This window comes from Lolium rigidum, chromosome 2 (genome assembly GCF_022539505.1).
Source record: "Lolium rigidum isolate FL_2022 chromosome 2, APGP_CSIRO_Lrig_0.1, whole genome shotgun sequence".
In the NCBI taxonomy this organism is placed as follows: Eukaryota; Viridiplantae; Streptophyta; class Magnoliopsida; order Poales; family Poaceae; genus Lolium; species Lolium rigidum.
In genome coordinates, this window is record NC_061509.1 from 52,760,574 (window position 1) to 52,831,691 (window position 71,118).

The 71,118-nt window shown below is 46.1% G+C and overlaps 4 protein-coding genes, 1 long non-coding RNA gene and 1 pseudogene across 5 annotated transcripts; 2 read left to right on the top strand and 4 right to left on the bottom strand.

Annotated features, from left to right (window-relative positions):
* Positions 1-24,045: 24,045 nt before the first annotated feature.
* On the top strand, positions 24,046-26,170 carry LOC124686461 (annotated as a pseudogene).
* A 4,772-nt stretch (positions 26,171-30,942) lies between these two features.
* On the bottom strand, positions 30,943-35,864 carry LOC124691750. Its single transcript, XM_047225023.1, has 14 exons — positions 35,764-35,864; positions 35,254-35,401; positions 34,882-35,139; positions 34,503-34,677; positions 34,282-34,343; positions 34,028-34,191; positions 33,810-33,907; positions 33,362-33,420; positions 33,149-33,283; positions 32,814-33,070; positions 32,581-32,740; positions 32,394-32,475; positions 32,274-32,318; positions 30,943-31,360 (listed from the first exon to the last, which is right to left on the bottom strand). Exons 1-14 carry the CDS (start codon positions 35,847-35,849, stop codon positions 31,140-31,142), a joined length of 1,950 nt encoding a protein of 649 aa, XP_047080979.1. The 5' UTR covers positions 35,850-35,864; the 3' UTR covers positions 30,943-31,139.
* A 1,765-nt stretch (positions 35,865-37,629) lies between these two features.
* On the bottom strand, positions 37,630-41,133 carry LOC124691751. Its single transcript, XR_006999130.1, has 2 exons — positions 38,349-41,133; positions 37,630-38,263 (listed from the first exon to the last, which is right to left on the bottom strand). It is a non-coding gene; the product is annotated as an uncharacterized LOC124691751 (long non-coding RNA).
* An 8,873-nt stretch (positions 41,134-50,006) lies between these two features.
* On the bottom strand, positions 50,007-51,811 carry LOC124686462 (pathogenesis-related thaumatin-like protein 3.5). The gene is made up of 3 exons (XM_047220405.1): positions 51,698-51,811; positions 50,817-51,498; positions 50,007-50,318 (listed from the first exon to the last, which is right to left on the bottom strand). Exons 1-3 carry the CDS (start codon positions 51,750-51,752, stop codon positions 50,186-50,188), a joined length of 870 nt encoding a protein of 289 aa, XP_047076361.1. The 5' UTR covers positions 51,753-51,811; the 3' UTR covers positions 50,007-50,185.
* A 392-nt stretch (positions 51,812-52,203) lies between these two features.
* LOC124686463 lies at positions 52,204-55,404 on the bottom strand. Its single transcript, XM_047220406.1, has 3 exons — positions 55,375-55,404; positions 53,346-53,814; positions 52,204-52,621 (listed from the first exon to the last, which is right to left on the bottom strand). The coding sequence occupies exons 2-3, from the start codon at positions 53,799-53,801 to the stop codon at positions 52,469-52,471; spliced, it is 609 nt and encodes a 202-aa protein (XP_047076362.1). The 5' UTR covers positions 53,802-53,814; positions 55,375-55,404; the 3' UTR covers positions 52,204-52,468.
* Positions 55,405-60,020: 4,616 nt separating this feature from the next.
* On the top strand, positions 60,021-61,130 carry LOC124686464 (PTI1-like tyrosine-protein kinase At3g15890). Its single transcript, XM_047220407.1, has one exon. It carries the CDS (start codon positions 60,021-60,023, stop codon positions 61,128-61,130), a length of 1,110 nt encoding a protein of 369 aa, XP_047076363.1.
* The last annotated feature ends 9,988 nt before the right edge of the window (positions 61,131-71,118 follow it).

Consider the following 71,118-nt stretch of genomic DNA (forward strand, 5'->3'; position numbering starts at 1 on the left):
TTTGTAGATCTCTCCGATATTTCTTCCCAAAACACTCCGGCGGGACTCGGGAGGCACTGCGACCCGATGTTTGCGAGGACGTCGGCTTCATCGTTGCTCAATCTACTGATGTGGTTTACTTCGCATCCATCGAATAGTTTCTCGAGTTCATTGTACACCTCCTTGTATGCTACCATGCTATCATTGACTGCATCACATTGGTTCATAACTTGCTGGGCCACCAATTGTGAGTCGCCAAAGATTTTTAGTCGAGTTGCACCGCATGCTTTTGCCATCTTCATCCCATGTATGAGGGCTTCATATTCTGCTTCATTGTTAGATGCGTTAGGGAACGTCATCCGAAGGATATACTTCAATTTGTCGCCTTCAGGTGATATAAGTATGACTCCTGCGCCAGCTCCTTCTACTCTCTTGGACCCATCAAAATTCATGGTCCAGGTTCTCGACAGGTCTGGGGGTCCTGTGTTTTGCAGCTCCATCCATTCTGCGATGAAGTCCGGCAAAACTTGCGACTTGATTGCTTTTCTTTTTTCGTACGTGATGTCCCGAGGGGAAAGTTCTATTCCCCAAAGGGAGACACGACCCGTAGCTTCTGGATTGTTCAGTATATTTGACAAAGGAGCCTCATTGACCACTATGATCGGGTGTGCCGAAAAATAGTGGCGCAATTTTCGTGCTGTTGTGAACACTCCGTATGCTAGCTTCTGGTACTGAGGGTACCTTTGTTTTGACGGTGATAAAACTTCGCTAACGAAGTAAACTGGCCTCTGTACTCCGTGGAGTTTTCCTTCTTCTTCTCTTTCGACAACCAGCGCTGTGCTCACCACTTGGGGCGTGGCTGCGATATATAACAGGAGAGGTTCCTTTTCCTTCGGTGCCACCAAAATTGGTGGTGTCGAGATTTTGCGCTTCAAATCTTCGAAAGCTCCGTCGGCTTCTTCGTTCCACTGGAATTTGTCTCCTTGTTTTATCAAAGCGTAAAATGGTAACGCTTTTTCTCCTAGCCTGGCGACGAATCTGCTCAAAGCTGCGACTCGCCCGCTTAATCGTTGTATCTCTTTTAACTTTGTTGGCTTTCTCATTGTTACAATAGCTTGTATTTTATCGGGATTTGCTTCAATCCCTCTTGCCGAGACTAGAAACCCCAAGAGTTCTCCCGCTGGGACACCAAAGGAACACTTCGTCGGGTTCAACTTCGGTACAGAATTTGTTGAGGTTGTCGAACGTTTCCTTGAGGTCCTCTATCGGTGTTGATCCTTCCTTTGATGTTATGACGACGTCGTCGATGTACACTTGCACGTTTTTCCCAATCTGTGTCGCCAAACACTTCTGCATCATCCTCTGATACGTTGCTCCCGCGTTTTTTAGACCAAAGGGCATTGTTCTGTAACAAAACACGCCATAAGGTGTAATGAACGCAGTCTTTACTTCATCTTCTTCTTTTAGCCTGATCTGGTTATAACCAGAATACGCGTCCAGGAAGGAAAGACGTTCGCATCCAGCCGTGGAGTCGATAATTTGATCGATCCTCGGGAGGGGAAGGTGATCCTTTGGACAATGTTTGTTGAGACACGTAAAGTCGACGCACATGCGAAGGACCTTAGTGTTTTTCTTTGGCACCATCACGGGATTTGCTACCCATGTGGCTTCGTGAATATCTCTTTGATGAAACCAGCTTCTTGTAGTCGATTGATTTCTGACAAGCATAGCTTTGCGGTTTGGTTCCGAAAACGCCGCAAAGGTTGTTTGATTGGTCTCGCCGATGGATCCAAATTTAGGTGGTGCTCGGCAAGTTCCCCGGGTACTCCCGGCATGTCAGCTGACACCATGCGAAGATTTTCCAGTTCTCACGGAGGAACTCGACGAGCGCGCTTTCCTATGCGATATCCATGTTGTTTGCAATGGATGTCGTCTTTTTTGGGTCCGTCGGGTGAATCCGCACCTCCTTAGAATTTTTCTCTCGTGTTGAAAGTTGATTCTTTATTTGGCCTTCCAACGTCTGGCAGTACGTCGTAATCAGTCATGCTTTTTGACGCCAAATACTCAGCTTGCATCCCGAAAGTTTCTGATAACCGATGGAAATCCTTGTCGCACTTATCAGCTAAGGCGAAACTCCCTTTGACCGTGATTGGTCCCTTGGGTCCAGGCAATCTCCACAACAGGTATGTATAGTGTGGTACTGCCATAAATCTAGCATATGTTGGTCGTCCCAACAAAGCGTGGTACTGCGATGGAAAATCCACGACTTCAAACTCCAGTTTCTCGATTCTATAATTTTCTCGGGTTCCGAACTGAACGTCGAGGTTGATCTTTCCCAATGGGTAACTTGGTTTCTCCGGTGTGATGCCGTGGAACCTTGTGTCCGTTGGCTTCAAGTTTGCTAGGGATATGTTCATCTTCCTCAATGTATCTGCATACATAAGGTTTAAGCTGCTGCCACCATCTATGAATACTCGAGAAACATCAAAACCCGCAATAACTCGCCGGCGGAATAAGTGCCGACCGCCCCGGTCGAGGAACTTGCTCGCGGGTGATCCGCTATGGTGAAGCCGATGTCTTGCCCCGACCAATTGAGGTACTCAACCGTTGGTGGAGGCATTTTCTCCGCCATGAACACCTGTCTCGAGATTACTTTTTGAGTTCTGTTGGACGGCCTTCCCTTCTGAATCATCGACACCGCTCCGTTTGAGTTGGGATCAACGTAAGGTGGTGGTGGAGGTGCTGCCGCTATTCTGAGCTGATGCCGACTGTCGTCTGTAATCGCGGGAGGTGGCGGTAGGTGAACTTCGCTCCTGGGCTCCCGAGGGTTTCTCTCGTGCTGCTCGAGCGTGAGCATTTTCTCGCGTATCCGAACATTGCCCGAAAATTTCGACGGTCTTTCCGCGGAGTGCCCCGACCGTCTTTTCCCGTTGCTCGTCGAGGAAGAAGTGCATCCGGCACGGTCCGTTCAGCATTTCTTCGGGGACACGAAAGGTCTTGGAAACCTCGGCCCACTATTTTGTCTATTGCGGGAGTCGTCCCTATTATCGCTTCGCTGCTCATTGCTTCTTTGATAATCATCTCTCGTTGTTTCCTCCCGTGTTTGCCCGAAATCCCGCCGAAATTTGCCCCGGGGCGTCATAGTTTGGATACCGCCGAGGAAATCGTCGCCTCGATTGATAATTTCGACCACGGTCCTCCTCTGGCGACCTGTGTCGTTTATTGTGGACATCGTCTTCTCCGTCTGCCCATCTATTTGCTATCTCCATCAACGCGGATACTGTTTTTGGATTGGTCCTTCCCAAGTCCTCGACAAAATCTCCACGCCTAATTCCTGCGACAAACGCATCTATTGATCTCTCGTCCGATATATTTTCTGCCGAGTTTTTTATGATGTTCCACCTTTGGATGTATTTTCTCATTGACTCATCTGGCTTTTGTCGACACGCCCTCAGCTCTTCTAACGACGCAGGTTTTTTGCACGTGGACCTCGAAGTTCTTGACGAATACGTCCTCGAAACTTTCCCAGCTGCCGATGGATCCTGGCGGAAGTTTTTTGATCCAAGATCGTGCGGCTCCACTTAAGTGCACCTGAATACTTTGCATGGCTGTTGCTCTAGTTCCTCCAGTTAGCTTCACCGTCTCGAGGTAATCAATTAGCCAGTCCTCTGGATCTTGCAGACCGTCGAACTTTTTGAAGTGATCGGGCAACTTAAATCCCGACGGGACTCGAGTTTTTCGTACTCTCCTTGTGAAGCACGGCAAGCCGCACATATCCTCGTCGTTAAGCTCCGGGGATTGCCGATGATCCCTTCTCGCTTTGTCTCGCTCTATCGACCCTTGCTTGTGCTCCTCGTGTCTCTTGCTCCGCTTGGTCCTTCGGGAACCGCCGCCGTTGCCGCCGCAGGTCGTGGACTATTTTGCCTTGCCGCTCCTTTCGGGAGGCGTTGCTACGAACGCCGTCCCCATAGCTCCAACCCTCGCTAACGCCATGTTGTATAGTGTTTCCCTTGGATCTCCTGGGGGTGGCCTGGATGCGAGGATGTAAGCTTGTGTCGCCATATACCCAGCTTCTGGTGTCTTAGGGATAATATTTCCTCTTGTATCTATCGACATAAAGGACATGTCGAGGTTTTGAACCAAGTGTTCTCTTTCTGCTTCGGGTATGTGTTGTAACCTTGATCTTCCTCTGTTCCGAGCCTCCCCGTGGCTATCACCCGAAACTCTAGATTGTCCACTTAGATCTGCCCTTCTCCTGCTGGATGCAGAAGCTGCCTCCTTTCTCCTGTTCAACTCAGCTGTCTGTTTTTCTATTTCTCTGGCAGTTCGTGCGAGCCTATATTGATAAGCTTGCAGTTCTTGAGCCGTAGCTGTTGTCGTCATTGGCTCCGAACCATCTAGGGCTTTTGCCGCTCTATCCCAGGCTGCTTGTGGAAGTTGAACTCTGACACGTGGTGTGGGCCCGACATATTTAGTGCCCATACCTCTCCTTAGATCTGAGGGATCGACAAAAGGATTACCCAAATCGTCGAAAGCCTCCGATGTTTCCTCTTGATTGTCGATAGCATAAATCTGATGATATTTTGTACTCCGATCTCTGTTGGGTTTGGTGACATCATTGTTGAGATTGATGAAGACCTTGCCCACTGTGATAGATTTGTCGATGAAGTCGTAACTGTCGACATCGCTTGAGCCATCGCTTATATATGAGTCCGCGGATGACTCAAACGATGTGTTGCTGAAGATCTTGGCGAGTTTCTCTCTTGCTCGATGCCGACGTAACGTGTTGCCGAAGTTTCTTCTTCGACTCAGCTTGACGATGCATAGCTTGAAAAATCAGAATCGACCGTCGACGATCCCGACGAAATCGGAATTTCGACACGATACGATCCTTCCTTCTCGACGCGAAAGTGAAACCTTCCGAACGTCATCTCCAAGGGCTCCGCCAGATACGCATATGCATCCAAACGGGAGGGTGGGTGAGGAACAAAATCAACAAGACCAATCAGCGATCCGTTTACCTCGATCCATAGTGTTGCTTCCAGTTGACGATGTCGAAGATCTTGAACGTGCCATCGAGATCAGATCCTTACGCCTCTAGTCCCCACAGACGGCGCCAATTGACATAGGATTAACTTGTCAATGCCTATGGATTGTAGGCTAGGGTTTAGTTAGAAGTAGAGGGCAAGTAGATCTCGAAGGTTTCAGCCGAAAAGTGCTCGACGATTATGAAAACTAGGGTTTGCAGACAATGATTCGATGATCTTCTCGTCCCTCGACTCCCCTTTATATAAGAGGTGGAGCCGAGGGTTTCGTTTTGTACAAGTTACAGAGTCCGGGACGGTTTCTAACTCATCCCGCCAGATTTACAAACAACACCTCCTATTACAATTCTACTTTCCTTAATATATCTTGGGCTCTCGAACCTTCTTATTCTTCGGGTAGTGGGCCTTCGTTAAACCCCGGGTACTATCTTTGGCAGGCCCATTTGGGATGCCTATGTCACTCGAACCTGTTACTATGTTGGCTGCTGTGTATGCAGCTTATTATCTAGGGAGGGATCCCTATTATCTATCCCTATTCTACTATATTTTGTTGGCCCTACTTTGTTTTCTCGATTTACTATGACTCGTGAATTTGTCGTACATTACCCCGGAGATTTGCTTCTAGATTTAACTACATACATATGGACCAGAGGGAGTACTAGATTTGCTGCCATATTGGGCAAACAACGAGGGCCAAAAGGCACAAATAATTGAAGAAAGACAGAAATGCAAACTTCTCTAGATTTGATACTAATTTGGTTTAAAAAGACAAAGAGACAGAGGGGGAAAAGGTGCTCTTAAAAATGCCAATTCGCGCCGAGAGAGACAGAACCCAGCTCCTGCTCACGTACAACCAAACGCGGTCTCGTCCTGTCCCACGCGGTCCCTTTCTACTAGCCCCACACGTCAGCACGGAACGGTCAACTAAACGGGAATCCTCCCGTCTGAGCTCCTTCTGCGGGTTACAAATTATAAGGGCTTGGGGAAAACTGAGAAAAACATAAGGCAATCTTATTGACTAATATAGCTGCTAAATTAATCAAAGGATTAGCTACAACGTGCTCAGTTTGCCCATTTATTAAGGTATAAGACTGGAAGTAGAGAAAGTAATCGCTAGTTTCCTCATTTTGCCCCTGCATGCTCGCACGATTAAAGCACCTTCCGCACGCGCTGGACTCCTCGTTTCCTTAAACCTCCTCGTTTCTCGGGATAGACCAACAGTTTTTCAGGATCGTGGGTTAATGTGGCCCTCATGCTCCTGGTCCTGTTTAAAGTTCAGAGCGAGGGAGTAAATTAAACTTGGCATCTCGTGCATGAAGCTTGACAAGTCGATCAGGTTGGCTAGAATAGCAATACAATGCTGCTCATTAGGCAAATGCATGCCATGTACGATAGTATACATCCAGTAAAGAAGTCTATACTAACATAAAAAAGACTACATTGGGGATGAGAGTCAATTGGGGCATCTACAATACATAAAATCTTGCTCGTAGCTGATTTTGGCTAAGAGGGTTTTACTCACATTACACGTGCCACTTTCCTTGTCTGCAAAACAAGTTCCAATAAAGGAAGAGGAAAGAAAGGACATTGTGGGCGAGATTGAACACCTTTTTTTATGTGTTAAGCTGAGGCCTCGTTTAGCTGAGGATTTCGACTTAGGCCTAACAGCTCAACACACCCACAAATAAATCTCATTGCGCGCACCACCGTCAGCAAAAATAACGAAATTAGCACGCAAGATTAAGAACAAAGTGAATTTAAGTAACTTGGTTAGCTTTTCAAGCAATATATTCAGAGAAAGAGCACACATGTTCAGTGATACGTCCAAAACGTATCTACTTTCCCGAACACTTTTGCTATTGTTTGGCCTCTAATTTGTGTATTTTGGATGCAACTAACACGGACTAACGCTGTTTTCAGCAGAACTGCTCTCGTGTCTCGTTTTTGTGCGTAAATCCAACTTTCGGGAAAAACCTCGGAATTTATGCGAAGGCCCTATTTTCCCAGGAAACTAACGGAGCCGTAAGGGCAATTGAAGTGGAGGCCCGAGGGCCCCACACCACCGGCGGCGCGGCCCAGGGGGGCCCGCGCGGCCATGTGGTGTGGCCCCTCGGCCGGCCTCCGACGCCCCCCTTCGGACTACTTATTCGCCTCGACCTAAAAACGCACGGAGAGAAGTCGAAGTCGCGAGAAACCCTCCAGAACGCCGCCACATCGCGAAACTCCGTCGCAGGAGCCAGAAGTCTCCGTTCTGGCACTCCGCCGGACGGGGAATTGGAGGAGATCATCACCGCCATCACCGCCAACGCCTCTCCATCAACCAGCAATGTTTCCCCCATCCATGTGTGAGTAATTCCCCCGCTGTAGGCCGAAGGGGATGGTAGGGATTGGATGAGATTTGTCATGTAATAGCATAAGATTGTTAGGGCATAGTGCCTAGTGTCCGTAGATGGTACTTTTATGATATTGTTGCAACTTGTTATGCTTAATGCTTGTCACTAGGGCCCGAGTGCCATGATCTCAGATCTGAACATGTTATTATTTCATCATGATATTCGTTGTTTATGATCTTACCTCGCAAGTTGTATACACGCGTCGCTGTCCGGAACCAATGGCCCCGAAGTGACAAATCGGGACAACCGGAGGGGATGGTAGTGACGTGAGGATCACATGTGTTCACGGAGTGTTAATGCTTTGCTCCGGTACTCTATTAAAAGGAGTACCTTAATATCCAAGTAGTTTCCTTGAGGCCCGGCTGCCACCGGCTGGTAGGACAAAAGATGTTGTGCAAGTTTCTCATTGCGAGCACGTACGACTATAATTGGAACACATGCCTATTGATTGATTAGTACTTGGACACCGTTTTATTATTATCCGCAAATGCCCTGCTATGATTGTTACATGAGTTTCTCTCATCCATGCAACGCCCGTCATCCGTCCCCGTGCCTACGTATTTTAATCCCGCTCGTTTACTAAAATCACTACCGCTGTCTTTGTTACTCGTCGCCGTTATTTCACTACCGCTATTGCTATAAAACCGTTACTACTGATAAACTCTTGCGAGCAAGTCTGTTTCCAGGTGCAACTGAATTGACAACTCCGTTGTTAAGGCTTCCAAGTGTTCTTTGTCTCCCCTTGTGTCGAATCAATAAATTGGGTAATACTTCCCGCGAAGACTGTTGCGATCCCCTATACTTGTGGGTCATCAAGACTATTTTCTGGCGCCGTTGCCGGGGAGCATAGCTTTATTTGGAAGTTCACTTGGATTAATATTGTTCGCTGCAAATTCTCCATCATGGGTAAACCTCGCGATACTAAGATCGCCATATTACCATCCACTACAAGAAAAGGTACAATTCCGAGTACCTCCGCTACACTTGATTCACCATCCGTGATTGATAAACTTGTTTCACCGCCACATGCTTCGCATGCGGGTACATCTCGCTGAATCTGAACAAGTCTCATAATATTGATAATGTTTCTGCTGTGCTTGATGATAGTGGTTCATTGGGATCTTTTCTAGATGCTACAATTGCTAAATCTAGACAAATTGAAAATACTGAAACTCCTAATGCTACTACACCTGTTAGTTCACCTGAACTTGAATTCTCTAGTGATGATCTTGAGGAAGATTATGTGGAGCTTGATGATGATTTTATTGAAAAATGTAATGCTACTACTGATGCAAGAAAAATTAAAAAGTTGCTTGCGTAACACACCGTTAGATATAAACCGTCTCCCGATCCTAAATTTGCCACATCTCCTATAAACATTAGGGATAAAGATTATGATTTTTCTATTGATCTATCTCATATAGCTATTGTTGAGAAAACACCTTTTTGTGGTACTGAAAAAGAAAGTGCTCGTTGAACACATGACCGAGTTATCTACTTTGAGTAGTTTGTTTTCTGATGATGTTAAGAAGCGTACTTACTTTGTTGCTAAAATATTTCCATTCTCATTGAAGGATGACGCTAAAACTTGGTATAATAATTTGCCACCTAATTCTATTAAAAGTCCGAAAGAATTGCTTGATGTTTTCTTCCGCAAATACTTTCCTCGCTAGTGCTCAACATGCTGCTTTGCGGAGAGTTTATAATTTTGATCAGGGAGATGAGGAGAAATTGCCTGAGGCTTGGGCGAGATTTTGCTCTCTTATTAGAGCTTTGCCTGACCATGATTTAGAAAAGCATGATTTACTTGATATATTTTATAGTGGACTAACCATTGAGTCTAGGGCATACCTGGATAGTTGTGCTGGTTGTGTTTTCAGAAAAGAACTCCGTACGACGCTCGAAGAATTATTGGCTAAAATAGGCCGGAATTATGATGATTGGAATACGCCTGAACCAACTCCAACACCAATAGTGAAGAAGAGGGGTTTAATTAAATTGAATGATGAAGATATGAGGGAAGCCAAGAAGTCTCTCAAGGAGAAAGGTATTAAATCTGAAGATGTGAAGAATCTACCTCCAATAGAAGATATATGTGAGATAATTCCCCCTTCATCCATGATTGAGGTAAATTCCCTTCAACGCTTTACTAGGGAAGATATTCCGTATTCGAAACCTCCTGCACAATGCTTAGATGAGTTTGATAATTATATTGTTAAGCAAGAAAATTTTAATATGAGAGTAGAGAATCATTTAATGGAAAATTCTCAAGCTATTAGTCAATTGCATGATATTGTGGAGAGAACCTCCAATGATGTTAAGATGCTTGTTAAACATTTTCATATGATTCAAACTCAAATTGATCAACTCACTAAAGTGCAAAATGACTTGTTAGGGAATAATTCTAAAGAGAAACATGCTTATGAAGTAACAACTAGAGGTGGTGTCTCTACCCAGGATCCTCTATATCCCGAAGGGCATCCCAAAAGAATTGAACAAGATTCTCAACGCATTGAACCTAGAGCTCATTCTAAGAAAAAGAAGAAGAAACATAAAAATGTTGTAGAATCCTCTGAACCTCGTTAATGATCCTAATAGTATTTCTATTTCGATGCTGAAACTGAAAGTGGTAATGAACATGATAATAGTGAAGATAATGATAAGAATGATACTCCTGATAAAGAAGAGGTTGAAAAAGAACCAGAAAAGCATGCTAAAAATAAAAAGTATACTAAAGAAGATTTTATTGCTGAGAAACATGGTAATGAAAGAGAACCTTGGGTGCAAAAGCCAATGCCTTTTCCTGCTAAGAAATTAAAATCAAAGGAAGAGGAACACTATAATAAATTTTGTGATTGGATGAAACCTTTATTTTTGCAAATCCCTTTGACTGATGCTATTAAATTGCCTCCTTATTCAAAGTATATGAAAGATATTGTTACTAACAAAAGGAAAATCCACAATGAGGAAATTTCTACTATGCTTGCTAATTACTCTTTCAATGGCAAAATTCCAAAGAAGTTGGGCGACCCAGGTATACCTACTATTCCTTGTTCTATTAAGAATAATTATGTCAAAACTGCTCTATGTGACTTGGGAGCCGGTGTTAGTGTTATGCCCTTTTCTCTTTATAAGAGACTTTACTTAGATAAGTTGATACCTACTGATATATCTTTGCAAATGGCTGATAAATCTACTGCTATTCCTGTTGGTATATGTGAGAATGTCCCTGTTCAAGTTACTACTAACCGCTTGATATTAACTGATTTTGTTGTGTTGGAAATGCCTGAAGATGATAATATGTCTATTATTCTTGGGAGACCTTTTCTTAACACCGCAGGGGCTGTTATTGATTGCAATAAAGGAAAGGTTACTTTCAATGTTGATGATAAGGAACACACTGTCTATTTCCCCAAGAGGATTGAAAAAGCGTGCGGAGTTAATACTATCTCTCATGTGAGAACTATCAAAGTGGGAACCATCGATTGTCCTATATATGAGCCTAAAGAAGAATATCAAACTCTTGTGATTGGATCCATATCAATACAATTCAAGGTAACATGATTGATTTGAGGTTTATTTCTTCATATGTTATGTAAAATTTATTTGGTGACAAGACTAGATCAACCTTGTTAACAAATACCTTTTATATGCATAGAGGAGGTAAACAACATTTCTCTCTTTCTCCACTTGTTTTAGTTGCTGTAGCACTTTTAATTTGCAAAGTTTCTTAGTTGATTTGAGATTTCAAAAATTTTCCTGGCCAGTAATAATAAACTTAATACCCAGAAAATGTGCATTTTTCAAAGTTTTCAAAAATTCGCGAAAATTACACCGTTGGTCCTATTTTTCGACGAGGCACCTGGGAGCACCAGAGGATGACCTGTGGGGCACCAGAGGGCGCCACACCACTGGCCGGCGCGGCCAAGGAGGTGGCCGCGCCACCCTGTGGTGTGGGCTCCCCCTCGCCCCACTTTGCCATCTCTTTCTCCCAGCACCTTCTCTCTCCCGAAAAACTCGTACCAAGTTCATCTCTCTCGCGTTTTTGCTCCAGAGCTCCAGCATTTCTCGATCTCTTTGCTCAGCCCAGATTTCGTCCGAAATTTGGCACATTTGCTCTTCGGTATGTGACTCCTCCACCCATCCAAGTAGAATTTCGTTTGGTTGAGTATATCTTGAATATTTTGTTGCTGTAGGTAACATGTTTGGTGAGCTTGCATGCTTGTTCTAATTGGTAGAAATTAGTTTTGATGCATGATTAGTACTTTAGCAAGTTCCTATGGTAGTTTCCCTCAATTATATGTCACCAAATCAAGTTTTATATTGTTTGTTGAAATTTCAGAAAATGGAATGGAATAGATATCACTTGAACCAGCAAGAATTGGAAGTCCAACAAGTTATGGTAGTCAATCGTGAAGAGGGAGTATACCCCTCTTACTACCCGTGCGCGGATTTCATGAGAAGCGCGGGATATTTGCGGATGTTCAAACTCTAATTTCTCGTGCGGTGGCTGAGTGACTTTGTTGAAGGAGAGCCAAGACAATATGTAAAATTAACTATGGCTTTTGTGCAGGACTTCAAGTTTAATTGGTCGCGATCTAACCCCACGGTCCGAGTATAAAATTTACAATAAAACTGTCAACTTGCCATTTAGTGCTTTTTGTGCAGCAATTAGAATACCGCAATGGGGGTCGTGCGAGAAGATAAGGGGATCGCCGCAAGAACTCTCGGATCTTTACAAGATGATTTGCGATGGAAGGAGTTTCTCAGGTGAAAGTGGTAAAATCACTAGTATTCAGCTCCCGGCTATCCGCTACTTTGCTTATTTTATTACCAAATGCGTTCTCGCCAAAAGAATTGGTAGTAAACTTTCTATCCCGGATTTGGCTTTTCTAGCTGCAGCACTGCAAAATAGTAGGTCTTATAATTTGGGAGCATTAATAGCTTATAGACTTGCTACTAACCGTGAGAAAGGTGGAATGTGTGGAGGCCTCATCGCCTCCCGTTTACTAGCTTTTCATAATGTAGAACCTCATCATTTTGATATTCCGTTCCCCATAGAAAAACTTGACATAGCCTCTATGATTAAACATGAATTTGTTTCAGATTCCTCCAACTTGGGTAACCTGTATTATAAGATGATATTTTATAAGAAAGTTTGGAGAATAACTAAGAAAACTGAGAAACTAGTAAGATTGCCTACGCCTGTTTTGTCTAACCTTGATTCCAGGGGAGATTGGTCGGTCACAGAAGGTGCACTAGATGCACATATAGAGAGAGGAGGCCAGCATGCAAGAGACGACATAGAGGTCGAGGAGCACCTCGACTCATCATCCGATGCAGCAAGTTCCTCGCATCAACATGGTGGATATGCGGAGCCTCCACGCTTTTCTTCTGCGCAGGAGCTTTATTATGACTACTCCATGTATGATCCACCGGCGTGGAACCCAGACCCTCGTTGGGGTTGAACTCCACTTAGGCCAAAAGCCTAAGCTTGGGGGGAGGTATACCGGCATCACTCATTCTTTGCATATTATGATTGCTGGATACTTGTATATACTTGTTTAGTTTGTTTGAGTGTTTTTCTAATGAGAGGAAGATGATATTTGGGGAAGTGCTGCCTGAAAACAGATTCTGGGCTGTTGCCGTAAAAATTCGTGTGCCCAGCCAGAACAGTATTTTGAGTTGAAAATTTTTGTGCATGTTCCCCAGGTTGTTATCTAACTTTCATTAGTTGAACACTTTTCGAACTGAGCAACGTAAGATTTTTGTAAAAATCGATTTCTGTACTGCTGTCAGGTTTTGGCAGATTTCTGCCATCTTACTTTTCTGTGTTTCTTTTAGTTTGCTATTTCTTGTTTCCACTTTGTTTCTTTCCCAAAACACAAAAAGACCAAAAATATTTCTGTTGTTTCTCTTCATCATTTGTTTATCTTGGTTTCTTGCATTTGTTTCGCTTTATTTGCTATTGCTAGCTTGCTATAAGAAAACCCAAAAAGATTTTGCTTTGTTTGCTTGTTTCCTCTTGTTCCTATTTGCAATTTGAAAACACCAAAAATATTTGCTGTTCTTCTTTGGTTTGTAAAGTTCATCATGAGTTCAATGGTCTTCGGTGGCTGGAGCGTGGTTTTCATTTCATATTATCCAAGCTACACAAGTGAAAAGGCAATAATGACGATCTACGACAATCTGATTGTGGTGAGAGGCTGGTATGAACTCTATTTGTTTTCATTTTTGTACATATACTCATCCATGTGAGCATGCTTAGTTGGTTCATATGAGGTATATGTTATTTAAGAAAGTCTAGTGGTTCATGATCTCTCATGTTTAGCTCCAATCTATTAATATGAGTAGCATGTCATGGATGTTTGTTTGCATTGTTTTATTCATAAGTAAGTATGGCATTGTGGTATCCTCCTCTGAATAATTCATTTATATCGACTTGGCACATGCTCACGCATGCATATGACTGAACAAGAGTCAATTAAGCCTCAATGATTTACATTGCTTCGTAGTTCTTGTATCACTTTTATGCCTCGCTTAATTTATTTTGCCGCAAGCATGATTATGACGAGCATTGCTCTCTTGATTTGTCGCTCCCTAGTCTTTTTGCTAGCCTTCACTTGTACTCGAGCGGGAACGCTGCTCGTGCATCCAAACACATGAAAACCAAGTTATTCCAGAGTGTCCACCATAAATACCTATGCATGGCATTTCAAACCATTCCAAGTAAATTCTCATGCGCTACCTTTAAAACCTTCAAAATGCTTCTTAATTTGTGTTAATGTTTCATAGCTCATGAAGAAGTATGTGGTGTTTAGCTTTCAACCTTGTCATTTACTTTTGACGGACTCTCATATGGAATAGTGGCACATCCGCTTATCCAATAATTTTGCAAAAAGAGCCGGCAATGGGATTCCCAGATCCCGAATTAATTAAACTTAAATAGACACTCCTCCATGGTTTGTGATTGTTGGACGGCACCCGAAGGATTCGGTTAGCCATGGCTTGTGTAAGCAAAGGTTGGGGGGAGTGTCATCATCATAATAAAACTAAAATAAAAAGGCACTCCTTCATGGTATGAGATTGTTGGCAGGCACCCGAGGATTCGGTTAGCCATGGTTTGTGTAAGAAAGGTTGGAAGGAGTGCCAAATAAATATGCAAGTAATTCATGGGAGCCGCTCTTGAAAGTCCGGTTGGCGAGGTAGTTGGTGAACCCATTACCATTCGTTGACAACAACAAACACCTCTCAAATAATTTTACTCCTGATTTATAAAAATGAAAAGCTCTAGCGCATGTTAATCCCTGCTTCCCTCTGCGAAGGGTCAATCTTTTACTTTTATGTTGTGTCTCCATTATTTCTTTGAGCACTTTCTTGAGAGCACAACTATCATTCTTAGTATAATATGCTTGTCTCAAAATATGATTGATTGTGGTATAACTTTGATGCTTTTATCTTTGACAATCACTACTTCTAGTCTTTCTATGAACTTCAAAGGTGCCCGGGCATTTATGTTTTGCCAATCAAATACGGGCAAGCGAGATACCACTTTATCATACTCTCTTATGAACATTGCAATCCTGCTTATATACATGATTCATGATGCTTATTATTAATTGTTGGTACCTCTTCATGATTGATATAGTCTGTTAGATGATCTTATTTGCATGTACCTTATTATGAACTGCTCAAGTGTTAGCCATATCATGAGAATATATACATCATATGAGCAAATGTGTTCGTGAAAGTTGTTTTATCGCTCGGTTGTTAACTGAATTGCTTGGGGACAAGCAATAAGCTAAGCTTGGGGGGAGTTGATACGTCCAAAACGTATCTACTTTCCCGAACACTTTTGCTATTGTTTGGCCTCTAATTTGTGTATTTTGGATGCAACTAACACGGACTAACGCTGTTTTCAGCAGAACTGCTCGGTGTCTCGTTTTTGTGCGTAAATCCAACTTTCGGGAAAAACCTCGGAATTTATGCGATAAGGCCCTATTTTCCCAGGAAACTAACGGAGCCGAAGGGCAATTGAAGTGGAGGCCCGAGGGCCCCACACCACCGGCGGCGCGGCCCGGGGGGGCCCGCGCGGCCATGTGGTGTGGCCCCTCGGCCGGCCTCCGACGCCCCCTTCGGACTACTTATTCGCCTCGACCTAAAAACGCACGAGAGAAGTCGAAGTCGCGAGAAACCCTCCGAACGCCGCCACATCGCGAAACTCCGTCGCAGGAGCCAGAAGTCTCCGTTCTGGCACTCCGCCGGGACGGGGAATTGGAGGAGATCATCACCGCCATCACCGCCAACGCCTCTCCATCAACCAGCAATGTTTCCCCATCCATGTGTGAGTAATTCCCCCGCTGTAGGCTGAAGGGGATGGTAGGGATTGGATGAGATTTGTCATGTAATAGCATAAGATTGTTAGGGCATAGTGCCTAGTGTCCGTAGATGGTACTTTTATGATATTGTTGCAACTTGTTATGCTTAATGCTTGTCACTAGGGCCCGAGTGCCATGATCTCAGATCTGAACATGTTATTATTTCATCATGATATTCGTTGTTTATGATCTTACCCGCAAGTTGTATACACGCGTCGCTGTCCGGAACCAATGGCCCCGAAGTGACGAAATCGGGACAACCGGAGGGGATGGTAGTGACGTGAGGATCACATGTGTTCACGGAGTGTTAATGCTTTGCTCCGGTACTCTATTAAAAGGAGTACCTTAATATCCAAGTAGTTTCCCTTGAGGCCCGGCTGCCACCGGCTGGTAGGACAAAAGATGTTGTGCAAGTTTCTCATTGCGAGCACGTACGACTATAATTGGAACACATGCCTATTGATTGATTAGTACTTGGACACCGTTTTATTATTATCCGCAAATGCCCCGCTATGATTGTTACATGAGTTTCTCTCATCCATGCAACGCCCGTCATCCGTCCCCGTGCCTACAAGTATTTTAATCCTGCTGTTTACTAAAATCACTACCGCTGTCTTTGTTACTCTGCTGCTGTTATTTCACTACTCGCTATTGCTATAAAACCGTTACTATCGATAAACTCTTGCGAGCAAGTCTCGTTTCCAGTGCAATCTGAATTGACAACTCCGTTGTTAAGGCTTCCAAGTGTTCTTTGTCTCCCCTTGTGTCGAATCAATAAATTGGGTAATACTTCCCGCGAAGACTGTTGCGATCCCCTATACTTGTGGGTCATCATTCAGCTCGAAATAATTGTAAGAGAAGAACAATAAATCTAAGGCACCCCACTTCATCGGTAGAAGGGCGCGACAACGCATGGATTCATACCTTGAGTCGACGCTGGCTCGTAGAAGGGTGGCCGCGCCTCGAGGATGCCGGCGACGTCTCCACCTCGGTCTCACATGTGACTTCTTCTCGTCAGGCGGTGCGCCGCGCTATGTAGAAGATCTATCAAGAGAAGAGAGCCCGATGACGCTACCGACGCCTCAACCTTGATATCACCGACCTGTTGCTCCGCACCGAGATGCGCCACGTGCAAGATTTAGCGGATGCGCCAATTTTAGAGATATGGCATGATCGTTGTAACAAATTTCAACGTGATGATGATTTGATCCTGCACTCAGCCTTGAACATAAGTACTAGTACAGTCTCACAATTCTTTTATCATTATACTTTGCGAGATTTAACGGATGCGCCAAATTCAGAGATAGATCATGATCATGGTAACACAACATTCAATGTAATGATGATTTGATGTTGCACTCGACCTTGAACATAAGTACTAGTACGGTCTCACAATTTTGTATCATTATACTTTGCAAGTTTTAGCGGATGCGCCCATTTCAGAGGATCATGGTAACACATTTTCAATGTGATGATGATTTGATGTTGCACTCAACCTTGAACAGAAGTACTACTACTGTCTTACAATTTCTTTATCACTATACTTTGAAAGATTTAGCGGATGCGCCAAATTCAGAGATAGATCATGATCATGGTAACAAATTTTCAATGTGATGGTGATTTGATGTTGCACTCGGGCTTGAACAGAAGTACCGTCTCACAAATTCTTTATCATTATACTTTTGCAAGATATAGCGGATGCGCCAATTTCGAGATAGATCATGATCATGGTAACAAATTTTCAACGTGATGATGATTTGCTGTTGCACTCGGCCTAGAAGAGAAGTACTAGTACGGTCTCACAATTATTTTTATCATTATACTTTGCAAGATCTAGCGGATACGCTAATTTCAGAGATAGATCATGATCATGGTAGTGACCGATATTTAATGTGATGATGATTTGATTTTGCACTCGGCCTTGAACAGAGGTACTAGTATGGTCTCACAATTTTTTATCATTATACTTGGACGGTAGCCAAATTCAAAATCTCATAGCGGCAAAACTTCCCGCCCACAAAATACAAAAATTTCACACGCTTCCAAATTCCCATTCTACCCCTGTGGAGATGGCAGCAAAGTCGGTTGGTGGGGGGGCCTGCCCGTCATTTTTTGGATCACCACCTCCCTAGCCCGGAAACCCTCCCAAAAAAAATTCATTTCCCTCAGACCACCCACCGGAACTTCCCAAGTCCTCTCTCCCACCTCCACGACCACCGCACCGGAACATCCCCGCCGGACTTCCCTGGCCTACCCGAGGCCTCGCGATCCTCGTCATCCGGCTGCCTGCCGAAGCCGCTTCATCGACGCCGTCATCAACCGGACCGGATCATCCCCGCCGTACCTCGAAACCATATGCTCATCCGGCCAGTCTACCGCAGCCGCTTCAGCTGCGGTATCGTCCACCCCACCGGAGCCGCTCGCCGGATCCGTCGTCCACCGCATCGGATCTTGCTCACCGACACCGCTGTGCATGAACCGGATCTCGCTTCACCGGCGCCGTGCATGATCTAAACTCTTTTACTATCGCTTTTCTATTGCTTGCCTGCAAGTTCTTGTTTAATCTTGGGGGAACCTGTTTGTGCTAACGACGCGCCGTTACGTTTTTGCAGATGAGATGAGTAACCATGAAGTGTAATGGCCGTCTCTCCAACCCCAAGTAGCACATGTAGCGTACTTCATCACCAGATCTATCAACCCCAGATCTACTGTGACTCCCACAGAGTGCTTCTCCTAATGTAAGTCCCTTGTTTTAGCGCCATGTTCTGGGTTCAGATGCTTGTTTTTCTGAAGCTCTTTTAGTTCATCCCTAGCTATGACCGTAACACCTTTCTATTTTCTAGTTCATTGCTAACTTTAAGCGATTGAACATTTTGGTATGCATTCCCTGCTTCGTAGATGTAGCCATCATAACTTCTATCTTGCTCGACCGTTGTTAAAAAATTATAGGCTGCTACTATTTTGTTCATGCCAATATTGTTCTCCCTGAACATGTTGGTTTGCATTCCCTGTACTACAGGTGATGCCATTGTTATTTCTATCTAATTCGTCGTAAGCTAACAAAGTAACTGCTGCTATTAGTTCATGCATGCTATCGCTCTGCCATCCTGCAGTACAAATTTATTTGAACTCGTCACAACCAGCCTACTTCCGTCATAATTTTGTCTGCCATCTGATTCTTCGAAAGCTGCAATATTAACTTGTTTCTCTTAATTGGCATGGCGCTCACATATAGAATGGTGAACATATTGGTGCAATCCCTCTTCTACAAGTTCACAGGTGATCCCACTATATTCCGTTTCTGGTCCATCCTAAGCCGTAGCATTAACTATCCTCTATGTGTTGCTCATTACAACTTTATATCCCGAAATAAATTGATTTGTTTCCCTTATCTACAAGTTTATGAGTGATGCCATTATAACTCCTATCTCGTTTTATTCCTAGCTATTATAGTAGCATCCTGCTATTATTTAGTTCATGGCCAATTTCAAGTAATTGCACATGTTGGTTCGCATTCCCTGCTCTATAGCTTTTGGCATCGTAACTTCTATATTTGGTTTACATTCCCCGCTCCGTAGATCTAGCCATCATAACTTTATCTTGCGCGATCGTTGTTACAAAAATTATGGCCTGCTACTATGTTGTTTGTGCCAATTTTTTACTCCATGAACATGTTGGCTTGCATTCCCCGTACTACGAGTGATGCCATTGTTTTGTATCTAGTTCATTGTAAGCTAACAAAGTAAGGACTTAGTTTGGCATGCTATCACTCGCTATCTAGCCTGTAGTACAAATAAACTTGTCATACTACTAGATAATAATTTTGTGTGCCATCTTGTTCTTCAAAAGCTGCATTATTGACTTGTTTCTCTGACTTGGCATGACGCTCACATATGGAATGCTGAACATATTGGTTTGCATTCCCTCTTATACAAGTTCACGAGTGATCCCACTATATTCCGTATCCGGTCCATCCTAAGCTCCAGACATTAACTATCCTCTATGTGTTGCTCATTACAAGTTTATATCCCGAAACATCGTGATTTGCATCCCCTTCACTATAAGTTCAGGAGTATTATTCAGTTCACGGCCAATATGAAGTAATTGCACTTGGCACATGTTGGTTCACATTCCCTCCTCTTTAGCTTTTGCCATCGTAACTTCTATTTTTGGTTTACATTCCCTGCTTTGTAGATGTAGCCATCATAACTTCATCTTGCTCAGTCGTTGTTACAAACTTTATAGCCTGCGACTATGTTGTTCATGCCAATTTTGTACTCCCTGAACATGTTGGTTTGCATGGGACTCGACAGTAGTAAGTCTGCTGTTTCATTCTAACATGCTCTGTTATATTGGTTGTTGGTATGCGGCATGCACTCTTTGTTTGCTTATTGTGCGCATTACAATGATCTTGTTATAACGACGAAATGATGAGTTTCAAATTCTTTGGCAAACAATATTATAGTGTCTTTGCCTTTCCATTGTTGCTGTCTTAACTTGTAATGTCTTTATTTCAGATATAGGTGCTGCATGGACAACTTAAAAGATTGCCGGATCGCTTCATTGTATTGCTAGGTTTAATTACCATTCAATTTCTCTGGGTTTTGTAATATTTTTTCAAAGCCTTGCAGTGATGTAATATTTAGTTAGTTTTTATAGTTCTTTCGCGCATTTTTTCTATGGTGCTCGTGGTAAGTGAGGCTATCCGACAGAAATCATGTGCTGCGTAAATATTCTCAGTATCTAAATCACAAATTCCCATCCCTTAAACGGCCCAATTAAGCGAAATCATATATGTGCCGGCCCGCAAAATCCTAAAGCGCATATTATGCCGGCATATAAACAACAACTAAACGGGCTGGCCCACTTACTTATTGGGCCAGCCCACTTGATTTACGGTGGACCCCACACTCTAATTGGGCCAGCCCACTTGCTTTAAGGTGGACCCCACACACTACTGGGCCGACCCTGTAACAGAAAAGTGGGCCCCACAAGCTTATTGGGCCGGCCCGCTAACTCGTCGGGCTAGCCCACCTGATTTACCGTGGACCCCACCTGCTAATTGGGCCGCCCACTAACTTGTTGGGCCAGCCCAATTGCTTTTGTGGTGGACCCCACATACTAAATGGGTCGGCCCTTTAACGAGAAAGTGGGACCCACCTATGTTTTTTGGCCCGGCCCACTATCTTGTTGGGCCGGCCCACTTGCTATATGGTGGACCCCACATACTAAATGGGCCGGCCCTTTAACAGGAAAGTGGGACCCCACCTGTGTTTTTGGCCCGGCCCACTTACTTGTTGGGCCAGCCCACTTGCTATATGGTGGACCCCGCATACTAAAATGGGCCGACCCTTTAACAGGAAAGTGGGACCCACCTATGTTTTTAGCCCGGCCCACTATCTTGTTGGGCCGGCCCACTTGCTATATGGTGGACCCCACATACTAAATGGGCCGACCCTTTAACAGGAAAGTGGGACCCACTCGTGTTTTTGGCCCGACCCACCGGCTTGTTGGGCCAGCCCATTTGATCTATGGGTGAAGCACTGCACCGCATGGGTAGCTACACACCCATGCATTATACCAATTTTTGAATACTGGGTTGACTTTGACAAAAAAAAGTTCAAATCAAAATTCGGAAACCACTTTTGTACACCAGAATTCTGCGTTCTACTAGGAAACTGAGCTAAAACAAGTTAATATGACTTGCAAATTGGTATAATGCATGGGTGTGTAGCTACCCATGCGGGTAGCAGGCTTCATCCCTTAAATACATCTAGGTACTAAAATAGATCTAAATATATCTAAATTTTAATAAATTTGAAACCCTTTTTCTAGACCGAGGAAATATGTTTATTTGATCTTTACAAACAATATCACAGAGCATGTACCTTCGATTCTTAGCTGCAGTAAAAACACCAGATAATATTTTTTTTCAAGGTGTGGTACTAGAGCATCTCTAGCGCGGCCAGTCGCATTTCAGATTTTGATTGGAGTAGTAAGCTCAAATTTAACCCTTCTAAGTAGAGATCGCCAAACAAAGAAACAATTTGACATAAACACCTACCATAATAAAGCTTGTGTACCCTGGCTATGATATAGGCGAGTAACAAATGTATGTATTTTAAAATCTATAACGGTTGAACATTTCTGACTTTTATAATTTACCAAGAAAGAATATCTTGAATAAAAAACAACAATGTGACGCTGCTAGATTTATTATGAATGAGATCTTGACTATCATCTATGGTTCACTTGATCGTCGACATACCCAAACAAGCCATCGCGTACAAGTTTTGTGGCACACCTTTTGTTAGCCTACAACAATAGCGATGATGGTGCTAGAGAAGGCGAGTGTACTAATTTGTGGGCAAATGTTGATAGGTACAACAGAGAAGATGTTTTATAGGAACACTGGGTCGGGTTCTAGCCGCCCGACCCTTAGGGACAATTTAAAATTTCTTGCGGTTGGAGGACAAAATTGGAAATACTTTAAATCAAATTAGAAATACTTTCATTAATTACAGACAATCGATGAGAACTTATTAGATTCTACAATTTCAGTGGGTTGTCATCCTTATATCGCCATGTCTAGAGATATTGTTGCGAGTGTTCACATGTTGTAGGGCTCAACGGCTATTTCTCCCTAATATGGTGGTAATTCCAAATGCATAACGGTTGTTTTGATCTCCTTGCATTTTTGTTTTGTTAAACTTTACTGGTGTGTTCAGTGTTAAATCTATGTACACAGACTTGCTTAATGGACACACATGTTATCTTAAGAAATATACTTGGAAGATCAAGGTTCCACTTAAAATCGAAATTTTTATGTGGTTCCTACATAAGGAAGTTATATTGACCAAAGACAATCTGAGCAAATGGAATTGGCATGGATGCACTAAATGTAGTTTTTGTGATCAAGATGAAACAATACAACATTTGTTCTTTTCATGTCCCTTTGCCAAAATTATTTGGAGGATTATTTATATGACGTTTAATTTACCTCCTCCTTCTAGTGTCTCAAATTTGTTTGGAAATTGATTAAATGGGGTACCAAAAAAAGATAAAGACCACATTAGAGTTGGTGTGTGCGCTTTATTGTGGGCTATATGGACAGTCCGTAATGATTTTATATTTAACAAAAGGAATTTCCCATCTTTTATGTAGATTATCCCTTTAGTCACTCATTGGATCCATATGTAGTCCTTCCTCCAGCCGGTGGAGGAACATCGGGACATGGATATTGGGTGCAACCGTTTGACGACGATCGCACGGGATTTCTATAGCTAGTGCAGTTGGCGGTCTGAGAAAAAGCTCACATCATGATGCTACATCGCTTTTTTCTTCTAGCTTTTTTAGCTGTAATAATTGTGTACTGTTACTGCTGTTTTGGTGTGACTTAATTTAATAAAGTGTTGTATGCATCAATTGATGCAGAGCGCAGGGGCACCCCATTTCGAAAAAAAAATGATTTTTCATTATTGGTTAATAACTAAGCAAGAAAATTTGAACAAACGGAAGACGTTTCCCTCAAAAAAATAAATAAAGAAGAAGACATTCTGCTGTTTCAATCTCTCGTGGTACTGATTTGATTAAGTAGGAGTTCTGTTTTTCTCCAGGAAAAAAACATGGGACCAGAAGAAAAAACCTCCCAACAAGATTCATGCCCCTGCAGCTCTACTATTCTTTCTCTCCATTTTTCTTCGCATATATACGTGGAGGACGAGGAATCTTACCAACACACCACCTGCACCGAGTCAGTTGGTTTGTGGCTGCTTCATTGAATAAGACGACACCTCTGCCTAGAAGTGGAACTCCTCCTCCTAGCTAGCAAGCTGAAGCAAATCCCAAACCGCAAGGTCACAAACCGTCTCCATCGATTTTTCGTTGCCAGGGGTAGCACCAGTATATCACCTTAATTAATTTCTGGAGATTGAAATCTTTTTTAGATTGTTCAGCAGCAGTATATATACAGTATATATAATTATTAATGGCGTTTTGTTTTATTGTGTAGTGCCGCTTAATTTGGTGCTTGCTGTTCTTCGCTGGGCGTGGGCTGACCGGGCCAAATCAAAAGGTTCAGCAGCAGCGGATTGATGTTCTTTATGCGTTTCTTGTAGCAGCACGCCCCCGTCTACACAACACAACACAGCCGTTACTGACCGACGATAGCTCCACTAATAATTAAACATAAATTTCCCTCAGTATTCACGTCAAGTATCTTGTTCTGTTCCTCTCGAGCGATCGCAAACCGCTCGCGCCGATCAGTAACCGCTATCTGCTGCTCTGCTGCTCGTACGCATCCGATCCCAAATTTTCTTGTACATATTAGGCGAATTCCTCTCTGAGTTTCTGTACCTTCTCGCTGGATTTCTTGAGCTCGATCAGGAGCGGCATGCAAGGAGGAGGAGGAGGAGCGGTGGTGGTCGACAGCAAGGACGGGCACGCTCCCGCGAGGGCGCCGGCGCCCGGGAGGAGCTTCCCGGTGAAGCTCGTCGCCCGGCCGCAGCTCCTCTTCGCGGTGCTCGCCACCGGCTTCCTCGCCGCCGCGCTCCTCCTGGTCGTCCTCGGCGGCGGCGGCGCCGTCCCGTACTACGGCCTCCCGGCGCTCGCCGTCCACGACGTGCTCCTCGCGGCGCCGTGCGCGGAGGAGAAGGAGGAGGAGGACCAGGTGGTGGAGCGGTGGTGGGCGCGGCCGCCGGCGAGGAGCGCGTGGCACAACATGAGCGACGAGGAGCTGCTGTGGGCGGCCTCGTTCGAGCCGCGGCGGCGTCGGGGGCGGGGGCGGCCGTCGGCGCCGGGGAAGGTGGCGTTCATGTTCCTGACCCGCGGGCCGCTGCCGCTGGCGCCGCTGTGGGAGCGCTTCTTCAACGGCACCGGCGGGAGGGGCCTGTTCTCGGTGTACGTGCACACCACGCCGGGGTACCGCCTCGACTTCCCGCCGTCGTCGCCGTTCCACCGACGACAGGTGCCCAGCAAGGTACGCCACCTAGGTAGTTAGCTCTCGCCATCAAAGTTGGCTTCTTTCTTCCCCGTTTGGATGGATGACGGAAGGACGGCCGTCCGATTGGGACTAGAGTCAGACGGATCAGGATTCAGGAGTGCCCACGTACGACGTCTCGAATGCTCTGGGTTGAACGGCACTTGACAAGTGCTGCTCCGGAGTGCGACAGCTGAAAGTGATGAGCATCGTGTCCCTGTCAAAGATGCCACGGACAAGAATCCTCTTTCTGCTATCTTTTCTCTTTTGCGAAAAATATCTTCTTCACATTTTCGATACAATTTTGCTTCTCGGATTTGCTAGATCTCGCTCCACCGAGGTCGCCTCCAGGGACTTTAGATTTCCAGGGTGATGACATGGTGTCACTCGATCCAGAATTAAGCTAATTCTTAATCAAGCCAGAGCTAATCACACCCTTTAATTCTTAGTAATAGATTGCAAAATGTGTGTCGCAACTAGATAGAATTCGTACCAGCATTTCATCCCGGTATGTATTCCTATGGAATTTTTTGCCAAGATTTTAGAAGTCTCTTGCTCGCATCATGGAAAGTAAAAAACGCCAACTCATACATATATGCTTTCGCAGGCAACAAGGTGGGGCGAGACGAGTGTGGTGGATGCCGAGCGCCGTCTGCTCGCGAACGCGCTCCTCGACCTCTCCAACGACCGCTTTGTTCTCCTCTCCGAGTCCTGCATCCCGCTGCACCCCCTCTCCGCCGTCCACGCCTACCTGACCCGCTCTCGCCACAGCTTCGTTGGCGCCTTTGACGACCCAGGACCGCACGGCCGGGGCCGGTACCGCACCGCCCTCGCCCCGACGTGTCCGTCTCGCAGTGGCGCAAGGGCGCGCAGTGGTTTGAGATGGACCGCCGCCTCGCCCTCTTCGTGGTCGCCGACGGCCGGTACTACCCGAGGTTCCGGGAGGTATGCCAGCCACCCTGCTATGTGGACGAGCACTACCTCCCCACTGTGCTCACCATCGAAGCACCCATGAGCATCGCCAATCGGAGCGTCACGTGGGTCGATTGGTCCCGTGGGGGCTCGCACCCGGCCATGTTCGGTGCCGACGATGTGAGCAAGGACTTTTTGGAGAGGCTGGCGGGGAAGAAGGAGAAGGAGAAGGAGAGGTGTATGTATAATGGGCAGCCGGCGGTGGTATGCTTCCTATTCGCAAGGAAGTTCGCACCCGGCGCGTTGCAGCCGCTGCTCGAGCTTGCCACTAGGATCCTCGGGTACTAGCTTCATTAGTTAAACTCACTGATGCATGTTTTTCAATCTTATATATCTAGCTCATACAAACTCACTGAGAGGACAATAGAGAGAAATAGAATTCTTTTTTATATATGTGGCAAAACCCTGTGGACGGTGGAGTTGACATTTTTGCTTGCAAATTCTGATAACTTAGCGCTTAGTTAATCAAGTGCATTTTGATTCGGAAAGATGCTTTTCTCCCATGCACGGTTTCATTATGTTTCCCAAAAAGTTAACATGAAACACCACGGTACGTATCTTAAAGAATGATCAATGGCTAAAACATCATGCATGGGACCTCCCCGTGTAGGGAAAAAATGCTGCTCTTCGGTGCTGGAAAAATTGCTACTCTTCGGTGCTTCATGGTGGTTCTCACCGAAACAAACCGAGTTCTCTTAGTTCTCTTATTATAGTTTTTCCAATTAATTCTCCATTTTAGTATCCATTAAATTTAACTTTTTTATATTACCATAATGTTAATTATCGGTTCTCTATTTAAATTATTCATATATCTAGTCAATATATTTTTAATGTATTAAAAAATGATACCCTTGTAAACAAAACACATTTTTACAAGACAAGAGGGACTTGTGTTTTTTTTTTTGAAAGGGAACTGATTTTCCCCAACCAGATTAGATTGACTTGTCTCCACTAACACATGGCTTCTGCCTTCACATCCATGCATCTCCCCCCCCCTCTCATGCATGTGCATGCATCCCTCCCTCCCTCTCTCTCCCCCTTGGGCATCTCTCTTGCTTGGAAGTGGCCATCCTTTGACCTAGAAGTTGCTCAACTGAGCTTGCACCATGTATGGGTGTTTTGATGGTCACGCTCGAGGCCATGGCCCCGAGTTTCAAAAAAATGGCGTGACTGAGGCAAATGGGTTGAGGTTGCAAGATCCAACTTCGGCAAGCCCGATTCATGGTCACGAGCCCCAAATTGTAAAAGTTGGCATCTCAACTATTGTGAACCAAGGTTTTTTTTATGTCTTGTGTGTTGTTTTGACACGCTAGAAGGGCGCTTATGTTGTTTGTTGCATTCACATGCAGATTCCACTCCAATGATTCTGAAAGTCAATGGAGAAGGGTCAAACTTTTATGTTGCAATTTTGTTGCTGGTTGTTGTGTGTTGTTTTCATATGTTGTGACCATTTGTTTTTCCAACTACATTTTTTGCAATCCATCTTAAGAAATTTTTCTATATACAATGGCCGTTTCATGCATGCCCACTATATTATTTAGGTAAAGACTATCGTATTTGTCCAAAACAATACAAACAATACATTGCCCAGTTAACCACATATGTGAGGAGACTTATCGTGATGGCTAAAAACCACAAGCGTAAAACCGGGCGAAAAAACGGCCACCAAACACAACAAAGCACACACACCTCCAGCTCTAGGTCGGCGCTGAGTGCATTTTACATATTGTTTTGAGCCTCATTTTTCATTCAAATCCCACATCTACATGCACCGTCTAGTAATAGTTGTGTCCTTTATACATGATTACTTGTCTTTACCCGTTTTCATATCAGCTTTGAACAATTTGTAGCTTTATTAGGATTTATTGCTTTTCCTTGCATCTGATGTGTGTGTAGGTATTGCCAACGTTTATGAAGTTGAAAGGAACCAAAAGGAGGGAATATGGAGGATTTACATGGACCGAGACGTAGTCATTTCATGGGTGGAAAAGTGATATTTTACATAACAAGATAATAAATATCCAAGACCATTGTATTTTAGCTCTTCGTCCATACGAACGAGCCACAACACGCTCCAATCAGAGCTAGTATTAGGAAATGGCATCATATTACTACATGAGCTCACAAAGTTTAACGACCACTAATACGGTCATCCATGACCATACCAGATGGGCCTGTGTCACTCCATCAGAACCATTTCGTCAAACTAAGGACCTTTTGTGAAGGGCGGAGGGCCATATCTGGTGTGGGGGTTTCCAAGGATGCAAAATCGATCTTCGGGGAGACTATATAAGAGCATTCTGGCAGAGCCCCTATTTATTGGAACAGAATAAATTGAGCTCAGTCTCCCGAAAAATAAATTGCTAGCGGATTTAGCAACGGCGCAGAACAAAAAACGAAAACGTGAACCGAACTTGCTGAAATCAAACGGCGCGGGAAATCGAAACTCGCGATTGCACTCGATTTCATCGGATGAAACTGAATTCGTTCATAATTTACAATACTAGGGGCAAAATACATGCATCTTGGACCTACATTGGATACTAGGGGCCTAATTTAGACTTGATTTAGTCCCCGGAGTGACTATACTGTCACCGGGGCGCTTAATGTCGCCGGCGGAGGTTTTTGGTCGCCGGCTCTTCCTAGGTGACGACGACCGCCGCAACCTCGATGGGCGCCGCCTCGGAGGTGCTCCCGCAGGCTAGAGGCGGCATCGTCGTCGTCGTCGCCGCGCGGGGGCAGCGGCGGGCTGCACGCGCTGGCAGTGGGGGGTGCCTCCGCTTCTCCTTTCGCCGCCTCCTCCTCCTCTGCGCGCGCTTGAAGGTGCGCCAACAGCTCCGGCCACCACCGCTCCTCCTCCTTGCATGCCGCTCCTGAGCTCAAGAAATTCCAGCTGAGAAGGTAGAGAAACTCAGAGATCGAGAAATTCGCCGGTGAAACAAAATTGGGAAATATGTACAGGAAAAACTGGGATCGGATGCGTACAAGCAGCAGATAGCGGTTACTGATCGGAGCGAGCGGTTTGCGATCGCTCGAGAGGAACAGAACAAGATACTTGACGTGAATACTGAGGGAAATTTATGTTTAATTATTAGTGGAGCTATCGTCGGTCAGCAACGGCTGTGTTGTGTAGACGGGGGCGTGCTGCTACAACAAACGCATAAAGAACATCAATTCGCTGCTGCTGAACCTTTTGATTTGGCCCGGTCACCAAATTAAGCGGCACTACACAATAAAACAAAACACCATTAATAATTATATACACTGTATACTGCTGCTGGACAATCTAAAAAAGATTTCAATCTCCAGAAATTAATATAATTAAGGTCATATACTGGTGCTACCCCTGGCAACGAACAATCGATGGAGACGGTTTGTGACCTTGCCGTTTGGGATTTGCTTCAGCTTGGAGAGGTGTCGTCTTGTTCAATCAAGCAGCAACAAACCAACTGAGTCGGTGTAGGTGGTGTGTTGGTAAGATTCCTCGTCCTCCACGTATATATGTGCGAAGAAATATGGACAAAGAATAGTAGAGCTGCAGGGGCATGAATCTTGTTGGGAGGTTTTTCAGCAGGATTTTTATCATTTTTTCGAAATGGAGGAAATATCGCCCCTTCTGCATCCAAAGGATGCACACAGCTTTTTTTATTAGATTATTCACGAAACCTTACAAGAAAAAATACAAAAGTTTAAACTCAAAACAACCTTGCTATACCTACAGTGGGATGAAAAGGGTGACAATACACCAACTCAAATCATCCAAAACTAAATGCCTTCTCAGACCGTCCAATAGCAGGATTTTTTTTCATGATGCCCCCTCCACGTATATGTGCGAAGAAACAGCCCTCCTACTTATTCAAACCAATACCACGAGAGATTGATCAGAATGTCTTCTTCTTTATTTTATTTTTGAGGGAAATATCTTCTTCTGCATTGATTCAACACAAAGCCGTGAACATTTCGAGCTCATATGGAGAGGAGAAAAAAAATCCGCATGAGGAATACCGAGATGCAAAATAGTGAAGCCAGATACGAGGACTTTGGACTTGGTGTAACTATAAGGTTTGAGGGCTATGTTTTGCATATTCTTGTTGCGGTTTGTTCAAATTTTCTTCGTTAGTTGTCAATCACTAAAGAAAAAACATATGCGGAAAAGTTTGTTTTTTTGAACAGGAAGAGGGGTCGAGAAGGACCCCGAGAGCTGCATCAATTCATCGTCGGTGGGTACAGTTTTACACCAAGGGCCTTACAGATAAAAAGAAAAGCAACACAACCCTGGAAATTTGTACAAAGGACCCTATAAAAGAAAACGAAAAAGCAATCGCATCCCTGGTCCTCTCCACCGGAAACGAGACTCCATCGCCGGCCACCTTGACTCCACCGGGGACGAACCACTTGGTGACGTGAAGGCGTGGAGCGCCGACGAGAAACTCCAGAAGGGGCCTCCATCATGGAGGTTGAAGAAACGCCGCATAGGCGTTTGGAGAGGCCGCCAATACGGTCATAGATCACGGCGGCGGACATGGCCGCCATGTGGTACTCTCCAAGTTGCAGCAAGAATCTTCCCCGCCATCTTCTAGTAGCAGAGACCAGGACGCCGGTCCGCTTCCTCCCCTCGCCACCAAGGCCGGCCGGAGTCAGCTTCCCAGCGCCAGAGCCGTCCTTCCCGAGATGGCACCAGGCCACGACCTTATTGACAGAGACGGTAGCCCTCCCCTTTGCTTCCAGCTCCGGCCAGTGGAGCATGAAAGCCCAGAGGAAGAACCCTAGCCAGCCCCGGATCCGGCCGCCAAGATCAGGAGCTCATGCGGAAAAGTTACAACAATACAAAAATGCGAGGAGATCCAAACAAACATTATGCATTTGGAATTATCACCATATAAGGGAAAAATAGCCGTTGAGCCCTACAACATGTGAACACACACTACAACATCTCTAGACATGGCGAGATAAGGATGACAACCCACTGAAATCGTAGAATATAATAAGTTCTCATCGATTGTCTATAATTAACGAATATATTTGATTTTACGTATTTCCAATTGACTCCAGCTCTAAACATGTCTCGTGGGCCAATTTCTGTATACAGTTATAGCTCTCAAGAAACGAGTTGTAATAGTACTACTGTTTTGTCAACGTTCAAAAATAGACTGCTTCAGTTGGAGCTTGGCCTGCAGCGCAGGCACCAACTGCAGAGAAAAACCGAGAACCGTTGAGCATAATTCAGATAATCAGCAAGGCAGTTACTCTCTACATCAAACCCTTTGATTTTGGTGTGTTTCACGACCCGACGGCCCATTATTATTCAAGGTTCATGCTGACGAGATCAACATCATATCATCGACGTCTCTAGGCTCCCAAGTTTATTTGCAGATTGAGAAATTTGTTGCAAACCTCAACACATAAGTTCAAACACTGCTGAACCATGCGGATTTATAACTGCTGAAATCTCCTCCTTCAGGAGACCAAGGTTCCTCCCGCTCCAGGCATCAGTGCAGCTGCACGAGTGTGTTCGTACGAACGATGTCCCAAGAACCTTCTGCAGGTCTGATATTCTGGCAGTTATCTTCCTGCTCGTCGAGTCGTCGAGGTTGAAGAACGCGAGGTAGATTTCTCCTGCAGCAAGAAACCAAAAAACATCAGTAGTACTTTGTGTTACCAAGAAAGATGCAACATGCCACAAGAGTCACTTAGGATCCCAAAGTATCAGCATCCCAATTAGGAATAAAATAGTCATAGTGCATACCAATGTGTGCAGATAAGCATTTGAAGTCTGGTATGTTCACACTTGTGCTTATCATTTGAGATATTCACTTTGGGTCATAGGTGTAGATACACCCGTTGCATAAAAATCATATTTCAAAATGTTCAAATTGTTTTTAAATATCCTCGGGTACATCTGGACATTCTATGTTCGCACATAAAATTTCACGAAGAAATGACAATTTTTTTGGCCTGTGCAAAAAAGACAATTTTTTGTGCTTCAAAATAGGTTTTCATTTAGCATTTTTTTGTCTTCTTTTCATAGAACACACAAAATGTCTTTTCACCGCCATATTTTGTGAGCGAACATAGAGTGTCTGGATATACACCCTAGATTTTTTTTTCAGAATTTTTTGACATTTTAAAGTGGATTTTAAATATTATTTCCCTAATAGGTGCATCTAGACATATGAGCCAAAACACCATGTCCCATTCATCAATGTTACCAAAAAGGTGACAAGAATGAACTCGCACTATTAAAAAGGGTTCTGATGTCATACAAAAGGTTACAGAGGACATCTTGAAACATATAGCATTGAAGTTTTTCAGTTCTCTTCAGTTTACACTCCGATTGAGTTCTATATTTCTTGGAGAAAACAATAGCTCCAAATTTACTCTTATTACAAGTGTATAAACAAGACATTGTGCATCAATGAAGCATAATATTCTAGAAACCGATCTAGCAAAAACGGCATTCCTATCGCAATTCCAAAGGATTTAATTCGTAGGATCTTATGTAGGCTGTAGGATATAAACTATCACTAACCTTTACTTCCAGTTGCAATCCATGCACGCGCTCCAGTAATACCAACTGCATAGACAATTTTGCCAAGTATGTATCATTTTCCCCATTCAATTCACACACAAAAAATGATGTCATGGGTACCTCCTTCCTTGCTGAATTCAACTTTGGCACATAATCTTGAATAGCTGCTCACAAGGTTGCCCTTGTCATTCAGCTCCCACAACTGCAATTGTTCATACAAGTAATTATAGCATGACTTAAATAGCAAAGTAGGACAGGAGTCCAGTTTTCTAGGACTTTATCATAGTATGATACATTTGTTGTGTACCTGCTTTTCATGCCACTTGCACCTGGAGAACATGGGAAGCTTGATCTCTGAGGCAGTCCACCGCCGACTAGCAGATGCATCCAAACAAGAATCATTAATGTCTGCAACTGCTAAATGGAACTTTGCCTGGTGGTCTTCATTGTCCATGATAAAATCATCCCTGCAGCGGATAGAATGTGATAATAAAAATCATTGCCCCATTAATTATCCATTAATACTTGGATTGTACTTACGATGCAATCTGAGGTTTTGTTTTTCCCAAGCAAAATGGGATGTCTTTTCCATTCTCCGTTCTATAGTTCCTGCATATATGATCTGATTTCCCATCTTGTGAAAATACAAACCATCCCTTAGCTTGGTCGCTGCTGCAGGAAGTCAGACCCACAGCGATGCCGTCATGCTTTGTCAGGTGTACAGGATACCTAGAACTCAAATGACCAGAATATCCCCTACTGGAAGTTGATTCACCGTAACCATACACATAATGGAACTGAAGAAATTAACAGGTCAGCTTATTGTCCAAGTATATGTACACATTGCTGTAGTAAGAATCCTAAAATGCAAGTACCTCCATATTATTTTTGCTGTAATGGTTTATCTTCAGTAAAGTAGGATTGGTTATTATGCTTAATGTATTATTATCAAGGTGTCTCAGATCTCCTCCATACATGAGAGGCGACTTGGCCATTGACCAAAGTGTCATCTGCATGTTCACACAAAAGAATTTTTTTAGTGGAGAAGCAAAATGAAAAAGTAGGCACGGAGATCGCCAAGTGCAAACCTGAGCTTTCTGTTCATCAACTGTAAGTTTACATGGCCTATGAGGGCCCTGATTGACACCTGTAGTATTAAAGGAAAAGAAGTTTGTTTATCACTCCACAGAGGCTGCAAATTCCTCAGTACCACAGTATAGATCAGATGGGTTGGAAAATACCATCGACTGACATGTGGCCTGAGGCACTACATGTAAGCCTCACACTGGATAATATTTTCCAGTTTGCAAAATTTTGTGATGGTACTAAGCAAAGTTACAGTTTGGGAATCAAGACCATGTTAACTATAGAATGAGATATGTCATGTTCCAGATCTGTTTAGGAAGTTCGCGGAGCATAAGTAATGCTGCATCGTACAGTCGTACTAACATGCATCTCCAGACAATTATGTACAGCTTCTTTGGCAAGCAAGGGGAATCAGGATTATGATACTAAAGGAAAGGTATAAATCATCACCTGGATCAGTTAGCCAGCCAAATGGAAGCATGTCCAAGTCTGGCCAAGATTTTCCACGTAATCCGGCAGCCCCGATCTTGTTTGCAGCAGCGAAGGCACTGTGTAGAATATGCAAAAAAAAATTGATACTTACTACACAATGTATATCCAATTACAATCTAAATAGAGAAATAAAGATTATGTAATTAGATATATAAAGAATATATGTTCTGATTTACCTTGACACAGAAAAATGTGAACTAACATCATTCCAGCTGTCCCAATCATCTCCTGTTATCCTATACATATTAACATGCTCGCTGATGTTTTGAGCTAACGCTGGAGAGACTTGAGTTCCTGGTGAGATGGACAGGACTATTGGGCGGTCAAGCCCTTGCAGGAGCTGCCATGTGAGAGTTAATTGACTGTGAAGTTGCACCAATTTCATCAGGACTTGTGTAACTAACTCTAGGATGTGTGTGAAATTATTTACCTCCGAAATAGTGATTATTTCTTTTGGGCTATAATCATCACCGAAGATACAATCAACCTTCACTGCAAGAACGGTACATATGAAATCATCTCCTCATACTATCACTTGAGCTATGGCAGCATTTTAGAAAGGCCAAATGTTCACAAATTGGGAGCTTGCTGCCCTGTTCTGAGGATCATGCAACTAAAGTAAAGTAAATATTTATTTTAGAGATAGCATACCAAAATCAACACCCCAATCTGCATACTGTCGGTAAAGAGATCTTAAGAAGGCTCGCCCAGCTCCAATGTCGGTATTTACACTCATAAATCCCTTGTCCATCCATTTACATTTTGTCTGGTTTAGGCCTATATCACCAGCCGCCCATTGCCGACCATTCTCTACATACGGTTTTCCCTGAAAAGGATAACAGCAAGACAACCCGCTGATAATAATAAAATGAAGTCCCATGGCAATTCTTTGAAGCGTGCAGAGATTTTTTATGGACGAGAAGATATGCTATGACACGGACACAGTGTCATTTGGCGAATCACATCTGAAGCAGCGGTCTTTGCTACTAGTATGAATCAAATACTAGCATTTCAAAGGGAGTAACCATACCGTTTCGATGTCCAAGATCGGCGTGTTAGCATTAACAGCCTGTGTACTTATTCCTTTCATCAAATGGATGCCGAATTTCAAGCCCATCTCATGAACCTTACTGGCAATCTGGGTGAATCCTTTATCACCCTTGGATGATGGAAACCTCTGAAGGTCAGGAAATGGTCTGCCCCATGCATCGATGTTGTCAAATCCATACGAATTTGAATCTGCCCCGCTAACATATCTCCGGTACCACAGGTAGTCGATAACCGCATACTGCCAGTAGACATGCATATGGGGCAAGAGGTTAAATCAGATGTCCCCTTGTTTTCATTTCATGCCGTTAAAAGTATAGGAAAATTCATTGTTCTGGTAAATAAGTAACCTAACCTGATATCCATGTGGGAGTAGCTTTTCTGCCAAGACCTTTGCGTTCTGCAAGTACGCATTTTCGTCGACCGTCCAGGAGAAGGAATCGAAGGAGTTCCATCCTCTTGGTGGTACCTCAGCAAGCTGTTCATTCGCCTCAGAAGTGGACCTGAAAATGTTCAGTAGTAGCTGGAGTTTATTTCTTTTTAGGCATGCAGGAGTACTATATACTACCCATTTGGCGATTAAATAAAGGATCAAAAAATATGTTTTTCTCAGCGGTTACCTAGCTCGTACTGCTTTTTAAAATATTCCCATACGATTATCCTACTACTTGAGACTAGAAGAGAAATAGAGAGAAATGTGGTGATGAAGTATATTTGCATACAATTATCCTACTCCGTACTACTTTCTTTTTTAAGGATTTCATCTACAAAGACGCTAGCTAGTGCGCTGGGATGCGGTGAGTTAATAATGCGTCGCCCCATTGCATCGATCGAGGCTGAGGAAGGAGAGGAGAGCGGCACTGACCGGAGGCAGAGGAAGACGAGGAGCGCGAGGCGGAGGAGATCTCCATGGGGACGCCATGGCGGAGGAGCTCCCACTCCCAGTTCCATCCCAACTTTTGCCCGAGGTGAGGTGATGTGAGCTGAGCTGAGTGGAGTGGAGTGGAGTGGAGTGGAGTGGAGTTATGGATGGCGATGGACGAGCGATCATTGATGCGGTGGAGGCTTGGCAGTTGGGACTCCTGCCGAGGTGGGGAACAGCCCAACAGAGTGGATGTCGTCGTGTCGCATCCCGAGGAGACGGCAGCTCCATGCGTGCACGTTCCCAAGTGAGACGGGTAGAGGGAGACGCCGGCACGCTCGGGAGTCTGGTGCGCACTGCGAATCACGACGGTGGCCGTTTGAGCGGCGAGCGGCGAGCGGCGAGGGCCGGCGCATTATCTTTCTCCATGTTATCTTTTCAAGGATATGTACCAAGAACTGAAGATGAATGCATATAGCTCCGCAAGCTGCGGACCTTTTAAAGTTAGTATTTTCTATGTTTTAAAATAAGTGTCATTGATTTGTCTGTATTTACACGTATCTACACGCTAAATCGTGTCTAAATATATATAAATCTAGATAAATTGTGACACCCGGAAATACTTTTGTACACCCACGCATGGGTGTGGGTGTTTCTATCACCGTTCATTTATTACTCGAGATTCGTGCCCACCATGGTAGATAGAAAGATTCCTTTCTCTCTCCTCTTTTTATCCGAATCTTAAAGCACAATGAACGGTGACGGAAACACCCACACCCATGCGTGGGTGTACAAAATCCACTGACACCTGTTTTTATTAACCAGTTAGCTGAGCATAGATAGACTATTTCTCCTTTAAAAATGTATAGATCATCTTAAAAGGAGCGTGGTGTTTTGTAGACCGAGCTATATGTAGCTCGTTTTTATTTATTTTTAAATAATGTTATTTTAAAGTTTTAAAAATTTCTGAAAGAATTCTAGATGTAGGTACTGACTTATTCCATAACATGCAAAACTTTAACTCGTAATACCTTATATTTTAGGCGATACAAAAATAACAAAAAAGGAAATCTAGAGCAGTGCAAACTTTGAAATCTCTAAAAATTATCAGATTTCGTTTACTTTTGTGTGGTACAAAATGTATGGTGTTTTAAGTTGAGATTATGCAAGTTGGTAGAATAGATTATTATCAACATCTCTGGTTTTTAGATTTTTTTTAAAACTTTAGAACGCCATTTTCAAATTTTCCAAAGAAACGGCCTACATGTAGCCTGAGGTTCATTTGTAGTTTCCAATCCGGAAAGTCACAAAAAATTAAAGTAGACAGAACGAATCAGAATAATCCAGATTTCCCAGAAAGATTTTCCCTGGCGTCATTTCCAAACTCAGCAATGTTCCTCTGCACGGTCTCCATGATCCGTTGTTACTACATCATGTAGAGACATGAAGGGCTAATCGATTGTACTAACATATATGCCTCTAAGAATGGTGTACATGCTTCTGGGTTATTTGTCTGGTCTCCTGGTATATGCATTCTTCTGGGATGATTATGTGTAACATTGTTGGGGAAACGTGGTTTAAGCTTAACATCTTTTGTTTTGGTGTAGCCTGCATTGTCTACTCACAATGTATCTTCAATTCTTACATAATGAAGTGTGTGTTGACGTGGCAGTTTATCTAAGAATAGTACTTCATATATACTCTCCTCAACCATGTTCAATGTATTGTCTCCGTAATGTCGTTGGCGGGTGTAGATCCTGTATATCCAGCATCATACTGTTCTATTGGTGAAGATAAATAGGGCTTATATATTACTATAAGATATATTGATAGTTTGCACACAAAAAAAAGGAATCCCAGTTCACACAATACGACACAAAACATTGCAATCTACATAAACTATTCCGACTTCATGATGTAACATGTGTAGTAGTTTGTAGAGTTGGTACATCATGTTATTTTCAACGGATATGTGAATACATGTGAATACATTCATGGAGAAGGAAGCCAATTTCCGTAGTGTTTCTTAGCAGTCTGTTAGTGATAATGTCTTAGCAGCCATGGTGTGTTTCCGAAACTGCACAGCTTTAGTGGTTGCCATCACCACTTCAGAGTGTATAGTTAATACCCAACCAGTAGAGTTGTCTCCCTGCAAAAAGAAATATAAGAGAGCTGGAGATATCTTCAAGCCTATCTGCAGGAAAAGTTACAGCCTGCACATAAGTGAGAATTCGAATATGTTACTGCAAACATGCTTTGTATGTTCTTGGTTGATTTGAAAACAGAGGTGCACTGTTGTAATACTCTTGCGTCTTCATGGAAACGTATTCTTCTGCTAATTTATATGTTGTGCTGTCTCGATAACAATGGTATATGATAGACACATGAAGGATGCATGTTCAATCTGAGTTAAGGATTTACCGGTGTGGCCAAGGAAATTGTTAGATTTAGCACCTTTTCAGTAAAGAGATGACGTGTAAGCCAATTAATATCATGTAAGGCCCTGAGTACAGTTAAGGATATGATAAAAGTCACACAAAATACATAGGTTACTTGTTAAATAACATTATAATTATAATAAAATATACCTTCGCTCTGCTTCTGTATATAGGCACCGACATTTATTAGGGCTATTTTACGCATTGTCATGGAGGTAAGGTTTCTTCCAACATCCTTTGCATCATAGGGCTAGGTACTACCGGTTTTCACTAAAGATAATTAGTCTGAAATTAAATCATCCAACGCACTGAACAAATTGGCAAGTCATGTGCAACTATGTGGATATTACAACAGCTTACAATGATATCAAAATTCAATTCAGACACAACAACAAGAATGATAATATCAGTTGTGTTGCCTCAAAGGAGCAAAACCTTACCATTTTGATGTGAATGATAATATCAGTTGTGTTGCCTCAAAGGAGCAAAACCTTACCATTTTGGTGTGAATAAAATTACCAGGCACTTCGAAAGAATAGCTTGCCTCACAGCCACATAGAGCCCTACCATTTGTCTTGTGGGTGGCTCGTACCGAAATTAATTCAGTATAGACTGATAGCAATCTAGGTTGGTTCAGTATAGAGTGATAGAAATCTAGATTGGCGCAGATTTGAGGTGCATGATATTGCAGTGATTTGTGTGCAAACTATGACATCTGAAGACTGACCATTAAAACAAACTCTACCATCCCCCGAATGACAGATGGAAAGACCATGCTATGTTTTTTAGAAGGTAGCTCGCATCATAAGCTAACGTTTGTCTCAAAGGAAAATTAGTTTTCAGCTTGCCAAGGTAAGAAAATAAAATCAGACTATGGTGATAAACTATCCACTACTAAATAGCCAAATTTCACACATAATATATCCATCCAATTAGGTTGATCTGAAGAAAATTAATTTGATGGTACTACATGCCCTTCTCTTTTAATCATATTAAGAAAATAAACCTATAATGCGGGTTGCAAGTTTTTTGTTAACAAACATAAAGTATCTACCATTAAACTTCCCTGAAATTAACTTCTACTCTGCTCTAATACATGTTCAACACTGCTAAATGACAATGCATATTTTCAGTAAAAAGTATGTAACAAAATAAGTAACATATCTTAATGACTGATCTTTGAAAGAAATTATACCTCTAATACATGTTCAACACAGGTAAATGATAGTGCATATTGTCAACTCTCCATCCATGATATTAAATTTGTTCGAGTGATACCTCTAATGAATTACTCCACCTTTGACACCCTGCCTTTTATCACCAAGAAAATAAAGAATTGGAGAGCACCATAGGAATAACCGAAAGAAAGAGCGATTCTCTTGCAAGATGAACCAAACTGACAGCTCTGAAATTGATTACCATGTTAGAGACTCAGGTATGGGGAGATCTCCTGGCCAGTAAAGTTTTTCTTATCGGAGAAAAAGAAGACAGAGAATTCCGGACACACCACCCAACTGCATCACAGAATTTTTGAGCAACCAACCTTAGGCGAACTACAAAGCTAGAGTCAGACTATAAAATAAATTACTATCACATATTTATTTTTCTTTTTGTTGTAAGGTTCATTCCAGATTTCGGAAGTGCATATTGATATCAGGCTGTACCTAATAGGAAAATGTGGTCAATCTTGTGATGTTACTCCTACTTATTACTCTCAAACCAAAATATGTTTGCTCAACAGACTAATTACCCGTCCAAACCTTGGTTCTTTTTCCATAGAGAGCAAATTAGAGCAGCAAAAAAATGATTGAATAGTCAAAAGTTCAAGCTCTATGACATTATTTGACAAAGGTATTGTCCATGTCCTCTATATGCACACATTCCATGAACCAGAGCAACCTTGTAGGTTTAGTTCCAAACGATTTGAGTTCATTTGGAATAAGAATAGGAAAATAGATTCCTTGAAACAAAGCAACTTGTAGGCTCAGATCCAAACGATTGATTTCATCTTGAATAGAACAAATAGTAAATCAGAAAACAGAAATTCCTAAGGCACATACTTACCATATTAATCATGAGTTGACGCTTGTTTAAATCACTTGATATTGACTAAATAACATGAGGTTTTCCTGATTGGCCAACTCTCTTAAGAAAAAACTGGATCACACTAACAATATATTTATACATATCCAGATTAGAAATTCCGTGTCTATGACTAACTATGGCGTGGGGAAAAACTCAGATGATTTTTTTACTCTACCAGGGCACACTTCTATGATTGGGTTGCGTTCCAATTTTCAAAATAACGCCAACCGTGTTGTGCTCTGTTGCTGCTCCCTACGTTTTGCAAGTACACCGTGTTGTGCTCTGTTGTTTCTCCCTACGTTGTGCAAGTACAGGACACTGATTTTCCCTTCTGGATCAGCGTGCAATTGGAAAAAGACAGGAATAACATGCCAAAATTATAGAAAATTATTAGGAGCGGCCAGCCTGTGAAGGTGCCAGAAACGGAACATTTTGGAGCAGTACTTTCTGAAACACATGAAAGTAAGCTCAAGATGGGATCAGTAAGACGAAACTAAAATAGCAGCAAAACAATTCCCCCAAGTAGTGCATAGATAAAAGGTAGACTTAAATCGTATAGCACCATCATAAGATGAACCCATGAGCTAATTACCCTGGAAACTAATAGTTTAATACAATGTGGCTCGACTCTGACAACATGAAGAGTATTGCAGCTTCAGTTCTGTTTGCATGAGATTGACGATGTGAAAAATTGTATTTCTAGTAGATATGCAATAATAAACTCAAGAAGGCATTAGGAATATATATATTTACAGACATAAAAAGTAATTGATATGCATATTACTTGCTGCCAAATAACCAAAAATAAATAAGCATAATGCTCAAAAGATTTGCAAATAAGCTATATATATACTCCCTCCGGTCCTTTTTAATTGACTCAAATTTAGTACAAAGTTGTACTGAATCCGAGTCAATTAAAAGAGGCCGGAGGGAGTATTTACAAACATAAAAATAATTGATCTGCATATTACTTCCTGCGAAATAACCAAAAATAAATAAGCATAATGCTCAAAAGATTTGCAAATAAGCTATAGGATTATGGCATGACGTTTGGAAAAATTACAAAATAAAGGATATTATATCTATGTTTAACTGAAGCACTAATATAAATAAATCCTATAAATGGATTTACAATTTAATTATTCGTAGTGTTTTCGTACATTTTACCATTAAATGGCATTTGACTACAGACGTCTAAAACGGCAGTGAAGTATACTGCTGAAAAATTATTGAATAAGAGTTAGTACTAACCTCTCAGATGTCTTAAAGAAACTTTGAGGAGTTGACTAAAAACAACAATCTTAGACGATCCCATGGCCAGATACTGAATAACAGAGCTATCCATTTGCAGCGGAATACAAAATGTAGAAAGGAAAAAAAACGAAAACAGAGACACTTATTACACATGCTATAGCTAGCCATGTTTCAGGTCAATGATTACGATCAATGCATGGAGAATCACCTCAACTGATCAAGGAGACGATCCAACACAAGGGCGAACAGGAGGACGCTGGGAGCAAGCAACAACATGCCTTCAACATGAAGCTCTACCAAGCAGGCCTGGTGGAGACAACCCCACGGCTCTGCCAACAGAAGCAGACTAATCAGAGGTGCATCTAAACGGCGCGATAGCGGACCTCCTGAAAAAAAAAGACAACAACATCAGACAATTATAAACAATGGTAGCAGTTCACCTCAATTATCTTAACCAAATTTCTATATATTCCTAAAAACTATTGTATGTGTAAGTTCGATCAACTTCAATATTACTGCTTAGCAGGCACCCCTTCATCTGATTGATTCATACTCATAAGAACCTACTTTAATTAACTCTAGAGGGCATCCAAATTCAGATGAAGACCATACGCAAACCAATATCAGAGGAGGGGGAGAGGCAAAGCAGGGTAGGATCCAGCCATCGTCACATGACGGGCAGGGGAAAAGAATGTGGGCGACGGCGCTCTTTTTTTATGAGAGGAAGGCACATAGCAGAGGCAGCTACGATCCCGTGGTCAACGCAGCCGTCTGCCTGAGAGAGGAGATGATACAGGAGAGACAGAGAGTAGAGGGGGAGATGCTAGGAGGATGTACGTGCGCAGCGACAGGCGCACCCGCTGGTGTCCCTGCCGGTCCGGTGGTCAACGCGGCCGCTGACGCCCTCGTCTTCGCCCTGTCCGATGCTGCCAGAGAGAGATGAAGTGAGGCGCAGGGTGGAGGAAGGGGTTGAGATGAACCAGGAGGAAGAGACCATACCCGCGCACCAAATCGTGGACCAGATGTACTCCGGGTGGTGCCTCTAGAAGTCTAGATCTTTGCCGTCGGGCTCTCGTTTCTGGAATTCTGGAGCTAAAAGCAAGGACAAAGTGGCTCAGCTGCCGTACTCATCGCCGAAAAGGCCCATGGCGCGCGAGCCCGCCGTGACCTTGGAGATGGCGTCTACGAACTGCCGCGCGTCGAGACCGCCGGCGTCGGCCATGACGCGCAACCCCGCCGTGCCCTTGGAGATTGCGCCTAGGAAATTCCGCACGTCGAGACCAACGGCGTCGCCGAAGGATGGAGACTCACCGAGGCCAACCACCGCGCCGGCGACCGCGATCTGGTTGGTGATTTTGCTTCTCGATCTAGCCGCAGCCGGGAGGGCCCATGTAGGTGAGTCCGCACAGATGCACGAAGAGTGGCGCGAGACAGGCCACAAAGGCCTCGCCCCCACCGGCGAGGATGGCGAGTGTGCCGCCGCAGCCCGCATGCGCCTACCGGCGAAAATGGGGGCTTGACGGCGTGGCAGTTTAGCCGCTGCGACGATCTCACGCTCGTGAGGAATGGGGAGGAGAAGGAAAGAGAAAATACCTATTCAAAGCGGTGTGGGAACCAGATGTCCATACCTCGAGCTGACGAACCGACCGACAATTCAGAAACCAAATTGCTGACAAAGGCCCACCACTATCCCCATAAGGTCATAGCTACGGCCACATTGAAGAAACACCAAGGTAGCCAACCATTGAAGTCTTTGAACGACAACAAAGGTAAGAAAATTTTACTCAAAACGCTAAACAACCCCAGACTGCACACAAGATAAAACCCTGCAGAAATCAAACCACCCTAAAGGATACGTGTCATCACTGTAATAATTCCAAAGAGGCTCCTAAATTATGAGAAAAATCAAAGTTGTTCATGTTTAGTATAGTAATATAATTTGCACAAAAATAACCCAAAAGTGAAAGAAAAGCACAGACTGGCCCGCCGGCGAAACTATTTCACTCATCTAACCCTTTTGTGTGGCGCCCCTTACATCGGCGCCACACATGCCAGTGTGGCGCCCCTGGCGCTGGCGCCACAAACCCATCCGACGTGGCCCGTCGACGCTGAGTTGGTGATCCCGATCCGACATGGCAGCATGTGTGCGGGCGCCACACATCCACTTAAGTTTCGGCCGCGCGCGCCCAGCCAGCCCGACCATCTTCTTTCTCCTCCCTCTGTTCTTCGTCCCAGAGCAAAAGGCGCCCGGTTCTCTCTCTCCCCCCTCTCCTCCCCACCAAATCCACCACCAAATCATCAGATCTGTCCGTGGAGATCGTTTCCAAGTCGTTGCTTGAGGTAATCTCCTCCGTCCCCCCTCTTTTCATCCATTGATTTTGTGTATTTGCTCCAATCTATATGTGAAACCCTAGATGTGGATTTGGTTGATTTGAGGGTGGAGATGGATTTGGTTGGATGTTAGGGTTGTTGAAGTAGGAGAAATGGTAGTGTGCTAGTTTGTATGGGTAGATTATGTTGATTATGGTAACTAATGAACACATGTGTGTATGTGTTGTTCCCATTATGCTAGGGGATGGAAAGAATTGTTCATGTTCATCATGTGGACAAGGATGCTTTCTTGAAGGGAAACATAGAGCTGGACCCGGAAGAGGTTGACTTGGTGTTTGACCTTAGCCCTAGCTTTGCGGAGGTGGTAGCACAAGTGAGGGTTGAGTTGAATTGGAATGAGCCAAATGATGGTGTTGACCTAGAGGGAAGGCATAATGTGGGGTTTGGAATGCACACCCGTTGGAAGACAATGCGTATCAACTCCGAGCAACGTTGGTCCGTTTACAAGGAGACGGTGGCCAGGTCACAAGATAAGGCTTTGGAGTTGTTTGCAACCAAGACGGTTGATGCTCGTATCGAGCTTGACCTTAACCGGCCCTCCTCCCCCGTTCGAGAGAGGAGTCCTCCACCCATGAGCCAAGAAGAGGCCACCCAATCTCCCATTGTCCAATCTCCCATTGCCCAACAACCTCCGTTGGATAATGAGTATGACGAGCGTGACGATGGTGATGATGGTTTCGAGATGAATTGCAACAATATCGGTGATTTGGATAAATATTGGACGCAAGAGGAGATGGACCACTCCATTCCTTATTCCCGATGCTATGCGTCGGACTCGGATGATGATGGACCCGAAGAGGAGGTTGACGAGGATGGCTTGACGGCTAAGGAAGCCGAAAGAGCCGAGATCTTCAAGAAGGTAACCGGACGGGATATCCGGGTACCATTGTTCCGTGATGTTAGTCTTGCGGATGGAGCCGTGGTTGATGGTGGCAAAAGTTCTTCTTGGAGCTAGGCCACTATCCAAGAGAGATGTGGATGGTAGGACGGCTATGATCTCTAAAGGGCTAACGTTTGATACCTTCTTGGAATTGAAGATATGGTTGAAGGAGTTCTCCATTAAGCATCATCGCCCTTACCTCATTGTTCACTCGGACTTGAAGAAGCGGTACACGCTAAAATGTGTGGATAAAAGGTGCCCATGGGTTGTCCGTGCACGACCTTTCAAAAAAGGGCCCTCTTGGCACATAACAAGTTGTGTAGCCACTCACATGCGCCGGGGGCCGAAGCTTGATGGCAAGGATGCGCAGCCGGACCACCGTCAACTCACATCCGAGTTCATTGCATACAAGCTCTCGGCGGAGATCTCATCACTTCCTATCATGAGCATTAGGTCCGTGCAAGATACTGTCAAATCCCGGTTTGCCTACAACGTCAAGTACGGGAAGGCATGGAAGGCCAAACAAGCCGCATTCAAGATGTTGTATGGTGATTGGGAGGAAGCATACAATCGTGTCCCTAGGTTGTTGTTAGCGATGGCCGCAACTAACCCGGGCATGGTGCATGTGGTGGAGCCTTCCGCAACCAAAATGACATTGCATGATGGTAAAAGAGGGAGGGTATTTCACCGTGCATTTTGGTCAAAAAGCAATGCACGAGGGCATTCGAACATTGTAGGCCCGTTATAGCCGTGGATGGTACCTTCTTGACCGGGCAGTACAAGGGCACACTATTGGTGGCAATAACGAATGATGCTAGCAAACGTTTAGTACCACTGGCTTTTGCATTGGTAGATATTGAGAACAATGATAACTGGGAATGGTTTTTCCATATATTGAGGACGAGGGTCATACCACCCTCAAAGGAAGTGTGTGTCATCTCCGATCGTCATCAAGGAATTCTCAATGCGGTGGAGCTTGCAATTCCCGGGCATGCTCCCTTGCATCACCGATGGTGCATGAGACATTTTTGTGCAAACTTTTACTGGGCATGCAAGAGCAAAGAGTTGTCTGACCTTCTTCAAGATTGTTGCCTCGCTTACTCTGAGCGCCGCTTCGCAAACCTATACAACGGCTTGCTGAAGCACAAAGACCTCAACGCGGATGGTCAAGAGTTTCTTCATAGACACCTCATATTTAACTCAAAGTGGGCAAGAGCTTATGATGAGGATGGGAGGAGATATGGCCAAATGACAAGCAACATGGACGAGTGCTTCAACAATGTGTTGAAGGGTGTCCGTGCATTGCCCGTGACGGCAATCATTCAATACACATTCGAGAAGTTGAATGTCTATTTCCAGAACTACATCGATGAAACGGAGAAGGAAATTGCTAGGAATTGCGAGTTCCCTACGAAGGTTGAAGAGTTCATGGAATTTCAGGCGAGGAAGGCGGACTCCCAAACGGCTACATGTTATGACAATGTTGAATGGGTTTACCAAGTGAATGAGCCGGGAGGCACCACACAAGGTGGTGTCCAACACGGAGGCCGGGCTTTCCTTGTGTCCCTAAAGACATGTGAATGCACATGTAGGAGGCCCTCTTTGCTTCATTTGGCTTGCTCCCACTTGCTAACGACGGCACGCACTAGACGTGTCGACTACAATAACCCGCTCACCGTTCGGGAGTCCGAGTTCTCAATCGAAGCCACAAAGAGGACATGGGTTCCAAGGTTTTCTCCTTACTTGGATCAATCACAATGGCCGGAGTATCATGGAGTGCAAGTTTGGCCAGATCCGGAATGGAAGGTTGTGAAACGTGGAAGAAGAAAGACAAAGAGGTATCACGGAGATATGGATAGATGGGGTCATTCGGGAAACAATTTATTCCAAGAGGCTCGCGAGCCAACTAATTGTGGATCATGCAATAGTAAGGGCCACAATAAAAGGAAGTGCACATCCGGCAAAAAATCAAAGGGCAACGATGCTAGCACAAGTCAAGCATCAAGTAGCCAACAAGCTTCAAATCAATCTCGAAGCCAATAAACCCCAAGCCAACAAACCCCAAGCCAACAAGCTCCAAGCCAACCGCGTCAAACTCCTCCAAGCCAAACGCGTCAACCTCCTCCAAGTCAACAAGCTCCAAGCACACAAGCCCAACGGCAACAAGCTCCAAGCACACAAGCCCAACGGTAACAACCTCCAAGTCAACAAGCTACAGGGCAACAAGCCCCACGGCAACAAGCTCCTACGCAACAAGCTCCAAGGCAACAAGCCTCAAGGCATCAACCACAATGACGACAAGCTCCAAGGCAACCAAGGATTCATGTAGGGCTTAGTAGAGGTCGGCATGGTGGCCGTCGTGGTACTAGTATGCTACGATACCTAGCGGGGCCTTATCCGTATGTGTCTCCAAGTTACTAATTGCATTATACTTTCTATTTTCATATTCCATGACTAACTTTGGTTTTTCAATTTGGTTTACAGCTATGGCAACTCAACCCACCAAGGGGAAGGGGGCAAGGGAGGGCAATGAGAAGGAGGAGTCCGTTTGGGAGGAGGCGGTAAGGACGGTGCGGAAGAAGGAGAAGGAAGAACTAGAGAGGAAGAGGCGGGAGGAGATAGCTAAGAAGAAGGAGGAAGATGAGCGTATGCAAAGGGGGTATGAGGAATACCTATTGCGCCACAAGAGGAGGAATGAGAAGCTGAAGGCCGAACGGGACCGCGAGGCACGGATAAAATTCCTGAGGAGCTGCCAACTTGAGCAAATTAGGAGGTACATGGCCAATAGGATGCACCTAGAGGAGGTGGCTAGGGAGGCTGAACGCATCAAGGAGGAGAGAGCTCAAGCGGAAGCTGCAAAGACGGGGGAGCGCCACCACTTCTCGATTCGATCGTTCAGTTGGCTCGTGAGTTAAGGGAGAAGGAAGAATTGGCTGAAGAATGTAAGAAGAAGAAGGCGAGGGGAGAGGGAGCCTTTGCCACACAGTAATGTCCCTTTGGCTATGTTGTTGTTGTCGAACCTTTACGTTGTGTGAACCTTGATCTTCTCGAACCTTCGTGTCGTTGAACCTTATTGTAATTGAAACCTTGATGTCGTCGAACCTTATTTGTCATTTGAACCATTATGCTGTGTCAATGTGTGGTACATATTCAGTGCAATGTTCTTGTTGTCAAAACTGTTTGAATGTACTAGGATTTTTCATGGTTTTACCACAAGTCAATGTGTGGCGCCCTTCCCACTGGCGCCACATATGCTACTGTGGCGCCTGTGGCATCGGCGCCACACATGCCAACTTATATCAACTACTGGGTCGAAAACATCCAGGGGCTCTGGACGATAAGTCCTTAGCCGTTTTGGCGACCCTCTTTGTGTGGCGCCCGCGGCATCGGCGCCACATATGCTAGTGTGGCGCCCGTGGCATCGGCGCCACACATAGAGCCTCGCCAAAACGGCTAAGTCCCAGACGATTTGTCTTACAGTATGTTTTGGGCAATTACAAATGGATGCGTGGCGCCGATGAGAGAGGCGCCACATAGTGCAGTGTGGCGCCTGTGGGAAGGGCGCCACACATTGACTTGTGTTAAACCATGAAAAATCCTACCATATTCCAACAAAACTTCCATCATGTCAAAAGCTATGTCATACACACATCATATCAACAGCCATTTCGTACACACATCATGGACATAACATCATCATACCTAACATCGTAGCACATAGTTTCATACAATTTAAGATAGAATTCAAACAACACGAAGCAACGAAGATAGAGTTCACAACACTCTAAGTTCTAACTATCGGTGTCCGAGCCGGATTCGCCGGTGTGGTAGTGCACGCGGCAGGCCGTGTCGTCGAACACCTTGACGATCATCTCGCCGTCCCCCTCGTACGGTGAAGGTGAGCCGGCAGCCGGGCTCGAGGTCGAGGTCACGGGCGAACTTGTCCCACCCCGTGTGCGGTACATCTTGCCCCGCCCGTCGAACAGGACCTCCACGGGCCGGCGGCGAAGTTGCAGCCTAGCCTCCCGTAGCCGCAACCGCGGCCGGCTCGACGCCATCGACGAACTCGGCGAACTTGTCCGGTAGCCGCTTGATGCCGAGTGGGTCGTCGTCGATGCGGAGGAGGAACTCGAAGCAGCGTTCCTCATGCGAAGACGAGGAGGGTGCAGGTGACGGTGAACGTGGGGCCGTTGCTGCTCCACCGCGGCGGCCCCTTCCCCGGCCCCGGGGGCGCCCAGGACCGCGGCCTCGACCGCCTCGCCGGCCACCGGGACCGGCCATCCTACATGTTTACATGTTTGAACCATATTATGACCCATTCCACTAACAAATATGAGTTACTCCATCACAAATACTAGGCATACATGTGGGTTCATACACATACATACATAGGGTTCATACACATACATGTGAAATTTCATATCTAGGTTTCAACAAATCTATGGTTCAAACACATGCATGCATGAGGCTACCATCTCCAACACAAACAATACAATATAGAGTGCACAAAAAAAAATCCATGTCTAAGGTTCATGTCCAAATCTAGCAAGATCTATGAAATTAGTGGATGAATGGAGAAGATTCGAAGGGGATTACCTTGAGAAATGGATGGGGAACGATCTCCACGGACAGATCTGGTGATTTGGTGGTGGATTTGGTGGGGGGGAGAGGGGGGAGAGAGAGAACCGGGCGCCTTTGGGAGGAGAGAAGAAGAACAGAGGGAGAAAAAAAGAAGATGGTCGGGCTGGCTGGGCGCGCGCGGCCGAAACTTAAGTGGATGTGTGACGCCCTTGCCACGGGCGCCACACTTTCAAAGGCGTCACACATGCTGCCACGTCGGATCGGGATCACCAACTCAGCGTCGACGGGCCACGTCGGATGGGTTTGTGGCGCCAGCGCCAGGGGCGCCACACTGGCATGTGTGGCGCCGATGTGAGGGGCGCCACACAAAAGGGTTAGATGAGTGAAATAGTTTCGCCGGAGGGTCAGTCTGTGCTTTTCTTTCACTTTTGGGTTATTTTTGTGCAAATCGCCCTACAGCACATCACACAAGAATCATTTCAGGCAATGTTCCTCTGCACGGTCTCCATGATCCGTTGTTACTACAGCACATCACACAAGAATCATTTCAGGCACCGGTGCGGTGCTGTGTCTCCACATACACCAGAACAGACGATTATGAAAGCAGAGAAAGAGAAGAAAAAAATCACTCATGATGTCTGTCTATTTATCCAAACAATAATTACATTCACATGGGATGGGAGCGATATTGCGGAGATTTGATGAAAAAACCATCTACTTTCTGTTTCTCATAGAGGAATAAAAACTAGGGGAAAAGAACTACATCAGGTCAGTTTGTTCTTCAGTTAACACTTAACTATACTTGGAGTGCAAATTGTAATGCTATGAAGCTGGAGAGCAGTAGCAGCATCAGGGTCAGTGCAGAGGTGCTTCCGCTGGAGCCACTGCAGACGAGCCGCTCGTTGTGGTAGGAGCACACGGATTGCTTCCTGGAACAACAAGAACAAAGATGCATAAGATAGACGGTTTGAAAAAGTCAAGAACTAAGTGTCATCCAGAGAACTGACATGTAAGCTGACATAAACTTGTTAAATCAGAATGTCACTGAGAAATTGCCACTCTCCTATTATAGGTTCAGTCTCTGGACACCTTTGCAGATGATGGCCCACGATGGGTGCCAAGAATCGGATCCTTTTGACAGCATCTTCAGACGTGTGTATAAATTTTGTGGCACTTGGTGATTGCTTACGGTACACTAGAGGAACCCCAAACAGAATCTTACTACAATGGTACTACTTCAACTTTGTACCGATTTAATAACGGTCAATATGGATTAGAAGCATCAATTATGCACCAATTAACAGTGCAGTTGCAAGTCGGAGTTATTTGGTAGTGATAAAAAGTTGGATAAAACTATGCACCAATTTGCAGTTCAGTAACAATTATGCACAGATCTACAGTGTAATTTGTATCTTAAATGGTAGTACCTGTTGGAGCAAAATATGATGGTGTAGTCAGGGGACTGAGCGCAGGTGAAGATGCTGGAGGGGTCGTCATAGGCGTAGCTGTAGGCGCCGGGGCAGGCCGCCTTGAACTTCTTGGAGTAGAAGGTCGGCTGGCAGGTCACCGGGTTCGCGTACTGCCCACGGCAGCAGTACTGGTCGGTGCCGAACACGTCGCAGGCGCTCCGGCAGGCCACCACCCCGCCCCCGGCGCCCTCCACAGCCAGCTCCGACGGGCAGTCCTGCCGCAGGTCGCCGTCGCACCCGGCCACTGCGCAGCTCGACCCGTTGGCGCTTGCCTTGGGCGTCACCACGATCGGCAGGTTGAAGCCGTCCACGAGGCTCACGTCGTAGTAATCCACCGACGCCAGCGTGAACTCCGCCAGGCTCGCCGGCGTGGCGCCGGAGGACGACGCGCACTGCAGCGACGTCCCGCACGCGCCCGTCTCGCACGTGCCGTTCCCGGCGGGGTCGAAGTCGCAACCAGTCCGGCCCCACACGCGGCCAGACCACCCCACGGGCGCAGTGAACACGATGGACTGCCCGGGCCGGAGCGCGAACCCGCCGCCGCCGAAGCTCTCCCCTGGCGTCACCGCCGGCCAGATATCCTTCTTGCACTGGTTGATGATCGTGAACACGCGAGCCGAGTCCGCGCGCCTCATCGCACCTGCCATGTCACAACAACAACGATAAAAAGAACACTCTTTCTTTCAGTTCATAATACTATGACATGGACATCAAATGGGGATGAGTCCAAAGCATTCTTGCGCTCAGAAAACCTGACACAATCCTAACAGCACACACACGTGTTGTGTGGCTCAAAAAGAATAGCAGAAAGTGGGAGGAGATGAGAAGATGGAGAGTACCTGAGAAGAAGCAAACAAGAGCCAGAGTCAGAAGCAGAGCACCTCTCCTCCCCATGTTGCCCCTTCACAAAATCCCAATGCAAAGCTCAAGCACTGTGCATTCAAATTAACCGATGTTGTAGAGGTAGGTAGTTATACTGAAAGGAGCACAAGAAAATAATAATTTTCTACAGTAACACAAGAAAGAATACGTGAGAGGGAGGTGAGGACAGGCATGGACAAACCTTGCTTGCCATGGCTTCCTTCCTTGCTTCCTCTTGCTATTTCTTCCCCAGATTCTCCAGCCAGCTCAGAGTGTGCAGCCTCTCCTTCCTTTTTCCAAGATACAGTGTGGCAATGAGTCCATTCCTGAGGCACAAGACAGAAGCACGGTTCCCTCCTGCTTGAAGCAACAACACATCTTCAGGACCGACAAGTATATTTCAAGTTAGCCACAAAACTGAAGGACAGGACTGAACAGCGGCACCAACATCTCTGATAAGAAGGTTTCACGTAATACAGGAGACAGGAACAGAAATCACTGGATCATCTCAACAAAACTTTATTACACCGGGCATAGCCTCAACGGGTCATAATGTATCAACGGCTGCTACACTAAGCAACTACTACATTTGACACAGAGGATGCAGCTGGCCACAAAGTAGAGCGTGGCTGCATCGATGTATTATTACTATCAGACCATCACACATTTATGAGTGGAATGCCCCACAACCAGAAGAAACTAGCTTTGCACTAGGAACGGCAATCTCCAGGGCCGCTTCATTGGCCTGATCAGTTGTCAGCCAGGTTGACCTTATAATGATGGGCGAGGTTCTTGATGTTCCCGTTTTGCATGATGTTCTCGATCATGTCATACTTCTTGTAGTTCGCATCGAGTGTTTCCTGCTGCTGCGTCGCCAGCTCCTTCTCCTCTTCCAGTTCAGTCTGAAAGGAAGAGATAGAGGTTCAATAAGATTATACAACCAAGGTTCAAAGCAACTGCATCGTGTTTACAGAATAGCAGCAGCATAAAAGTCCACAAAATACTTGTGTATATGTAGATAAGCTTCAATGAAATGGTGCAAATATAATAATGAATGCCAAAAAGATATGTTGACATATCTGGTTCCATTTGCCTAAGCCCTATTAAGCCTTATATTCACCTGAGCAATTGTTTGTTTCATATTTGGTAAGTAAAGCAGAGAGATTTGGGAGGTGGTGGTTTTCGCTCATAGGTGCATATGAACCTATTATTAAAAAAGCATAAAAATAAAATTTAAAAATGTCAAAAAAGTTTGAAATAAAATTCCGTTTGTACATCTAGACATTTTATGTTCGTACACAAGTTCTCAGGAAAAGAAAATTTTATGTGGGCTGTGTAAAAAAGACAAAAAATGTTAGGTGTATAATCATGTTAGAGCATCAAAATTTGTCTTCTTTACATGGGACACAAAAAATGTACTTTTTCCCCAAAAACTTGTCTACGAACATAGAATGTCCTAGATGTACATGCGGGATTTTATTTCAGATTTTTTTGACATTTTGAAATGTGTTTTGACAAAACGGGCTCATATGCACCAGTGAGCCGAATTGGATTTCCCAGAGATTCGCAGCTTTTTGAACTAGGGAACATAGCTACATAAGATCAGTCAAAAATAACCAAGTTCACCTTGATGAGAGCCATATTTTCTGCTTCTTGCCTCTTGGCCAGGCCCTTCAGCTTACTCATCCCATCATACTCCGGATCCCCTTGTTTTACCCAGCTGATTTGCATCTTCAATCCAGGCCGACTAGGGCGATCCCGAAACATCTCGGGCTTCGCATACACAGCTTTAACAGGCCTGGGCATCCCGCCGATGATGAAAGGGAAATCATTCATCAAGTCAACAGCTGCCTTGGCCTGCGACTCATCGTCCAATTCCACCAATGCAGCAGCAGGGATATCATACGGGATCGTGTAGTTCACGATGAACTCCGTATTGACAACATTCGCGCACTGGGCAAGAGCAGCCTTGATAACCTGGCTAGTAACCTCAGGGGAGAGGTGATCGATATATATCGTCCTCTTGACCCTCGCCTCAAAATCAGCGTACTCCTCCTTAGCCTGTTGTTCAGATGCCGCCATAGGAGCGTGACTTCTGCGAGAATAACAGTATGTCACGACTGTGACTTAAAATGGCTAAGATTTCCTCGGAACAGGAAGGAGGGCATGCTTTGTGCAGGAAAAGCATCTACATGGTTTGCATTTATATAAAATAAAAAGGGGTGACAAACATAAAGATAACTGCCAACAATGAAAGAGAACTGTTGTCAGTGCAGGGTTGGTTTTCTCCTGAATATAGTCATTAGGTAGGAAAATGTGTCCAATTTCAAGGCACCACCCAAGAAAAGACCTCAGTTTAGGATTAGAGTTTAAGCCTTTAAGGTACACCCAAGATAAGCTGCGGCTGCTGGCTGCATCCGGGTCGCCAAACCAAGTTCCACTGGGTCAGCTCAGATCCATCTTGACCGCTGGACAAGAATAACCACAGATGGCAGGGGCAGATAATGCAAAACTGGTGGAAGTTATTCAGTGCATCTCCCAGTGGGCAATTGCTAGCAAGGAATACACAATACTAGAACCAAATTCCAGCCATCATGGCATAGTGATATTACGACCTGATTAACAGAGACACGAAACACTGGCGGAGTTATAAGTGAGGGGGGCCGCTGCCCCCTCCCCTCTCCCAAGCCTATATATGTTTTGCTTAATTATTTTGTATAATCTTGGCTTAGATAGGGGAAAAAATGGGTAACACCCCACCCAGGGATCCTCGTCTAGCTCCGCCACTGCACAGAAAAGTGGTAAACTTTCATGAATTGACACTACCACGGTGAATGAAATCAGGGGCGGATCTCTAAGTCGGACATCTTGAAGGCGAGCGGGATTTAACCAAGGGCATCGCTGCTGGATGGAAAGCAAGCCCATACCTCGAAAATCCAATGGCCAAAGACTGCGGACGGGGTGAAGGCAGCAGGGACACGATTTCGTGATGACGGAGAAACTATTCGAAATTTAAATCAGCTTACTCCTCGGCCTGTTGGTTTGATGTCAAGCAGGTATAATAACGCTATGTTGCAACGGTGACTTAAAATGGCCAAGATTTCACTGTAGGAACGAAAACAGTGTGCATTTGTGCAGGAAAAGCATCTACAGGTTTTGAATTTATAAAAAGAGCAGGCAAACATGAAGAAAGTTCCAATGGTGGAGGGTTTTTTTTTTATAATCTCCTGAATCTTAGCTAGGAACAAGCATGAGTGTCAAGGCGTTGTCCAAGATGAGGGTCCTGTTTAGGACTAGCAGGGTTTAAGCACTACTATCTCCAAGACAAGATAGATAAGCAAACTGGTTCACCAATCCAAGTAATCACTGGGAGACAATTATATTTCTTTACAGCAATGGTATCTCCCTAGGAAGGATTAGCAGACACAACAACCCTGTAGCCGGATTCAAAATTTCGAGTCATCATGTCATCAACAAAGGAAACCAGATTAGCAGAGACATGATAGTTTTTCACTAATAATTAACAGCGCCACGGGGAAGCGAATATCAGAGGCGGATCGGCGAAATTCGCGGAGGCCAGTGAGATTTGGGTAATCGGTGGACGGAAGCAACCTGGCGCCCCTAAAACCGAAAGATTGCGGATGGGGTTCCTCACCTGAGTCCCGAGAAAGGCAGCCAGCAGGGTCGCGACGAGGAAGAACGGGGGCGGCGGTGGAAGGGCTGAGCTACGGCGGCGGCGGCGGTACGCTGTAGGACAGAGAGAGTGCCTGGGAGGAGGTCGGGTTGGTTAAGGTAGCGTGAGAAAAATACTTATATACCGTCCAAATTTGTGATCCGGCAAGTGCCGTACGGTACGGAGTAATCATAATTTTGGGCAAGTTTCTTGACCGCAAATGTGCTTCCTGCCAATGCCACGCATAGGATGCTTCGATATTGTGAGTCTGGGATTAGTTTGAAGCAGCCCGGTCCATGGTACTATACAGAGAAAAAGGAGGAGCTGCAATAATAATGCAGAAACAGCCAAAAGAAGTGAAGACACCCATAAGACCACAAATCTAGTGACCATTTTTTTTAAAATCTAAAATCAGGTTTAAAGTTTACAATATTGTGATGTTTTTTTCTCTTGATGTACACTCTGGATCTGAGAGCTACTCTAACAGATCCCGCAAAAATGCAAAACCTTAAATAACCGTTTTTTTCTTACAGTTTTTGCCTGAAAAAACGACCCGAGCAAGTCTCATATTATTTTTCTTCAAAACATTAAATGAATTTGATGTGCGGCATAGAATTCCCTCCGAGAACCTCATATCCTAGTTTTCGCGAGCGAACTGGTGCACGGCCCTTTTCCCCTCGAAACCCTTGGCGTGTTGAATATTCAGCTCTCCGGCTCCTCCATTCGCCACCGCTCCCGCCCAAGCTTTCCACCGTCCCTTCATGTTCGCGGCGCCCGCCGCATTGGTTTGCAGGTTTTGGACCGCGAGTGCCGCAGATCCGCTTCGAGGGGGAATCGAGCGAGGTCGCGCCCGCCATGGACACCGCGTCTCCGATGGTGTAGACAGAGCGGTAGTCACAGCCCTTCCCTCGATTCGTTGGAATCATCTCTGACTCGCTCTGTTTTTCTTCGATGGCTCGTCGTCTCAGATCTTGAAGAATTTCTCTTTGACGATGACATCGAGCAAATGATTGTACTACTCGCGGTGAAAGAGCTGGAGGATCACAAGAAGAAGCCCCGAGGATCCAAGGTTGGCCATCGCTGCATCACGCGGAACCGCGCGCTTGGGCACGATATGCTCATGCGCAACTAGTCCACCGAGGTACCTATCTACTCGCCCAATCTCTTTTGATGGTGATACTGAATGCATAGGGAACTATCTGTGAAAATAGTTGAAGCTTGCGAGGCCAACTACTGATTTTTCACCCACCAGAGGAACGTGGGGGGCTGATTGGTTTCATCCCATATCGAAAGATCTCGACAACTATGCGAATGATCGCCTATGGCATTTCGGCGAACTACACCATGAAGATCAGTGATCCCACAATAGTTCTACAAGCGGTGGCTTGATAAGACTTAGTTGAGGGTTCAAAAGAATTGGTTGAAGCGAAGCTAGCTCTTAGATGAGCGAGGATACCAATCGAGACGGTCCCTGAATTCCCCCATCCAATTAAAGACAAACCAATAGTTTATAGTCGATACAAAGAAAAAGATACTAGGGGTAAAAAAGTTATTAGATAGCGAAACCAAGTAAGTTTAACGCTATCTAGTAGATTTATAATTGTTTCTTTAGTCTCCGGGTTCTCTCAATGACATCACTATCTGGCAGATGTCTCATATTTTTGCAAGGCTTGCTCTGGCTTGCAAATACACAATGAATGGGCACAACTATTGTTCCTCCAAATTTAATTCATGGTTGCATTAATTTTGGATGAATGTTACTGCCGTATGCTCGCCACGTGCATCAATATAAGATGTTTTAGATATTTTTAAAGTAGACTAGATACAAACTAAAGTGGGTGCACCTACACACTCAAAATAGATTAGATATAAACTAAAGTGGATGAACCAAAAAAATGCTCCAAAGTCTTACATGTCCAAACATAGGAGTATATAGGTAAAGAATATCTAGAGAAATTACCCTGCAGGAAACTGCACAGATTCACTCTGATGTATGCTTCCATAGTCTTCTTTTTTTCGTTGAACACATCGTCTATTTGTAGTAAACTGATGTCTGCTGAATGTATCTTGATGTTTGCAGGTTAGTACTGAATCTGCACGTTGCATTTACAAAATCCAACAAGCAAGCTGCTGTGCCTTTTGCTACAGCATACATGAAAAGCTTGAATGTTCTAACCTGTCGTAATGGAAATATACACCATCTTTTTCAGAATCCAGAACAAAAACTGTTGGTCAATATATAGTGTAGTAGTTTATATAACTAAAGATTCTATGATTCCATAATGCTCCTACTGTAGGATTCTACTATTTCACCGATAAGATTTAATTTAGGAGATATTCCAGTTCAATTTCAGGTACGTTTCCTAGGCAGTACTATTTGAGTATTTGACTCTGAATGCCACGGGGTAGTACCCAAGTGATAAAAGTCATACAACTGCATGACGGTTATTGTTGGATCGGGTTTGGACCTCACCGAAATTTGCGCACAACTTTGCCTGTGTCGGTGACAGCATCACCTGCGGGTGTCGCTCCTTTATTGAAAGCGTTCCGATTATAGCACTCTCTGTGCTAGCCTCTCAGGTAGTTTCTTTTGGATCACACTGCAGCCTATTGCTGGTGTCGCAGCCCTCTCGCAACATCAGCATGGCTGCTTTTACGCGGTTCTGCTGCGGTAGCTGATGCCCTCTCTAGCGCCTTGGGAGGCTTTGCTGGGCATCTGGCCATATATGTTGCCGGTGTGCCTATCCCAATGACAGGGGATGATGTTGTGTTTGTTCTGGACCTAACTCGAGCTCTAGGGGTGGTGGTTTCGGGTCTGGGTGAAAACTTTAGAGGACCTCGGTCTCTGCCGACGATGATGACCTTCTTGGAGGCGTCGTTGCAAGACCCCCACCCTCCTTTGGCTCCTCAAGGAGTCAAGGTCTACTAGGTCACGTGCTTGTCGTCGTGTGTCCCCTTGGGCAATAGTCTTGGCGCGGTGGAGGTTTGTTGGTGCGGACATGGTCGCGATCGTTTCGGTGCAACAGGATACAAGGCTCCCTCATCATGGATCAAATTGGCACATCGCGATCGTTTGACGTTTTCTGTGTTGTCTCTTGTTGAGTTGCAGCGTGCACTTTGCGTGTGTATTGTAACCTGTGTCGTAACTCCTGGTTGGTTGATGGCATCATTAATTTAAGAGCATCTCCAGTCGCGTCCCCCAAACGGCGTTTGGGGGACGGCGGACAAGAAATGGGGAAAATCGCGTTCCAGTCGCGTCCCCCAAAGCTAAATAGCGCCTCATTTTGTGTCGGCGTCCCAGATAGAGACTCTATGATGGAGTCTCTACGGGGACGCTCGGGACACATAAATAAGCGCCTTACATGCATCATGTGTCCCTTGTCCCCACATGCTAGTCTCTTTCCCACACTTTCTCTCACCTACTTTTCCACATAGAGATGGTCCTCTTATTAAAATGCATGCATTCCGGACATTTGTTTGAGGGACCGGCTGGAAAGAGCCTCTTTTTTGTACATATTTTTTGTCTCTTTTGTCCATGTGGTCCCAAACGCTCACCAAATCATTTATGCGTGGACGCTTTTTCGAACGCGACCTGAGACATGCTGCAAGAGTCAAGCTCCTTCCGTTTATAACACCCTGGAGTTGTTGTGTAGGTGTTGTGCACAGCACACTGTATGTAAGCATCACCTTGGACTTGTAAACAACCGTTTGTGCCGACGCATTTTGACGAGCCTCACCAGGGAGTAGACACGTGCATCTGCATTGACTCGTGAGATTCTCCACGGCGCAGGCACTGAACCGTTCATCTCCGCTGACCAGATTAGTCCGCAAAGACTAGTGGTAGTAGTATTTTCCAAAGAATCGCTTGATCCGGTCGGTGTGTTGGAAGCTCCTTTCGAATCACTTTCAATCTTTCATGCCGACTCCCTTGATAGTCAACTCTGAAATACAGATGAAGCGTTTACTTTTTCGCAGGATTTCTCACTTAGCTGCCGCTCATTCATGTCTGAGAAAATTAGTCGCACTTGTACGTGCGATTGACTGGTAGCTAAAAATTCGCTATAGTAGCAAAACAAAACTGATAGTATCATTTCGTTCTTATTGTAGATGAAGTGGACAGCACCGACAGTAGCCTGACGGGCAGTGCACCTCCATAAACAATACTCCTTATCTTCTCCACTTCCACACCGCATTGATTCCAAGGCACGGCCTACCTAACTCGAAAACTTGTTCTTACAGTAGCCGGTACCTACCGAGCTGACGTCGATAATGACGCGTCAGCCATGTATCGACCATTTTTCGCGACAAAATTGTGAAACAAATTTGAAACATAATTGAAACATAACTGAAACACTAATATTTTTGTGAAACAAACCGTAGTGACGTCAGCAATGATGTCATCAGTTTCACTTTTTGTAGACTGTTTCACTATTTTTTCCATGTATCACTTTAGTTTCAAAAAAGTTTCACTTGTGTTTCAATTATTAGTTTTATATTAGACAAATGTCAAAAGACTCACCAATCTCAAAGCACAGAGTGGAGGGTAGATGTAACACCTACACCTACCGGCTCCTTTAAAATCGCCGCTCTCCTACCTAACTTCTTTCCATTACAATTGGTTCTCACACATGTGCAAGTCCAGCTCAGGCGCACTGGCACCCACTGCGTCTCGCCGCCGTTCACGTTCTTCCTCCTCCGCCGCCACCGCTGCCGCATCCTTCTCCGCCGCCACCTCGTCCGGACCCGACCGTCAAACCACCAACACCAGCAACACCACCACCTCGTCGACCTCCTCCAGGTCCAGCCGCTCGAGCCTGGCCGCAGCCCGCGCGTCCCTGCCGCCGCCACCGCTCCTCTACCCCTTCCACGAGCTCACCGCCGCCACCAACGGCTTCCTCGCCAAGCGCGACGCCTCCTCCACCTACTGGCGCTGCTCCCTCCGCGGCCGCGACGCCGCGCTCTTCCAGCTCCGCGCGCTCCCGGGCCTCACCCGCGCCGACGCCTCCGCCGCGCTCGCCCGCACCGCCCGGTACCACCACGCCAGCCTCGCCCCGCTGCTCGGCGCCTGCCTCGCCGGCCCCCACGTCTACCTCGCCTACAGCCACCCGCCCGCCGCCGCCTCGCTCGCCGCCTGCCTCCTCCGCTCCTCCACCAGCATTCTCGGCACGTGGCTCTCCCGCGTCCAGGTCGCCGCCGACGTCGCCCAGGGCCTCGACTACGTCCACACCCACGCCGACGCCGTCCACGGCCGCGTCTCGCCCTCCACCGTCCTCCTCGTCCCCGACCCAGACGGCCTGCGCGCCAGCCTCACCCACTTCGGCGCCGACCAGTTCGCCCAGCCCGACGCCGCCGCCGCCCAGTCGGACTCCGACGTGCACGCGTTCGGGCTGCTGCTGCTGCAGCTGCTCTCCGGGGAGGCCGAGGCGTCCAGGTTCCGCTTCGACAGGGCCACCAAGGAGTTCGCGACCGTGTCGGTGCTGGACACGGCGGCGGAGGCGCTGGCGACGGGGCGCGTCAGGACCTGGGTCGACAGGAGGCTCGGGGACTCGTTCCCCGTCGCGGCCGCGGAGAAGCTGCTGGAGGTGGGGCTCCGGTGCGCGTCGCCGGACGACAGGCCGCCGCCGGAGATGTCGTGGGTGGCCGGGAAAGTGTCCAAGGCGTACGTCGAGTCCCGCGCGTGGGCGCGGCAGCTGCAGCACTCGGACGGCCTCTCCTCCGTCTCGCTGGCGCCGCGATAGCACCAAAACTTACATTGTTTTTAGGACGCGTACCACTGGCAACTTGCCGCGTGGACACGCGATTACGAGGAAAAATTGCCATCTGACCATCAGCTCGGAAATCCGAACGTGCCCTGGCTGTAAATTCAGTTATTTTTTCGTTTTGTTTTCATTGATCATTCATCAAAGATTCAACTATTCATCCTAACGGAATGTGGTTGAGTTAAGAATTTGAGGAACAAAATAGATCAGCAAATCTCTTTTTTATTTTGAAAGGAAGTTACCGTTAATTACAGAAAACTGACGAAAACCATACATCAGCGACACCCACGCCATCCTCGAGACCATGCACCCTCCGAGCCGTTGACTCTACAGCTGAATTAAGCAAAGACAACACCCCACCACAAAGAAGTGCCACTTCGGCTACAACCGGAACAACACACACGCCTACCCCAAGGCCGTGCACCAAATTAGTCGACAGGTCCGCCATCCAAGCGACCAAACCTGACACCCAGCCGCTGCTCAGAAAACCACATTGACCCCAAGGTCAAGCCCCTACCTAGCCGACGTAGAGCTCCTCGTCGCCAATCACCGTCATGGCTTGGCACTCCGGTGGAATCACAACTCCAAACACAAATCCCACAAAAGGGAAAACGACACTTAAATGGCACCCTCGTCCGATCGCAAGGATCAAGGATTTCCCCCGAAGTTGATCAAGTGGAGGTACGAGAGCTTCACCTCAACAACGCCTCCAAGCAAATCTCTTTAAATTCTCATGCAATTGAACAATGTTTCGTGATTTGAATCTCCCAATAAAAAAGATTCAACAATTCAATCTTGATGGAAACCAAGTTGACGAATTCCAATTCCTAGGGATGTTTGCTACACGACAGCCATCGTACATTAGCAACGACATGGCACCATGCAACACACATGTTTTGTTTCATTTACCTCCTGTCAATCTATCATGCCGGTCCCTCTCTCTCTCTTTCCCTTTCCTTTTCCCTCTCCCTTTCTCTCTGAGACTTTTATTTTAGTGTTCTCACACCTCCAAACTTTGGCATATGGATGGCCAGGATCTGTCGATATCCTTTTCATTCGGGGTGCGATAACATCTTCGAGCTCGAGTTGTACTCACTACCCGAAACTGTGAAAATCGTGACGGCCAAGTACGTTCGTGGCGGTTCCGGGGCGTCCGTCACGCGTAACTACACGTTCGTGACGTGGAAGGCCGATTGACGCGAAAGACCGAGACAATCGCGACGACTGGGCGAATAACCTTCACGATTAGTGGAACCGTCACGATCAACTGATTTCTTTCGCGTCGCTTTGCCTCAACCGTCAGGATGGGCCGTCACGATTAGTTTTGGTCCGTCGCGACTGTTTTTCGGCTGCAGCGCGGCCCGTCTGCGCGCGGAACCGTGAAAATAACGGGCCATTCGCGCCAATTATTGGGCTTTCGTGACGAGGACTGAGCCCAACGTCAGGAAAGAAGCAGAGATTTAGTCGATCCTTAGTCCACGAACTGTTCAGTCCCGCACGATCGAGCTTCGCCTCCGCCGCTTGCGCCGCTGCCGCCGCCCATCTGCGAACTGCGCCGCCGCCCATCTATGAACTGCGCCGCCGCCGGAACCTCGTCCGCCTAGTCGCTCCCCCGTCCAACATCGTCGTCTTAGAAGCCGGCATTCCCGCTGCACCTCCTTCCCCTCCATCGAGCCGGCCGGGGACGCGACGCCCGCCTGATTTGCAGGGACCGACCTGCTCCTACATCTTCTCCGTCTCCCCGTAGATATACTCTCCATCGCCCCTCCAGTTAACTATCGATCTGGTCTTCTTCTCTGCTCTATTGGCCTCTCTTTCTCATATTTTTTTAATCTGATTTTAGTTCAGCCGACAGGTCGATTTTCTCCCGTCGCCGGTACAAACTCCTCACCCCCTGCCCCCAGCTTGCCCGTGCACCATCTCCTATTTCCTGCTTCAGGTATAAAATACTGACTAACGGTGGATAGAAGTGTGGTAGAAAAATGTCTTCTACATACTCGTACTTGCAAACATCACTTTCAATCTTTCATCTTGTACTTGAAATATTCCTGTTCGCAAACATCATTTTTTTTAGTATAATATACAGAAAATACACTCCTAGCTGCTATCATTACTTTCATCAAATACTTGTGTCTAAAGAAACTACCAGGTTAACAAAATAGTTCCTGAATTATAGTCGTAGCTCATTAGTTGTGCTGATCAGGTAGTTGTGTTGAGTAGTTAACTTGCAAGTCATTGTTTATTTAGAAGAGATCCAAGATCATTGGTTAGTACAGCATGGTCCAGAATATTTAATATTAAATTGTTGCTTAGTGACGCCATTGCTGCCATTGTTTATGATACCACCTTTTACTGCATTGTTTATGATGCCATTGAGAACATTGTTTTGGTGATCCCATTGCAACTCACTCATTAGTAGAGAGCGTATCCTGGTTATTTTTATCCTTATCAGATGAATGCTTTAGTAATGTAGTAACTTTTGTTGGATTGCATTCTAGTACTCGCCTATGTACATGTAATCCAAATCTTTCATTTGTGAATAAAGGCAATTAGTAATCTAATATGTTTGTCGTTAGCAGGCAAGATCGATCCAAGTGTGCTGACGTGCCATGGCTGGTGAAGGTGACACTTCGGTATGTACTTGATATGACATTCCTTTATGTTTATAATTGTTTTTATTTCCATTGCGTTGTCTGCATTGTGATATGTTGGTCGCAATATTTTCTTAATTGTAAAAACAGAATGATCGAGGTTGGATGTATAGTGGTTGGAAACGTGGTAAATCTACTGATGAGTGGTATGAAAACACAAAGGAATTCTTAGATTTTGCTTTCTCTGCTCAAGCCAATGTTGTGCGGAATGGGAAGATCAAGTGTCCTGCGTAGATCTGTCAGTAACTATATTACGAAGGATAGAGATGCTCTGTGGAGTTAGATTTGTGTGGCTTTGGTTTCAAGAGGAATTACAATGTTTGGACAGAACATGGTGAGGGCCGTGTCCATCTGACAGACCATGTAGGTGCTTACATGGATGATAATGATAGGATGGACGATATGGTGACTGACTTAGCTGCTTCTAACCCTCTAGTAGGAGAGGAACCAATAGAATCTGCCAAAGCTTTTTATAGGATGCTTGATAGTGTGCCAGGTTTCTTTCCTGATGGTAAGCCCAACGTCAGGAAACCTTTCCTGACGAGGCGCTATTCCTGAGAGTTATTTTTGGTAGTCAGGATCAACACAGTATTCCTGACGGTCACAGTCCTGACGACCTTTCCTGACGTCCTCCACCGTCAGCGATGTCTGTATCCGTGGGTCCTGTGTTTCGTCAGGAATAGCCGTCAGGAGTAATCTTTCCCGTCGGTCACCGTCAGGAACACGTATCTTTCCTGACACCTTATTCCCGACGGAGCATTCCTGACGAAACGCGTCAGGAACGTGTATTCCTGACGGTTTTTGGCTTATTTCTGACGGATCGTAGCCGTCAGGAATGTCTTCGCCTGGGGTAGTGACTGCCTGCTTGAATACACGTGCGAGGTCCGAGCGCCATTGTCAACTGGCAGCGGTGAGTTCTCATAGTAACCGGAGGAGCTTCTCCGTCTCCTATCCGAGTGAGACCTTCTGAGGACTAGGGGTCGCTGGCCTGTAGTAATCGTAGGAATGGTGACTCGACGACGAGTACTGCTCGGCTTTGTCCCTCGAATCTGACAATGAATGGTGATGGCCCGAGGGTTGGGGTGGAGTGCTACCCTGGAGCCAAGGGTCGCCGCTCTCTGGAACAAGCGCGTTTAGGGCATCTCCAACCGGGCGACCCATCCCGCGCCCGTGCGTCCGGATGGGTCCAAACGGACAAAAACCCGGCCCGGCGCACGGACCCATCCCTAAAACGGATGCCCGCGGCGTCCGGATCGACGCAAACCCGGCCCAAATCTTGGACGGGTTTGCGTGGCCGCGGACGCGAAAGGCTGGTCGCTCGCGTCCGCCCCATGTCCGTCCCTGGCCCGCGTGTCATAGGCATAGATAATATTTTTCATTAAATAGGAGTCATTACATTTTTTTTAACTTCTACTCTATCCTAAATACGTACGGGGCCGGCGGCGTAGCCGGCAACTCCTCGCCGGCTCGCCGTCGGGGCCGTGGATTTCACTCGACGCGGGCGGCCTGTACGCGTGAGGATTCCACTCCAGCTTTACGGGCTGGGTGGCGCGGGCGGCGGCGGCGGCGGCATCGGCGGAGGCCTTCATCCTCCTCCTTTCCGTCCGCGCACCTCGGGCGCGCTCGCGCTCCGCCTCCTGCGGCGGGATCATCCGCCTCCCGCACAGCTCCAGCTCCTGCAGGGCGGCGCGTTCCACAGCGGTGCGCGCCTCCAGGCGGACGCGGCCGGCTGCCTGGGCCTCGTGGTTCTCCTGCCGCCGGCGCATGCGCTCTTGCCGGCCGCGCTCCGCCGAGTCAGCGTCCTCCTGGGCGCGCCGCTCGGGCGAGGGCATCTGGATGAGGTGACGGGCTGCTCGCATAGCGAGCAGCTCGTTCTTCTGGCCGAGGAGGTCGCCTAAACGGCGGCGGCCGGCCCGCCAGGTGGCCTCGTGCTCCTTGGTCACGCGCGTGAGGTCGGCGAGGCGCGCGCGCGGCCGACAAATCGTCGAACAGGTTGCGTGCGCCGGCCATGGCAGCTGCTGCCAGGTTCTTGGGGCCTTTGGAGTTCGCCGGCGCACGGTTGAGGTCAATGGACGAAGGTGACGGCCCCGACATGGACTCTCCCACCTCCGGTGACCCATCCCGTGGTCGGTACGCGTGCCGCCCAGAATGCGCCCCCAATTCGTGGCCAAACGGGGCAGACGGTGGGCCAGTTGATCTTGGAGGAAGGGGCAGGGTCACGGATGAGGCCGAGCTCCCCCCCGAGGCCGTGCCGGTGCCGGGGATGAGCATGTGGCCGGCCGAGCGATGAGTGGCCGTAAAACGGCATGGCTCGCGCCTCGCTCTTGCATGACCGTGTTCTTCGCCTGTGTTTGGAGTTGGAGGAGGTGCTCCGCCGCCCGCACCCGCTCCTCCTCGGCGGCGGCCTCCTTCTTCCGTTGATCACACGCCCGGCGCCGGTCCGCCCGCTTCTTGGACTCCATGGCCCTCTGCTCCGCGCGTGAGCTCGGGCTTCGCCTTCTTCCACGACCACCGGAGCTTCCAGTTCAGAAGCCGCCTCCACGGAAGGAGCGGCAACGGCCGCGACCAGTGCCTCCTCTCCGATGGTGGCGGTGGTGGCGGTGGCGGCGGCAGTCGCTTCGTCGGCCATCTCTAGGTTTTGGGAGTGGAGTGGAGTGTTTCGTTGTGGGAGGCATACGGGCGGGCCGGGGGCGGACAAGGGGAGGACGCGAGCGACCAGCCTTTCGCGTCCGCGGCCACGCAAACTCGTCCAAGATTTGGGCCGGGTTTGGGTCGTCCCGGACGCCCCGGCCGTCCGTTTTAGGGATGGGTCCGCGTGCTGGGCCACGATTTTGTCCGTTTCGACCCATCCGGACGCGCGGGCGCGGGATGGGTCGCCCGGTTGGAGATGCCCTTATCCCGGGGAATATAATTCCACTGGTATCCTTTTGCGAGATGGAAAGGGCTCTGGAGGGTCTCCCTCGTCATCTGCTTTCGCCTCCCCGTCCTCAAATATGGTGATACCAGAGGGACTTCGTTTTCCATCTCATCTTCTAACATATCACAATCAGAGAGAAAACGACCTCACCTAACGGTCACGATCATACGGCAACAAGACTCAGAAAATTAGATGGCACTTAAAGGTAGATGGAAATCTCATTGACAATTCATCCGCTTATGCATTGTTCCATTGGAAACTGATACGGAATCCAGAGGGACATGCTGATTTGTTTGCTGTTCACTGCCTGACCTTAACAGATGTAAGAAAATGCTTGAATTGCATCTATGAGCCAAACAGAAAGCCAATTAATTCAAGTACCTCATTTTGTTTTCCATACGGAAGAGTAAGATATAAAGATTCAAGACAAAAAAAGGTGTTTACACTGATGAAATGTATAAACATGCGCTTCCAAGTTGTCTTTTCCTTTTTACTGATTTCCTTACGGGGGACCTGCTTACCAGATAACCTGAACGATAACCAAATTCACGCAGTCAGGGGGCGGATCATTTTTCGTCAAAAAGGTGTTTACTTTACTATATTAGCATGACAGGCTATCGCCCGCTATATTAATATAGCCATCACATGATACAACTATCGAAGTCTTGATCTTCGTGAGAGCGCATGGGTCGTCCTCCTCCAAGGGCGACTCGGGCAAACCCAAGCCGCCGCCGCCGCCTTCCCCCCCCCTCCCCTTTCCTCCTCGTCGTCCCCGGAGGCCGCCGCCAGCGAAGCCTGGCGCGGCCGGTGATGGGGGCGGCGGGGATCCTCGCGTGGTCCCTTGGTGCGGCGGTAGGAGGCACGCCTTCGCGCCGGGGGGATGGTCCCGGTTCTGGTTGATGGCGACGTGGGCGGGTGGTGTTGGGGGCGGCGGCGCAGCCCTCTCCGCCGTTCCTCGCCGTGGCCTCGCCGGGAGGGCGGTAATGGGGGCGGCGGCGCGGCCCCGAACCCTGGCGCGGTCCTCTCCTCCTTCCTCGCCTTGGCATGGCCGGGCGGGTGGGGATGGGGGTGGATCTCGTGCTGCTCCTCCTCGAGAGCTGGGATCACGACACCAAGGGCGGCGGCCCTGGATGGCGATGGTGGTGACGGCGCCGACCTGGTGGCAGGTGGCGGGCGTCAGGTGCCGCTGACCGTGGCACCGCGGTGGTGGTCTTCTCTCTCGCCGGAGGAGATCGACTAGTTGTGTGGCTAGCCGTGGCGGATCTTGCGATCCGTCGCCTAGCTCCCGATGGCGAGGTGCAGCTGCCGGTGAAAGCCGGCCGGACTTCGGTCTAGGCGGATGATGGCGGCGTGCTTCGTCGTTACCTTGTTGAAGGCATTGTCTCTGCAGCCTGCGTTTCTTCGCCTGGGCTGCTCCAGGGGAAATCCTAGACCCGGGTCTCCCGGATCGGACGATGGCGGCGCGCAACGCCGTTCTCCCTGTTGGGGGCATCGTTTTTGGAGCAGACAACGGATGGCGGTGGTGCCGAGGTGGAGCGGTGTGCTTTCGTTGTGTCGGCGTCGTCGAGTCGCCGCGGCATGGTGCAGTGGTGTCTCGGGATGGATGCAGTGTGATGGACTCACGCAGGATGGTGGAGTCGTCTGGCGCCGTGGCGGCATCGATGGCAGGGCTCGGCATGGTCGATGCGATGATCTCTCTTGAAGATGGAGTCGAGGAAGACGGCGGTAGCAACTTCTATGGCGTAGGCGTTGGCGTATGCTTTGGAGTCTGCTTGACTGGATGTGCTTCTCATCTGCTATTGGGCGGCCTGGGAAGTCATTTGGTTTTTGGTTGATGTGGGTTGGTGAATTGTCACCCCCTTCATCCCTCTGTAGGTCTAGTGAGGTGGCTTCGAGTTTAATCTTTTGTATTGCTCTTGTAAGGTGTTGTGAATAATCTAATAAAAAGCCGTGTGCATCCCTTGGAAGCAGAAGCTGAGGCGATATTTCCCCCATTTTGAAATAAAACTATCGAAGTCTTAAGATGAAAGAAAATAGTGGGGCAACATCAGACACATGCCAAAAAAAAAAAAAATGACATAGGCGGATCAACTAAACGAAAGAGTCCCACACCCGTGCATTCTCCGGAGAAGTACCACGAGGCTTCCCACCGGATCGTCAAGTGCAAGTAGCCTTTGAAGTAAACCTTGTTCGTGTGCTCCAGGGAAACTGCTTTTGAAGGAATGTCATGTGCGAGTAACCTTTGAAGCAAACCTTGATCTTTTGTACTCCATCATCATCTGGAAATGACCAGTTGCTTTGTGTGCTGGCTTTGACACAAAGAAAAAATGCTTATGTCTTGAATCACATAACAGCTACATTGTATACATTGTAAGAGCATCTTCAAGAGATGATGTATTTTACATCGCATGTGATGTATTTTACATCACCTGTTTTTGCTCTTTTTGCTGTTTTTACATCGCCTGTTTTTGTACACAAAAGTAAGATGATCTAAAATACACCATCCCTCCTCTGAAAGTGCTCCATCAGGTGATGTATATTTCAGATTTGCAAACATATGGAAATATCATATCAAAATGATTTGAAAACACAAATAAAATCCAAACAATGCTAAATAGTACATTACACAAATAGTTCATCATTATTACACGAATAGTTATTCATCAACTTGCGCACAAATCAACTCACAGACATGCATAGTTTATCACAAACACTCGAAGTTCATCCACAAACACACATAGTTCATCACATAATTTAACGACGTTGGAGTCTCCTATTGATCGATTAGAGCATGTATCCTCATCAGAGAGGATTAGAGTTTTTCTTCCAGTATTGGGAGTCAACTATAAACATATGCAGATAACATGGTAGCTAGTAGTTACATAAGTAAGTCACTGAAGCATTTACTAAAGATGTAGAGTACAATCATTTAAAAGGTATATTAAGATGAGAGGCAGCGGGCGGAACTCTCGAGAGGAAGAAGTGGGCATTTGCATGGCGGGGCTCACCTTTTGAGGCACCTGTAGGCGGTTCCCAAGTCACCAGGACAGTTCCGCGATCCAACGATCCACGGGAGCCTACCATTTGGTCTCTATGGCCAGGATTGAAGACGCATTCGGGCGATAGGCGCTCTCTGCCGCGTGGCACCGCGTGGACCCGCAACTTGTTGGGTCCCTGCCCCTTCAATGTTGGGCTCGTGCGAGCTAGGCCCTCTAGGCTATTGCCGGTGTAGTGGCACCGACGGTACCACGGTTCACCCGTTGCTGGGCCCGCGTGGCGGCTCATCTACAAAGGAAAAAGGGTATGCCGCTCTGCGAGACACAAGGTCTCTGCGAGAATGACTCTTGGCTTCCTTGTGAGGGATTTCATCCTCGCGGAGAACCTGTGTCTCACGGAGCGGCAGACCCTTTGTCCTTTGTAGATGGGCCACCGCGTGGGCCTAGAAGCAGGTGGACCGTGGTACACCCGTGCCACTACACCGATAAGACCATCAGGTAGGGATTTGGATGGATGGCCGCGGACGCTCGAGGAGGGAAAGACCCTAGGTGGCTTCGGACGCTCGAGAAGGGAAAGACCCTAGTGTCATTTAATTATGAACTTATGTGAAATGTTAACACTGTCATATCAATATTGCGGGGATCCTTATTTATTACTCCGCACTAGAGGTCTTTTTAGAGAGAGTATCGTCACTACTACTAACTCTGTTTCAAGGAATAAGGCGCACACGTATTTCAAGACGAACTTTGACCATAAAAATTGAGCAATACAATGATGATTATATTATATGTAATTAGTACATTCGTATTGAAAAAAACTTTTCAATAATACTAATTTCATAAAACAATGTTTATCTATTTCAAATAATTCTTGGTTAAACAAAAAAACACGTAAGACGAGGACGTCTTATTTCTTTTTTTTTTCGAAATGGGGATATACCCCGGCTTCTGCATCATGATGATGCACACGGCCCTTTATTAATAATAAGGTTCAAAAAAGAAATTGTTTACATCTGGAACGCCATCATTGATTGGTACAAAAATCAACCAGAGCAAAAATCTGTGATAAAAAGGAGAACTCATCAACAAAGCCTCCTAGTGTGCCGCCAACCAGCCTGGCACAAGATATCCTGAGCGACCATCAGGAGCCGTGTGCATCCAATAGCCATAACATCTCGTTGTCCCTCCGGCGAGATGAGAGACCAAAGCTGAACCCAATGTGCCACCATATGAATAACCTGTAGAAAGTGAAAAGAATTTTTCCTGTTAAAGATAATATCATTTCTGACCCTCCATATAGACCAACATAAGGCGGAAACCCCAATACGGATGAAAGCCTTAGATTGTCTATCTACTCCATTTAACCAATTACCAAACATATTAGTAATATTTAATGGAGGTGG

What these genes read in the sequence shown, in the direction of transcription:
- LOC124686463 (XM_047220406.1), bottom strand. Translation starts at nt 53,801, where the DNA reads ATGGCGGCATCTGAACAACAGGCTAAGGAGGAGTACGCTGATTTTGAG. An exon ending in AAAATATGGCTCTCATCAAG is followed by an intron (nt 52,622 to 53,345) that starts GTGAACTTGGTT and finishes TCTTCCTTTCAG; the next exon opens with ACTGAACTGGAAGAGGAGAA.
- LOC124686464 (XM_047220407.1), top strand. Translation starts at nt 60,021, where the DNA reads ATGTGCAAGTCCAGCTCAGGCGCACTGGCACCCACTGCGTCTCGCCGC.
- LOC124686462 (XM_047220405.1), bottom strand. Translation starts at nt 51,752, where the DNA reads ATGGGGAGGAGAGGTGCTCTGCTTCTGACTCTGGCTCTTGTTTGCTTC. An exon ending in TCTTGTTTGCTTCTTCTCAG is followed by an intron (nt 51,499 to 51,697) that starts GTACTCTCCATC and finishes GTGACATGGCAG; the next exon opens with GTGCGATGAGGCGCGCGGAC. An exon ending in ATCATATTTTGCTCCAACAG is followed by an intron (nt 50,319 to 50,816) that starts GTACTACCATTT and finishes TTGTTGTTCCAG; the next exon opens with GAAGCAATCCGTGTGCTCCT.
- LOC124691750 (XM_047225023.1), bottom strand. Translation starts at nt 35,849, where the DNA reads ATGGAACTGGGAGTGGGAGCTCCTCCGCCATGGCGTCCCCATGGAGAT. An exon ending in TACTCCCACATGGATATCAG is followed by an intron (nt 35,140 to 35,253) that starts GTTAGGTTACTT and finishes GTCTACTGGCAG; the next exon opens with TATGCGGTTATCGACTACCT. An exon ending in AAATAATCACTATTTCGGAG is followed by an intron (nt 34,192 to 34,281) that starts GTAAATAATTTC and finishes CTCACATGGCAG; the next exon opens with CTCCTGCAAGGGCTTGACCG.